General features: G+C 46.0%; 1 protein-coding gene and 1 non-coding gene across 2 annotated transcripts; both read right to left on the bottom strand.

Moving 5' to 3' along the window:
• Positions 1-34,803: 34,803 nt before the first annotated feature.
• TRNAF-GAA (transfer RNA phenylalanine (anticodon GAA)) lies at positions 34,804-34,876 on the bottom strand. The gene has a single exon. It is a non-coding gene; the product is annotated as a tRNA-Phe (tRNA).
• A 347-nt stretch (positions 34,877-35,223) lies between these two features.
• On the bottom strand, positions 35,224-39,750 carry LOC123112417 (protein EMSY-LIKE 3). The gene is made up of 10 exons (XM_044533399.1): positions 39,450-39,750; positions 38,207-38,406; positions 37,992-38,101; positions 37,681-37,900; positions 37,482-37,604; positions 37,326-37,394; positions 36,461-36,682; positions 36,318-36,380; positions 36,133-36,196; positions 35,224-35,810 (listed from the first exon to the last, which is right to left on the bottom strand). Exons 1-10 carry the CDS (start codon positions 39,484-39,486, stop codon positions 35,740-35,742), a joined length of 1,179 nt encoding a protein of 392 aa, XP_044389334.1. The 5' UTR covers positions 39,487-39,750; the 3' UTR covers positions 35,224-35,739.
• Between the last annotated feature and the right edge of the window lie 32,339 nt (positions 39,751-72,089).

Below are 72,089 nucleotides of genomic sequence, written 5' to 3'. Positions count from 1 at the left end.
AAGTGTTGGAGAGCCCGTGGCCCCTCCAGATTAAATTCCCACAGGCGGAGGGGGCGACGTTTGCAGGGCAGAAGGCGCCGAATCAGCATAGCCTGTGCCACTACGACCAGATTAATCTCCCTTTCTTGGAGGCTTCGAATCCGGTCCTGCAACAGGGGTACGTCTTTGGACGGCCCCCAGTTAAGCCCCTTGTTGACCCATGACGTCAGCTGTTGTGGAGGGCCCGAGCGGAAGACGGGCGGCGGCCTCTGCCTGCTGCCCCTGGGAGCGGTGATATAGAACCACTCCTGTTGCCACAAGTCGAGCTCCTCCTGAAAAGAGCCCTCGGGCCATGGAGCATCGGCCCTCTTGCTTATAACCGCCCCGCCGCACTCTGCCTGACGCCCCTCTATCATCTTCGGCTCCACGTTGAAGGTTTTGAGCCACAAGCCGAAGTGAGGGGTAGTGCGGAGGAAGGCTTCACAGACGACAATGAATGATGAGATGTGGAGGATGGACTCCGGAGCCAAGTCATGGAATTCCAGCCCATAGTAAAACATGAGCCCCCTCACGAAGGGATCCATCGGGAAGCCTAAACCCCGACGGAGGTGAGACACGAACACGACGCTCTCGCCGGGCTCGGGAGTAGGAATAACTTGCCCTCGGGCAGGCAACCTATGCGAAATCTCGTAGGTCAAGTACCTGGCGTCTCTCAGCTTTAGCACGTCCTCTTCCATGACGGAAGAGGGCATCCACCGGCCTCGTAGGTCGGAGCCGGACATTGTTGAAGGTTGAAAGTACCCGAATCTGGAACCCTGGGTGTTGGAACTTGGGGCGAGAGGCGGATTCGATTGAGGATTGAAGAAAAAGAACGGGCCTTGGTCTCATTATAAAGAGGAAGAATACCAAGAGCCGTCCCCGTGACCGTTTGGAACCCGCCTTCGATGGAGGGGGCATGGCAACAGACGCGGTTGGGTTACCCACGTCCGTATATATGAGAATCCCGGAATAAGGGGAACACGATCTCTGCCTCGACAAGACGTGCCAAGGAAACCGCTTCGCTAAACACGCTGAGGTGGTACAATAAAAACAATTCTAGTAAAGGCTTCGTAGTGGTGTGACGTCACGCCACCAAATACGTCAGCAAATTGAACTTGTGTAATATTATTTTCTCTACGGTGGTACGTGGAATTTATTTTGCAGAGCAGGACACTATCCTGGTGTTCACAATCTTCTATAAATTATTCGGAGGAGGAACCCGCCTTGCAATGCCGAAGACAATATGCGCACCGGACTCGTCGTCATTGAAGCCTGGTTCAGGGGCTACTGAGGGAGTCCTGGACTAGGGGGGTGTCCGGATAGCCGACCTATCATCATCTGTCGGACTCCAAGACTATGAAGATACAAGATTGAAGACTTTGTCCCGTGTACGGATGGGACTTTTCTTGGCGTGGAAGGCAAGCTTGGCGATACGGATATGTAGATCTCCTACCATTGTAACCGACTCTGTGTAACCCTAGCCCTCTCCGGTGTCTATATAAACCGGATGGCTTTAGTCCGTAGGACGAACAACAATCATACCATAGGCTAGCTTCTAGGGTTTAGCCTCCTTGATCTCGTGGTAGATCTACTCTTGTAACACACATCATCAATATTAATCAAGCAGGACGTAGGGTTTTACCTCCATCAAGAGGGCCCGAACCTGGGTAAAACATCGTGTCCCTTGTCTCCTGTTACCATCCGCCTAGATGCATAGTTCGGGACCCACTACCCGAGATCCGCCGGCTTTGACACCGACAATAACCAATCATACATAAAAGAATTCAGAGGGGATTCAAATATTTCTCATAGATAAACTTGGTCATAAACCCACAATTCATCGGATCTCGACAAACACACTGTGAAAGGAGTTACATCGAATAGATCTCCAAGAAGATCAAGGAGAACTTTGTATTGAGATTCAAAGAGAGAGAAGAAGCCATCTAGCTAATAACTATGGACCCGAAGGTCTGTGGTAAACTACTCACAACTCATCGGAGAGGCTATGGTGTTGATGTAGAAGCCCTCCGCGATCGATTCCCCCTCCGGTGGAGCGCCAGAAAAGGCTCCAAGATGGGATCTCACGGGTACAGAAGGTTGCGGCGGTGGAAATAGGGTTCGTGGTGCTCCTAGATGTTTTCAGGGTATGCAAGTATATATAGGCGAAGGAAGTCGGTCAAGGGAGCCACGAGGGGCCCACAAGAGTGGGGGGGCACGCCACCCCCCTAGGGCGTGCCTCCCTACCTCGTGGCCGCCTCGTTTGCTTCTTGACGTCCACTTCAAGTCTCATGGATTGCGTTTGTTCCAAAAATAACTCTCCCAAAGGTTTCATTCCGTTTGGACTCCGTTTGATATTCCTTTTCTGCGAAACACTGAAATAGGCAAAAAAATAGCAATTTGGGATGGGCCTCCAGTTAATAAGTTAGTCCCAAAAATAATGTAAAAGTGTATAAATAAGCCCATAAACATCCAAAACAGGTAATATAATAGCATGGAACAATCAAAAATTATAGATACATTGGAGATGTATCAGTTGACCACCGAGTCAAAACCTCTCCTGTACACAAATCAATGAAACCGGTATGCGAGCATTTCGGGAGAGGAGCATTGGCGACGCCCAGGGCAACTCACCCATGACAGGAATGGCGGCGGCTCCGGCCCTCGCGCCCGTCGGGGCAGGCTGCAAGGAGAGTGGAGGCTGGATGGCCACTTCGGTGACGAGTGGAGCATCTTCAAGTGGTGAGGAAGGCTGTGTTCAGCGCCTTCAGGAGAGGATGCAAGGCTTCTTCAATACAGATCAAGTGGATTCTCAACTAAAGGAAGGGAAATCTACAACAACGATTGCGGTGGTCATTGAGGATTCGATGGTGTCGGATTCTACGCCCGTGGCTGATCTGGTGAGTAATTGGGGAGAGAAGGAGGCAGTTTCTAGTGCGTTCAACTTCCTGGTGAGTGGGGAAGTTGGTGATAGTTCCATTTCTTGTGCGAAATTAAAGCCAAGAGTTATCAGTTTTGATTTTGTGACGAAATTTGAGGAGTGTGAGGCCTATTTCAAGGTTGTAAAGCATGATCTTAGGTCTCAAACTTTAGCCACTGCTTCGAGCTGCTCTATTGTTCATTCTTTTCAGGGAAACATGTCAAGCCAGGACTACCCTACGGCTCAGGCGGGGATGAATCAAGATGTTGAGGCTGCTGCATCCGGGGGGTAGCAGCGGTCTGGCGGGCTACGGGTGGTGGCGCCTCCCTCGCAGGGCGTGGTGAGCAACGAGCCGATGGCTTCCACTGACTCGCACTACTAGGGAAAACCCTAGCAGTAGCGCGGTTATTTTGCCTATCAGTAGCGCGGGATGTCGTGCTACTGATAAGGCGCTACAGCTAACATGTAGCAGTAGCGCCTATCATCCCACGCTACTGCTATACATGGCTAGCAGTAGCGCGCTTTACGGAAGAGCGTTGCTGCTAATATCTGCAACGCTTTTTAGTAGGAAGCGCTACTGCTAACTTTGTTCCCCTTGCTACTGCTAGTTTTATTAGTTTCTGTTTTTTCTGTATATTTGTTTTGTATTCGAATAGGCTTTATACAATAATCTTTAGCATATCATACACATACAAATGTAAGGACCCTTGGATTTCGGTCAAAGAGTTTTTCTGTTCTCAGGATATTCTTCAGCATTTTCATCTACCATTGTCTGCTTAGGCATTTGAGGAGTTGGGTTTGATCCAATCTTTAATGGGTTCTCACAGTAGAGCATCTGGCTCTAAGGATGCGTGGTTTTGGCAGAACTCCACCAAGCAGTACAAGGCCAAGATGTTTTATTCCCTCACTTTCCTGTCTGAAACCTTTAACCCTTTGCTCTGTTGGATATGGAAATCTTCATGTACCAATAAGATCAAGGTTTTTGCTTGGATACTCATCATGGACAGGCTGAATCCAAAGGATATGGTGGAAAGAAGGCATTGGCACATGGAGGATGGAGTGCATTGTAGACTCGCCTTTTGAAGGCCAGAGAGACCAGAGATCATATTTTTTTCAACTGCAATTTTAGTGTTAGAGTCTGGAATTACCTTCAGATTGATTGGTCTTCTAGTGACTCAATGACTGATTTGGTCTTTTGGGCTAGGAATTCTTTTGGAAAACCATTTTTCTCTGAAGTGGTGTTCACTGCTTGTTGGAATATCTAGATCATTAGGAATGCCAAAGTCTTCAGGAATGAGAGGGCAAGCTTTAATAAGTGGAGAGGTGCCTTTAGGCATGATATTTCATTGTTACAATACAGGATAAAATCTGCTTATAGGGATGATCTTCTCAAGTGGATTTCTTTCCTTCCCCCTTAAAGGTTTAGTGTAGTTAGGCATTTCTGCCCCCCCCCCACCCCCCTTTTTTGTAATCTACTCTATTGTAGCCTAGTTCATGTTTTTTGATTACCTCTTGTAATCACTCTGTTGTACTTGTTGCTTCTGAGTAATAAAGTTTTACAAAGCTGTGGGGGTTTGCCCCACAGTTCACAGTCAAAAAAATACAAATGTAATCATAGCATATACATACAAATAGTCTCATCAAATCATGTCATCATCATAATCATCATCCAACACAAAGTGGTCTCTCGTCATCATCTCGAAAATAGCGATACAAGTCTCGATTACTTGCAGATACATCGTCATCCATCTAAACAATGATATACGCGAGAAGAGCTACACTATGAGTGAGAGCGGAACTATGAAGTACATGAGTTCGTATCCCTCTCTCGCATTAGCGTGAACCAGAACTAACTACTGGCTGTCGCTCGGAAACCGAAAACCGGTACACCTGGGCCTGACACTCCGGCCACTCATCGTATACTCCTGGCGTAGCACTTCTTCACCATCGATGATCTATGCACCTACATCATCACATGAGTCGATGATATGCAATATATATAGTTGAGCAACAGAAAGAGACAGACTTGGCAAAAATAGAAGCAACATATCATAAGCATAAATAACAAAGTTCATCGTACCCAAAACGCCCTAACTAGAGTGATCTTCGCTAGTCGAGGAGGATGACGGTTTAATTACATCACAAATAAAGTTTCGCCGTGCATAACTCAAAGTTTTGTCATACAGAAAGTATGGACTAAATGGACACATTGTCATATATCGAAAATCACTCCAACATGTCGTGCCATCCATCCATGTCAGGGAGAAAGTCCCTGAGCTTAGTGAAAGGCTTCATGTCGAGACGCTGAGAGGCTACGCGTGTTCGAACGTCTTCCCGTGACATTTCTCCTTCTTTGTAGAACATCCCTGTTTTTCGAGGACCTCCTTCATGATGATTTGGGCAAGTTCACGCTGGATGTGATAGAACTCAGCTCGAAGTCGATGATCCTCGATATCTCCTAAGTGCTTTGCCCATTGCAGAATATTGGCATCGCCGGATTTAGGTCACATGCGAAGGTTCTGGTGATCCCGTCTGTACTCTAGCATGTGGTGTAGGACATAGAATCCATCATTAAGAGAATCACTCGGTTGCTGGATGCAGCAGAAGTTGGTCTTATGGCTGAAGGCGGGCCTGCTATTCCTTGTCTTCTTGTCGTTGACCTCTCCACCCCCTTTGCCGTAGTAAAAGATAGCACTGTCGAGAACAGACTTGATGTGGGTGTAATCCTTTTTGGTAATGTTCTTCGACGAGTCCAAGTAAAGAGCATGGGAGTATCGGGGTAGAGATGATGAGGACGACGCGCCCGCCACTGCACAAAATAAGTACACCTCAAATTAATTAGCATCCACTGTGCAAATGAATGATTGAACTCGAAGAAAGGATATCCGTGCAGATGACTTACAGGGGATGATAAGGCACGAGAATTGCCTCCTTGTCCTTATTGGCGAGCATGAAATTGACGAGGTAGTCCCTCACGAATTCACAGTGCTTTGCACAGACTGCCAAGAAGCCCTCGTGCATGAAGTACGGGTCAGTGACACAGATAAAAGGTATCTGCTCAACCCCGATGAGGTAGTTCATGTGCAAGGCATAAAGGCAGACAAACGTAAAATCCAGCTTCTTCCAGTGATACATGTCGAAGATGTAATCGAATCTAAGGAAGAACTTGTCCGCAGGGAATGTGTCAACGTACGACAATTGCCGCTGCACGTTAACCACGTAGAGTGGGTATCCTAGATTTTTTGAGGCGATGAGGCCTTTCTCTCTCCGCAGCACATCGTCATGAAGTCTCCTTACATCACCGAATCTGGCCCCTATCGCTGCTTCAGGTAGGATTGGTTCACCGACGATATGCCATTTTGCCGCACCGGGGATATCTATACGGTCTTGAACCCGAGGCTGCTGAGGTGGCTAGATCATAGAATCAGCTTTTCTGCCTTTCCTCGGTCTCTTCCTAGACTTCTTTGGTACCGGAAGGCTCTCCATAATACGTTCAGACTCCGGAGGCGGCAATTCAGGCACCGACTCATGATGCTCAAACCCTAAGTAGGCGCCAGTATTGACATATTGTTGAGTGTCGTCATCATCCTCATCCTCATCTATGGTGACATCACCAACGACTAATGGAGCCTCTTTCACACCCCCTCCGCTATCACCCAGCACAACAGCCAACGCTAATTGAGTAGGTGAGGTGTTGATGTTCATACCTAACTGCGTGCTCGTGGATGTGCTCCCGGTCGCCTCCAGATGAAGCAGACTCTTTGGCCACAAGAGGACCCACCCATTGCAACAATCATCAAGCCGCCGCGGGGTCTCGTCGTCATCCCCTGCTACTACCAGAGGAGCCAAATTATCATAGCCCGGTTTGACACTAGCCACAGAAACCTTGAAGACGTCCGGGGGGATCGGCCGGCTGTGCAAGAATGGTTCTTTCGGCTCCATTATCATCGCCTTCCCCACGTCCACCTTCTGGTTGCCGATGGTGTACAATATGGTGCACGGGGTTTCATCGGCCTACAAAGAAAAGTGTGCGACGTGAGACATCCGAAAGGCAACAAAAACGGGAGATTATACATTTATTGAAGTGGGCCGGTGTGACAGATACCGTGAGGGCGTCGAGCTCAGCCAAAGATGAAGCACCGCTGAGCACGTCCGGTGCGGGAGCCGGTGCCGGAGCAGGTGCGGGAGCCGGTGTAGGAGCAGGTGCAGGAGCCGTTGCGGGAGATGGTGCGGGAGCCGATGCAGGTGCAGGTGCTGGTGCAACGCTGGTCGAGCTGCTCCCCAAGAAGTCAGCAAGGGGAAAGTCTGCTGCATTTTTTCTGGATTTTGCCTGGTCCAATTGAAAACGGTCGGAACCAAGGTAGTAGACATATCTACAAGCACCTGTTTTGCGGCAGCTACCGCTGTTGCGACTGTCTCGGATGATTTCTTCTCAACCGCAATCTCAACCTTCTTGTTGATGTTTTCTTCAGTTAACCTCCGTCTTTCCTTTCTCTCCTCTGTGGTCTCATGGTAGTACCTCTTCCACGTGCTGCCGTCTCCGACACCGTGCATAGGTCCATATGACGGTCGAGTCTCCACCGGGAGTCCTTTCAATATGTTCAACACCCGGTTGAATGGAGTGTCCCACTTGGGCCTCTCCAACGCCTTAGACGGCGAGTCGCTTTCGGCCGCAATCCTATGCTGCTCTCTCTGCAAAAGGCACAAGGATCGTTTACAAATATGACTAACATGCATTCGAATTGATCAGAAACTAAAATTACCAGCAGTCTCATGAACTCCGTCGTGACCGCGTTCGTCTCTAAAATCTTCTTCACTGGGTCCCAATGGTGCCGGGCCCTGAGGACGTCACGCTCCTGCGGGATGGTGAACTCCGCCAAGGGGTCTGGGATGCCTAGACTCGCGGCTTCCGCGTCCTCCTTGGCCCATATGAACCTCTTCTCGCCGTAACCACGGCTTCCGAGGTGGTGGCTCCCAATGTTCCTCTATTGAAGCCCCTTCATGTACTTCGACTTTTTTTGGCAGCTTCGGCCTCGCAAGCCACCTTGAATATTTGAAAGTGCTCTGTCGTGATTGTCGGATTATCCTTTACAATCTCGGAGTAGGGTTCCTTTTTGATGACGATCCGATATTTCACCCTTGATTTCCAGGCGGCCAATGCGTCGCTAAACTTGGTCATGACGTGTTTGTTTATCTTCTTCATTGTTGGGTCCTTATCTGGATCTTTATAATCCTTTTCATTCCGGCCCGGGAACAAGAATATCCGGTGCAGCTTCTTTAGGAGGGAGGGCCTCATATTATATCTCTTCTTTAGTTTCTCATTGTTGATGGTGGTAGTTGTCCGTATGATGCAGCCTATTTGATTGTCGTAGCAAGCGCGCGCTTCCTCAGGCGCGGTTGGCTCAAAATTGTCGTCGTCCACCTCCGTGACCACCACTCTAGTAGTACTGAGCTTGTTAGGAAGCTTTTGCCTCTTTGCTTTCGGTTCTATACCGACTCCTCTAGTCTTGGCACCGGTCTCAGTCTCAGCGCCAGTCTTGATGCCGGTCTCAGTCTCAGTGCCGGTCTCGTTGTCAGTCTCAATCTCTGATGTGACAGGTGGACCCACCAACATCAACTCTTGATCGTCGGCTTCCCTCAAAAATTCTTCTGCCGCCAGGTAGACGTTATCGCAGTCACCAGAACTATGTCCTTCATCGTTGCTAGCCATGTTTCCTACGATTAAATCTAGTCAATTAATTCTAGACCTAATAAAATGAATAATGACATGCAGGAACATTGACTCCTTCCTAGTGCGGCAAATCTCGGGCACTCGATATGTCCTAGTTTGTAGCACAAGTCATGCCGAAATTCATGGAAAATTTTGGCATGACTTTTGCTAAAAAGTGGACAAATCGAGAACCTGAAATTTGCCGAAACAGAAATGAATCAATATTCCGGCAAAACATAGGCCACTCGGCTTCATTCCCTGGAAACAACAAAGCCACTTGGGCATAATCGAACCACTTCAATGAAAAGATATAACATGACCATTTCAATGAAAAGATATAATCAACAAGAAAAGTTTAGGAAGGGATCATCTTTAAAATAAAACTTGCCTAAATTATTTTCCTTGAAAAATAGTGGTCTTTTCAAAAATCAAAAACCTTTGCAAAATGACCTCACTAAACACTTCTCTGCCTAGGACAGAACCCAAATTATGTTGATCTAGCTATTTCTCTCTCACACACACACACACATTATTTTCTCTAACCCTTCTCTTCCTAGGACAAAACCCAATCAAATCGCAAAGGAACTCCATTTCTCTAACCCTTCGTACCTAATGCTCTAAAATAAAATTGTGCTCTAACCTAGCCAACCTACTTAACCTAGCTTGTTAATCTAACAAACCTAATTAACCTGCCTATTTAACCTAGTTAGTTAACCTAGTTTACCTAGATAATTAACCTAATTAAACTAGTTAACGTAGCTAGTTCTCTGTCAAATCCCTAAATAAATTTTTGCACTAACCTAGATAATTAACCTAATTAAACTAGTTAACCTAACTAGTTCTCTATCAAAGCCCTAACTAAATTTTTGCACTAACCTAGATAATTAACCTAATTAAACTAGTTAACCTAACTAGTTCTCTGTCAAAGTCCTAACTAAATTTTTGCACTAACCTAGATAATTAACCTAATTAAACTAGTTAACCTAGGTTCTCTGTCCAGTGTTTGTGCTATATATGCATGAGAGAGAGAGAGGAGGGGTGGGGGCTTACAGAGGATGGCTCCGGTGGTGGCAAGGGAGGCAGTGGTGGCGAGGGAAGCAAGGGTGTCTCCGGTGACGGCGAGGGAGGCAGTTGTGGCAAGGGAGGATCCGGTGGAGTCGACGGCGGCTACGGTGGCATTGATGAGGTTGCGCGGCTCCGGTGGCGTTGGGGGCGCCTCCGGTGGCATCGACGGCGCGCGGCTCTGGTGGCTCCGGGGGCGTCGACGTCGGCAGGAGACGGCGGTGAAGTGGGGCGACGATGAATCGGGGATACGGCGGCGGGGTGGGTCAAGGGATTTGGGGGAGAAGTGGTGGCCGGGGGGAAATGGTTTTTTGGTTAAGTCAAACTTAGCGGTAGCGCGTTTCGCAAAACGCGTTATAGCTAAGGTAGCTATAGCAGTTTTCACAAAACACGCTACTGCTATAGCTATGTAATTTCCTTTCATTTTCTTATTTCCTTTTCTGTTTCTATAGCGGGGGTCTAGGAAATGCGTTGCAGCTACATTAGCTATAGCGCCTCTTACGAACAAACGCTACTGCTACGCCTTTCTCCTTTTTTTCACTTTTTCATTTATTTTGCTTTACATTTTATTTTTCCTTTCTCCTTTTTCTATTTCTTTCATTTTCATTTACTTTTCTATTTGTTTTTCATTTTATTTTATTTCCATTAGCAGTAGCGCTTTTCATAGGAAACACGCTGCTACGTATGTCCTAGCGGTAGCGCGCTTCTTTCAAGCCCGCTACTGCTATGTGTAGCCTATTGTCTTAGCAATGGGAATATTAGTAGTAGCGCTTTTATACGTGCATAGGAGCTACTGCTACAGTTTTATCTGTAGCGCCCTTTTCACTCACGCGCTACTGCTATCTATCACTAGCGCCCTTTTTGGACCTGTGCTACTGCTAAATTTCTGTGTATAAGGTTTTCCCTTGTAGTGTCGCCTCTGTTGACAAAAGGGAAGGGCGCCGTGGGGGGCGAGCGGCCTGATTCTGGCTTTGCCGAAGGCCTGCATTGGATTCGCTGCCATGACTACATCGCCCCTACCCTTCGTAGGAACAGCAAGACCAAGTTGTGCTCTCTAACAATGTTCAACGACAAGCCAATCGTCATTGACATGGAAGCGGCTTTTGGGCGGTGGCAGGCAAGCTGGTGGTGGGTTGGGTACTCTCACCATACCCAGCTGACCTCCAGGCCATCGTCAACGAGCTGAGAGGGGCATGGAGGATCCGCGGCAAGGCGATGGCCCAGTGAGTCAAAAGTGAAGATGGGTGTTTCATCGTCACCTTTTTGGAGGAGGGTGACCGGCGTCATGTGCTGCAAGCTGGACCATGGCACTACAGGAATGATGTTGTCCTGCTCGCGGCGTTTGATGGAAGCGGTAACCCTGTGGATGTTACCCTTGATTCATTCAGAATTTGGGTGCAAATCCATGGGTTGCCAGTTCCGACCAAGACCATGGAAATGGGATGGACCCTTGGCGAGAAGCTCGACACCGTCATTACGGTGTCACACAAGAATAAGAAGATCATCAATGATTACATTCGCGTCCATGTCGAGCATCAGGTGGACGAGCCAGTGAGGAAGTTCATCAACACAACCGACATTGGGGGCACTAACAAAATATACTTTCCTGTTAAGTATGAAAAGTTGCATAATTTTTGTTTATGTTGTGGTGTCGTGGGGCACACGATAGCCAAGTTCTATGGTGTCCCTACTGAGCTTCGAAAGAAGAACTTCTCCATCGACCTCAAGGCTTCTGCGCTTCACAAGAACCTGCACACTTTGGGGGCTTTGACCAGGCGGCTCCTCGAGTATGGAGGCCTGTCGGTAGCCCCTGGAGATGCGGAGGTGCCCGGCAGGTCCAAGCTGCCGGAGAAGATGATCAAGGTGATGACTACGGCTATCCAAAAGCTCACGGTCGAGCGGCGCCTTTCTGTCCCATTTCTGCTGGTGTGCAAAATTGTGAGGAAGAAACAATGGGGGCTGAAGGTTCCCATGATGAGGACCCCTCTCCCAATGATGCTGAGATGGTCATCGCGTCTGGGCGGGCGGACGAGCCGGATCAGGTGGTTGTAGGGGTCAAAGGGGGCGCTCCCTCCATCATCTTGAGTGCTGATACGTCTCCAAGTATCTATAATTTATGAAGCATTCATGCTATTTTATTATCTGTTTTGAATATTTATGGGCTTTATTATACACTTCTATATTACTTTTGGGACTAACCTATTAACCGGAGGCCCAGCCCATATTGTTGAATTATTGCCTATTTCAGTATTTCTAAGAAAAGGAATATCAAACGGAGTCCAAACGGAATGAAACCTTCGGGAGCATGATTTTTGGGAAGAATATGATCCGGAAGACTTGGAGTTCACGTCAGAAGAGCCTCGAGGAGGCCAGGAGATAGGAGGGTGCCCCCCTACTGGGCGCGCCTCGTGTCTCCTGGGCCCCTCGAGCACCCCCCGACCGACTTCTTTCACCTATATAATCCCATATACCCTAAAAACATCAACAGAGAAGATAGATCGGGAGTTCCACCGCCGCAAGCCTCTGTAGCCACCAAAAACCTCTCGGGAGCCTGTTCCGGCACCCTGCCGGAGGGGGGATCCCTCACCGGTGGCCATCTTCATCATCCCGGCGCTCTCCATGATGAGGAGAGAGTAGTTCACCCTCGGGGCTGAGGGTATGTACCAGTAGCTATGTGTTTGATCTCTCTCTCTCTTGTGTTCTCTCTCGTGTTCCCTCTATGGCACGATCTTGATGTATCACGAGCTTTGCTATTATAGTTGGATCTTATGATGTTTCTCCCCCTCTACTCTCTTGTAATGGATTGAGTTTTCCCTTTGAAGTTATCTTATCGGATTGAGTCTTTAATGATTTGAGAACACTTGATGTATGTCTTGCCGTGATTATCTGTGGTGACAATGGGATATCCTGTGCCACTTGATGTATGTTTTGGTGACCAACTTGGGGGTTCCTCCCATGAACCTATGCATAGGGGTTGGCACACATTTTTGTCTTGACTCTCTGGTAGAAACTTTGGGGCACTCTTTGAAGTACGTTGTGTTGGTTGAATAGATGAATCTGAGATTGTGTGATGCATATCGTATAATCATGCCCACGGATACTTGAGGTGACAATGGAGTATCTAGGTGACATTAGGGTTTTGGTTGATTTGTGTCTTAAGGTGTTATTCTAGTACGAATTCTTGAATAGATTGATCCGAAAGAATAACTTTGAGGTGGTTTCATACCCTACCATAATCTCTTTGTTTGTTCTCCGCTATTAGTGTCTTTGGAGTGACTCTTTGTTGCATGTTGAGGGATAGTTATGTGATCCAATTATGTTATTATTGTTGAGAGAACTTGCACTAGTGAAAGTATGAACCTTAGGCCTTGTTTTCTACCATTACAATACCGTTTACGCTCACTTTTATCATCGGTTACCTTGCTGTTTTTATAATTTCATATTACAAAAACCTTTATCTACCATCCATATTGCACTTGTATCACCATCTCTTCGCCAAACTAGTGCACCTATACGATTTACCATTGTATTGGGTGTGTTGGGGACACAAGAGACTCTTTGTTATTTGGTTGCAGGGTTGTTTGAGAGAGACCATCTTCATCCTACGCCTCCCATGGATTGATAAACCTTAGGTCATCCACTTGAGGGAAATTTGCTACTGTCCTACAAACCTGTGCACTTGCAGGCCCAACAACGTCTACAAGAAGAAGGCTGTGTAGTAGACATCAAGTGCTCCTGTGACCCCTGCTGCTATTGCTGCCGCTTCTGGGGAGCGGCCCAAAGGAGTTGTGGATGGTTCCCCCTCAGCCCACCAGGGTAACATGGTGGATGTATGCTACCTCTTGAGCTTGCGTTGGTTTTTCCCTTGAAGAGGAAGGGTGATGCAGCAAAGTAGAGTAAGTATTTCCCTCAGTTTGAGAACCAAGGTATCAATCTAGTAGGAGACAACGCACAAGTCACCGAATACCTGCACAAACAATCAACAAACTTGCACCCAAAGAGATAAAGGGGTTGTCAATCCCTTCACGGTTACTTGCCAAAGTGAGATCTGATAGAGATAGACAAACGGTAAAGTAAATATTTTTGGTATTTTTGGTTTATATATCGGAAAGTAAAAGATTGCAAAATAATAGATCGGAAACTAATATGATGGAAAAGAGAACTTATATGGTGGAAAAGAGACCCGGGGTCCATAGGTTTCACTAGTGGCTTCTCTTAAGATAATAAATATTACGGTGGGTGAACAAATTACTGTCGAGCAATTGATAGAAGAGCGCATAATTATGACAATATCTAAGGTAATGATCATGAATATAGGCATCACGTCTGTGTCAAGTAGACCGAAACGATTATGCATCTACTACTATTACTCCACACATCGACCGCTATCCAGCATGCATCTAGAGTATTAAGTTCATAAAGAACGGAGTAACGCATTAAGTAAGATGACATGATGTAGAGGAATTAACTCAAACAATATGATGAAAACCCCATCTTTTCATCCTCGATGGCAACAATACAATATTTGCCTTGTTCCCCTACTGTCACTGGGAAAGGACACCACAAGATTGAACCCAAAGCTAAGCACTTCTCCCATTGCAAGAAAAACCAATCTAGTAGGCCAAAATAAACCGATAATTCGAAGAGACTTGCAAAGATATCAAATCATGCATATAAGAATTCAAAGAAAACTCAAATAATATTCATAGATAATCTGATCATAAATCCATAATTCATCGGATCTCAGCAAACACACCACAAAAGAGTATTACATCGAATAGATCTCCAAGAACATCGATGAGAACATGGTATTGAGAATCAAAGAGAGAAAAGAAGCCATCTAGCTACTAGCTATGGACCCCTATGTCTGTGGTAAACTACTCACGCTTCATAGGAAGGGTAATGGTGTTGATGCAGAAGCCCTCCGTGATCGAGTCCCCCTCTGGCAGGACGCCGGAAAAGGCCCCTAGATGGGATCTCATGGGTACAGAAGGTTGCGGCAGTGGAAAAGTCATGGCTCCCCCTGATGTTTTGGGGGTATAAGAGTATATATAGGCGAAGGAACTAGGTCGGGAGAGCTCCAAGGGGCCCACGAGGTAGGGGCGCACCCTCAACCCTCGTGGTCGCCTCATTGAGTCTCCGACATCGTCTCCAAGTCTCCTGGTTTGCTTCTGGTCCAGGAAAGATCATCGTGAAAGTTCCATTCCGTTTGGACTCCGTTTGGTATTCCTTTTCTGCGAAACTCTAAAACAGGCAAAAAACAGAAACTGGCACTGGGCTCTCGGTTAATAGGTTAGTCCCAAAAATAATATAAAATAGCATTTAAATGCATATTAAACATCCAAAACAGATAATATAATAGCATGGAACAATCAGAAATTATAGATATGTTGGAGAAGTATCAAGCATCCCCAAGCTTAATTCCTGCTCGTCCTCGAGCAGGTAAATGTCAAAAACAGAATTTTTGATGTGGAATGCTACCTAACATATTTATCCATGTAATTCTCTATATTGTGGCATGAATGTTCATATCCGTAAGATTCAAAACAAAATTTGAATACTGACATAAAAACAATAATACTTCAAGCATACTAACAAAGCAATCATGTCTTCTCAAAATAACATGGCCAAAGAAAGCTATCCCTACAAAATCATATAGTCCGGCTATGCTATATCTTCATCACAGAAAATATTTAAATCATGCACAACCTCGATGACAAGCCAAGCAATTGTTTCATACTTTTAATGTTATCAAAAAATTTCAACTTTCACGCAATACATGAGCGTGAGCCATGGATATAGCACTATGGTGAAGGAGAATATGGTGGTTGTGGAGAAGACAAAAAGAGGAAGATAGTCCCACATCAACTAGGCGTATCAAAGGGCTATGGAGATGCCCATCAATAGATACCAATGTGAGTGAGTAGGGATTGCCATGCAACAGATGCAAGAGAGCTACAAGTGTATGAAAGCTAAAAAAGAAACTAAGTGGGTGTTCATCCAACTTGCTTGCTCATGAAGACCTAGGGCAATTTGAGGAAGCCCATCATTGTAATATACAAGCCAAGTTCTATAATGAAAAATTCCCACTAGTATATGAAAGTGACAAAATAGGAGACTCTCTATCATGAAGATCATGGTGCTACTTTGAAGCACAAATGTGGAAAAGGATAGTAACATTGCCATTCTATCTTTTTCTCTCATTTTTCCTTTTTTTTCCTTTTCTTTTTTCTCTTTTTTTTATTTTTTTCTTTTTTTTCTTTTTTTCTTTTTTTCTTCTTTTGCTCTTTTTTTCGTCCAGAGTCTCATCCCGACTTGTGGGGAATCATAGCCTCCATCATCCTTTTCTCACATGGGGCAATGCTCTAATAATGAATATCATCACACTTTTATTTACTTACAACTCGAAAAATTACAACTCAATGCTTAGAACAAAATATGACTCTATGTGAATGCCTCCGGTGGTGTACCGGGATGTGCAATGAATCAAGAGTGACATGTATGAAATAATTATGAAAGGTGGTTTTGCCACAAATACTATGTCAACTACATGATCATGCAAAGCAATATAACAATGATGAGGCGTGCCATAATAAACAGAATGGTGGAAAGTTGCATGGCAATATATCTCAGAATGGCTATGAAAATTCCATAATAGGTGGGTATGGTGGCTGTTTTGAGGAAGGTATATGGTGGGTGTATGGTACCGGCGAAAGTTGTGCAGCACAAGAGAGGCTAGCAATGGTGGAAGGGTGAGAGTGCGTATAATCCATGGACTCAACATTAGTCATAAAGAACTCACATACTTATTGCAAAAATCTATTAGTTATCAAAATGAAGTACTACGCGCATGCTCCTAGGGGGATATATTGGTAGAGGAAAAGGCCATCGCTCATCCTCGACCGCCGCTCATAAGGAAGACAATCAAAAAATAAATCATGCTCCGACTTCATCACATAACGGTTCACCGTACGTGCATGCTACGAGAATCACAAACTTTAACACAACCTCAAATTCACAACTACTCACTAGCATGACTCTAATATCACCATCTTCATATCTCAAAACAATTATAAAGAATCAAACTTCTCATAGTATTCAATGCACTTTATTTGAAAGTTTTTATTATATCCCCCTTGGATGCCTATCATATTAGGACTAAATTTATAACCAAACTAAATTACCATGATGTTCTAAAAGACTCTCAAAATAATATAAGTGAAGCATGAGAGTTCATAAATTTCTATAAAATGAAGCCACCATCATGCTCTAAAAAGATATAAGGGAAGTACTAGAGCAATATTGCCTAGCTCAAAAGATATAAGTGAAGCACATAGAGTATTATAATAAATCATGATCCATGTGTGTCTCTCCCAAAAGGTGTGTACAGCAAGGATGATTGTGTTAAACTAAAAATCAAAGACTCAAATCATACAAGACGCTCCAAGCAAAACACATATCATGTAGTGAATAAAAATATAGCCTCAATTAAAGTTACCGGTAGACGAAGACGAGAGAGGGGATGCCTTCTGGGGCATCCCCAAGATTAGGCTTTTGGTTGTCCTTGAATATTACCTTACGGTGACTTGGGCATCCCAAAGCTTAGGATCTTGCCACTCCTTATTTCATAGTCCATCAAATCCTTACCCAAAACTTGAAAACTTCACAACACAAAACTCAAAAGAAAATCTCATGAGCTCCATTAGTATAAGAAAATAAATCACCACTTTAAGGTACTATTGCAAACTCATTCTTTATTTATATTGGTGTAATATCTACTGTATTACAACTTTTCCATGGTTCATACCCCCGATACTACACATAGATTCATCAAAATAAGCAAACAACACGCAAAAAACAGAATCTGTCAAAAACAGAACATTCTGTAGCAATCTATAACTCTCGAATACTTATGTAACTCCAAAAATCCTCATAAATTAGAAAACCTGAGAAATTTGAGTACCAACCCAGAGAAAAAAGAATCAGATCAAAAGCACGTTTCTATGAATTATGAAAATTATTTTCCTAGGCGGAAAAGATGATTTGCAGCAGGATCAACAGAACTATCATCGTAAGCTATCCTAAAGGTTTAACTTGGCACAAACACTAAATAAAACATAAAACCACATATAACCAGAGGCTAGATGAATTATTTATTACTAAACAGGAACAAAAATCAAGGAACAAAAATAAAATTGGGTTGCCTCCAACAAGCGCTATTGTTTAACGCCCTTAGCTAGGCATAAAAATGCGAATAGATCTAAGTATTGTCATCTTTGGTATGCAATCCATAATTGGCTCTCATAATAGATTCATATGGCAATTAAATTTTCTTCCTACCAAAGTGTTCCATACCCTTCCTTAATGTAAATTGGAATCTAATGTTTCCTTCTTTCATATCAATAATTGCACCAATCGTTCTAAGGAAAGGTCTATCAAGAATAATAGGACATGTAGGATTGCAATCTATATCAAGAACAATGAAATCTACGGGCACATAATTCCCATTTGCAAAAATAAGAACATCACTAATCCTTCCCATAGGTTTCTTAATAGTGGAATCCGCAAGATGCAAATTTAAAGAACAATCATCAAATTCACGTGAACCTAACACATCACACAAAGTTTTTGGAATCGTGGAAACACTAGCACCCAAATCACACAAAGCATGGCATTCATAATCTTTAATATTAATCTTAATAGTAGGTTCCCACTCATCATAAATTTTCCTAGGGATGGAAACTTCTAATTCAAGCTTTTCTTCAAAAGATTGCATCATAGCATCAACGATATGTTTAGTAAAAGCTTTGTTTTGATTATAAGAATGAGGAGAATTCAACATCGATTGCACCAAGGAAATACAATCTATTAAAGAACAATTATCATAATTAAAATCCTTGAAATCCAAAAGAGTGGGTTCATTGCTACTTAAAGTCTTGACCTCTCCAATCCCACTTTTATCAATTTTTGCATCTAGATCTAAAAACTCGGAATCATTGGGACGCCTCTTAACTAAGTTGACTCATCTCCAGTCCCATCTTTATCAAGATTAATATTGGAAAACAAATATTCAGTAGAAGTCACATCAATCACTTTTAGATCTTCATCATTATTTAGGCCTCAGGTTTAGCAGACATCTTATTAACTAAGGTGGCTTGTTTATCAGAAATTTGGCCTACTAAATTTTCAAGATGAGCAAACTGAGATTTCAAACCTTAAAATTCTTTATACATATCATCGAGCTCTTTATTCATATACTCCATTAAAAGTGCAACTATACCTAGGTGGTTTTGGTAATTCCTAACAACATATAGCTCATTGAGCTAATACTATTCTGAGACAAATATTTCAGGAAAAGCTCAATGAATGGCATGGCATGGATGAGGAAAGTGGATCCCTCAAAATACTAAGGATAAAAGGATTGGCTCAAGCTCAAAAGCTCAAGACTCTACATTTTAGATTTTAGTGATCCAAGATCACATTGAGTCTATAGGAAAAGCCAATACTATCAAGGAGGGATGAGGTGTTGCTTAATGAGTGTCTTGCTTCAAGTGCTTAGTGATATGCTCCAAAAACCCTCAACAATTTTCTCATATCCACATATGACCTAAACCTAAAGTCAAACTCAGCCCTACCGAGTTCAAATGTCATAGCCACTGCCACAAACCCTAGGTAAATCAGTCTCACCGATAGGGATCTCGGTCTCACTGAGATGGGATTGTAATCTCTCTGTTTCCCTTCGTAACATTTCGGTCTAACCGAAGTGAGCGATCGGTCCCACCGAGATTGCAATGTAAACTCTCTGTTTCCCTTTCGTAACATTTCGGTCTCACCGAGAAGAGCGAATTGGTCCCACCGAGTTTACCTGACCAACTCTCTGGTTAGCTAATTACCAAAATCGGTCTCACCGAGTTTGTGTAATCGGTCTCACTGAGATTACGTTATGCCCTAACCCTAACCATATCGGTCCTACCGAGTTGCATGTTGGTCCCACCGAAATCACTAACGGTCACTAGGTTTACTGAATTGGTCCGACCGAGTTTGTTGATTCGGTCCCATCGAGATTGGTAAATTGTGTGTAACGGTTAGATTTTGTGTGGAGGCTATATATACCCCTCCACCTCCTCTTCATTCATGGAGAGAGCCATCAGAACAAACCTACACTTCCAACTTACCATTTCTGAGAGAGAACTACCTACTCATGTGTTGAGGCCAAGATATTCCATTCCTACCATATGAATCTTGATCTCTAGCCTTCCCCAAGTTGCTTTCCACTCAAATCTTCTTTCCACCAGATCCAAATCCTGTGAGAGAGAGTTGAGTGTTGGGGAGACTATCATTTGAAGCACAAGAGCAAGGAGTTCATCATCAACACACCATTTGTTAATTCTTGGAGAGTGGTGTCTCCTAGATTGGCTAGGTGTCACTTGGGAGCCTCCGACAACATTGTGGAGTTGAACCAAGGAGTTTGTAAGGGTAAGGAGATCGCCTACTTCGTGAAGATCTACCGCTAGTGAGGCAAGTCCTTCGTGGGTGACGACCATGATGGGATAGACAAGGTTGCTTCTTCGTGTACCCTTCTTGGGTGGAGCCCTCCGTGGACTCGCGCAACCGTTACCCTTCGTGGGTTGAAGTCTCCATCAACGTGGATGTACGATAGCACCACCTATCGGAACCACGGCTCAAAAATCACCGTGTCTCCAAATTGCGTTTGAAATCTCCAAACCCTTCCCTTTACATTCTTGCAAGTTGCATGCTTTAATTTCCACTGCTCATATACTCTTTGCATGCTTGCTTGAATTGTGTGAAGATTGCTTGACTTGTGATAAGATAGCTAAAATCTGCCAAAGACTAAAATTGGGAAAAGGTTAAGTTTTTAATTGGTCAAGTAGTCTAATCACCCCCCCCCCCCCTCTAGACATACTTCAAGGTTCTACAAGTGGTAACAGAGCCTTGATCTCCATTTGCCTTGATTTCCATAGCTTTTGGTGGTCATAGCCTTGGTTTCACAACCTAGGAGAGTATGGCGTCTAGCGAGGGAAATTATCACCGTAGAGGTCCTTACTTTGATGGTACTAATTTTGCTAGTTGGAAGCATAAGATGAAAATGCATATTCTCGGACATAACACCGCCGTTTGGGCTATTGTGTGTATTGGCTTGCAAGATAAATTCTTTGATGGGAGGGAACCAAACCGTGAAGCTAGTGCGGATGAATTGAAGATGCTGCAATACAACGCTCAAGCTTGTGATATCCTCTTCAACGGATTGTGCCCCAAAGAATTCAACAAAATCAACCGTCTTGAGAATGCAAAGGAAATTTGGGACACTTTGATTGATATGCACGAAGGTACCGACTCCGTCAAGGAATCCAAATTGGATGTGCTCCAAAGTCAACTTGACAAGTTCAAAATGAAGGATGGTGAAGGTGTCGCTGAAATGTACTCTAGGCTTGCTCTTATTACAAATGAGATTGTGGGCTTAGGAAGTGAAGAGATGACCGACAAGTTTATCATCAAGAAAATCCTAAGAGCATTGGATGGAAAATATGATACCGTTTGCACATTGATCCAAATGATGCCCAACTACAAGAATCTCAAGCCAACATAAGTCATTGGAAGAATTGTTGCTCATGAGATGTCACTCAAGGATAAGGAGGAACTTCACAACAAGTCAAGTGGTGCTTACAAAGCCTCATGTGAAGCCCCTACATCATCAAGTGAGAAACAAACCTTCAATGAAGAATTGAGCTTAATTGTGAAGAACTTCAACAAATTCTACAAGAGTAGAAGCAAAGAAAGAAGCTCCAAGTCAAGGTCCTACAATGACAAAAGATCTTCCAGTCGAGAGCGCAATTGCTACAATTGTGGGAGACCCGGACACTATTCCAATGAGTGTACGTGCACCCTACAAAATAAGAGAAGTTATCCTAAGAGAATAAGTAGAAGAGAAGAATCACCGCCAAGAGAGAGAAGGAGTAGAGATGATCATTATGAACGAAGAACATCCCGGAGAAGCAAGGATTCAGAAAGGAAGGACAAATCATCAAAGAGCTACACAAAACAAAGACATCAAGCTCATGTTGGTGAATGGGTATCCAGTTCCGACTCTGAACATCACTCCGAGAGAAGTTATCACTCTGACTCCGAACATACTCAAGATGAAGGTGTTGCCGGTCTAGCACTTGTAACAACCAACTCCTACGACATATTTGATTCACCAACCAACTCCTAAGGTAACTCACCCCGAGTATGTTGATTTCAATAGTGATGAAGATGACTTGTTAGATGATGATGATTTACTTACTGAGAACTCTAGTGATGAATACTATGATGAAACATCAACTAATCATGCTAAACGAGATAAAACGAATGACAATGATAAGGAGAAGATTGATCTTCTAACTAAAGAACTAAACACTCTTAAGTTAGCTCATGAAACTATCTTAGGGGATCATCGAGAACTTTTGAGGACTCATGAGAAGTTACGCTTTGAAAAGCTCAATCTTGAGCAAGAGCATGAGTTCTTAAAAGCAATCAATGATGTTCTTCGCAAGAAAAGTTCTTCTTACATTGCCAAGCGTTTACTCTTATCTACTTACATGCCTCAAGTCAAGTCTAGTAACAAGATCAAGAAGGATTCTTCCTCTAGTAGTAACAATAATCATGCTAAATCCAATATTGTTGCTTCTAGTAGTTCTCTTGATTCCACTAATGATTCTCTTAGCCAAGTTACACTTGAGCAAGAAAATAGCTTATTGAAGGGAATTATAGAGAAAGGTGTTTACAAGAGCCTTGCCGGGAGTAAGCAATTCGAGGAAATTGTACGCAAGCAAGGAAGGCACCGGAAGAATCAAGGTGTTGGTTTTGAATGAAAGTTCAATGCCAATGGAGTTGAGTGGGAAGAAGATCAATACCCCAAGACGAAGTTTGTTCCTTAACAAGAGAAGTATGATCCTACTTCTTTCAAGGGGACACAAGCTCAAGATGATCTTCCACCACAAGACTGCAAGCACAAAGGCAAGGACAAGCTTCAAGAGGAGATTGATGCATTTGAAGAAGCTCCTAAGGCCTTGGTCAAGTGGGTTCCCAAGACTACGTCAAGTTCTACTTCATCAAGCACGACTACAACTCCAAGGATTCCCATCAAGATGATGTGGATCCCTAAGAAGAAGAACTGGAGAGTTCTTGAGGGTGACTCCGCCAACATTCTTCACTCATATCATTATGGCAAGGACAAGTGCAATCAACTTCCACATCTTGCACTAGTTCAAGGAGTCACAAACCCTCATGTTGGTAAGGCAAGGGACAAGGTAACCTAATGCTTTCATGGACATCATCTTGTGTGTGCATCACTCTATGTCTATGGATATACTTGTTTGTTCCTTGTGGGACTAACCCGTGTAGGTATTGAAAGTGCAACTCACTCCAAAGGATTGCTCCAAATGATCTTCATCAACATTGAGCATCCACATCCTCAACACCTACATGAAGTCATCATCGACAAAACCCAAGGTTAGTTCATCCCTCTAAGCGGGGATCTCACATCTAGGGGGAGCTTAACTCTAAGAATTGAGTCAAAGCAACTCTAATGATGTGAAAACATGAATGCAATATGTAAAAGTGGTAACCCCACTTGAGCTTAAACGATGAGTATGACCTATGATCAAATGTTCTCATTTGACTCCTAAGTCAATATACTCATATATAGATGACCTAGTCATCGCCAATTGTTTGATAGATGCTAGAATTGGTTATGAATGCTTTGCCACATATTTCATTTGCCATTTTATTGTGTGAGCATGTTGGTTGCATATTTAACTCATTCGAGGACATCCACTTGTTGCTTTGATTGATTGGTTTCTGTTTCTTTTGCCAAGTGGATGGACAAGAATGCCTAAGAACCTTCTCTAGCTATCTATGCTTTTCTCGTCTCAAACTCTATTCATGCTACATCACAAAATTTGATCAAGTCAGATTCGGACCACTCTGTGTGAGGAGCACTCAGAGTCCCCGATTCGTCATAGAATTAAACTTCCAAAACTTCTTTGTGTGTTTCTGTCTGACCGATTCTTCCATTTCGGTCATACCGAGATCACTAAGTTGATCTAGGTTTTCAATCTCGGTGCAACCGATTTGAACTTTTTGGTCTCACCGAGTTGCTGTAACTGTCAACAGTTATGCATCTCGGTGCCACCGAGTTGTTCCACTCGGTCACACCGACAGTGTCAGGCTATATATACTAACGGGCAAAATTTGGAAAACTTTCTCCAAACCCCTTCGCCCGCGCATAGCTCGCTCTGCCTCCTAGGTCTCCGGATCGTCGACTTTGTCGCCAGCCGCCTCCAGTCGCTGGTCTCTGCCGCCATCAACGGAATTCATCCCCGCCGTTGCCGCCGTAGCGAGTTCATCGCCAAACTAGGGTATGGACTCGATCATAGTGCTATCCCCGTCCAATTCCTAGCACATTGTGTTCATTATGATTCTTGCCACGATTGAAACACTTCTATCCAGTCAAAACAATCCTTAGAATAGATGCGATTTGAAAATTTAGGGTTAGGTTTCCGCCGAAACCATCTCGGACCCATCGAGTTGAAAAACTCGGTTCCACCGATTCGGCTAAGGCCATTGCACAAGTGATTTTCGGTCTGACCGTGAATTACAAATCGGTGTGACCGATTTTAGAACTTTGTGAAACCCTAGCGGTCTTGGTGCCACCGAACTGTGACTCGGTCTGACTTAGATCACTAGTTTAGGTTCCAAAAGTTGCTTCGGTATCACCAAGTTTGCAAATCGGTTGATCCGAAATGCTTTCTGTGGAAAACTAAAACTAAGTTCTTGAGTCATTCTTTTGCAAAAATCTCTGCATTTTGTGATGCTCATCCATTCTATCTCATCTATAACTATTCACAAGGTCAGCAGTCAGTGTTTGCAGCATGTCAGACCAAAGTGACAGCCAGAACAGGGAAGAAGAGCAAGTTCACATGAGTGAGGGCACTAGTCCCTCTAGTTCCTCAGATGAGGGCAGCAGGAGCACTCCTAGCAATTTGCCCAAAGCAGCCACAAGAGCCAGAAGGAAGAGAAACTCAGACTCTGAAGATGAAGATTATGTGGCAGCTGAAGATGAGGCTACTTCCAAGAAAGTAGTGCTCAAAAAGGAGTATGGCTCAGCTAAGACTACAAAGCCTGGACTAAACAGGAAGGTCCCTGCTAAGAGGACACCTATGCTGAAAGTCAGAGGATCAACACAAGAACCTGAGAAACCTGATCCCAAAGAGCCTGCTGCAGAAGGAAAGAAAAGGAAGGAAAGGGCCAGAAAGACCATGGCTAGAGTTGTTGGACAACCTTCCATGATGGAAGAGGAGGAGGAAGAAGAGGTTGTTGCTCCAGCACCCAAGGCACAAAAGCTGATGGGTGATGCTATAAGGTCCGGGGCTGCATCATCAAAGCCCAAAGAAGCACCCAAAGCTGCCTCCAAGGCCAAGTCTGCACCTAAGAGGAATACCAGGAGCATTCCAGCAGCTGAGAAGAACAAGGCCCCAGTGCCTGAAGTTGCTGCTGAGGAAGAAGATGAAGGACAAGTTCTGAGGAAGCTCAAACCCAAGATTCCAAACCACAACGATGCTCATCCTGTGGCTGAGAATATGAAGCTGAGGAATGATGCAGGGCTAGGTAGTGGAGATTGTCTGATCCCTATGCAATCAGAAGTAGAACTGCTGTTGATTACAGGTTCCACACTAAGGAACATCAGGATTTCTATGAGACTGTGTTGTTGGATAAGAAGCCCATAGTTTGTGACATGAGGTGGGTAGATTGGAAATACATGAAGGCCAATGAGGATCATTACCCAGGAGTATTTGATAGTTTTAAGGCTTGTGGAGTTGATGAGTTTGTTGGACAGAAGTTCACAAACTGGAATGATGAGCTTGTGATGCAATTCTACTCCGCAGCTCACTTTTATCCTGATGGCAGAATTGTCTGGATGTCTGAAGGTACAAGGTACCAATCCACTATTGAAGACTGGGCTAAACTGATCAATGCACCAGAGGAGAGTGAAGATGACTTGGATGACTACTCCAAGAAGAAGAAGGATCACAATTCAATGTCACACATGTACAAGGAGATACCAGACGAGGCACTTGAGACTTTCAAGTTTGGATCTGTCCATTTTCTTATGCCAGGGCTGCCAACGATCAACTGGATCCTAAGGCACACTCTTTTCCCCAAGTCAGGTGACCACAACATGGTCAGAGGGCATGCAATAAATTTTCTACACATATTTGATGTGCCACAGAAATTCAAGGTCATGAGCCTCATAGTTGAGACTATCAAGAGGACAGCAGCAGACCAGAAAATAAGTTGTGGGTATGCCCCACAAATCCAGGAGCTGATCAACTCTAAGATGGGCACAGGCAAATACCTATTCGACAAGGAACATTTTGCTATCTATCCAGATTTTGAGGACAATCGGGTTGTCATGAATGAGAATGAACCATCTTCAGTGCAAGCTCAAGAGCAGAAGGGGAAGGCAAAGAAGGAGAAGGCTGCCAAGATGCCAACTCTAGAGGAGGCATCTGAGTACTTTTTGAAGAGCAAGTAGGACCAGCTTGGTTACTTAATAGCATCAACTCTGAGGATTGAGAAAGGGTTGGCCACCCTAACTCAAAACCAGGAGAGCCTGGAAAGAATCATGGAACAAAAATTCTATGATTTAGATGTCAAAGTAACTGAGATTCAGTCAGATGTGGAACAGCTTCAGGATGACATGCAGGAGAGGAAGGGCAGGACAACCACTGATGCATTTGCCAGAGTGCCTCGAGCTCAGAGATCAGTTGCAGAGCCAGTGACAGACACCAAAGCCACTTCATCTGCACCAGCTACAACTCAAGTGCAACCAGCTCCAGCACCAACTCCTTCAGCTCCATCCACATCTACTGAAGTCTTCGTCCAAGGAGCCATCTCTACACCACCAACTCAAGACCAAGCCTGAGAGACGATATAGTACTATGCATTTTCTATGAACTTTTTGGTAACTTGTTGCCAAGGGGGGAGAAAAATGTATAGATCATAGGCTTCGAGAGAGAGAGTTTGCTTTTGGTCTCTCTTGTCTTCGTGGTTGAACTTTATTTGCTTTTGCTTGCTTGAGATACTATGTTATTGTCTGTGAGACATTGATGATCATGTGTTTGATCATAAGCTACATTTATGCTTGTTAGATGACATTATCTTATTTATCTTTATATGATCATTCACTTTGCTTGGTGATGAGTGCATGTATTCAATCTTTATTATTTTGAGCGCTCCACCAAGATGTATGTGACATGGAAGAGTAACCCATGAGCCTAACTCCTTGTGCATTTGCAGTCCAAAGCAAATCTTAAACTATGCACAAATTTAGGGGGAGCTCTTGCTTATCACATACTTCTCAAAGCGACGATGTTTTTCAATCTTATTATCATTTGTCAAAGCTTTGATCTATATGTTGTCATCAATTACCAAAAAGGGGGAGATTGAAAGTGCAACTATCCCTAGGTGGTTTTGGTAATTCCTAACAACATATAGCTCATTGAGCTAATACTATTCCAAGACAAATATTTCAGGAAAATCTCAATGAATGGCATGGCATGGATGAGGAAAGTGGATCCCTCAAAATACTAAGGATAAAAGGATTGGCTCAAGCTCAAAAGCTCAAGACTTTACATTTTATATTTTAGTGATCCAAGATCACATTGAGTCTATAGGAAAAGCCAATACTATCAAGGAGGGATGAGGTGTTGCTTAATGAGTTTCTTGCTTCAAGTGCTTAGTGATATGCTCCAAAAACCCTCAACTACTTTCTCATATCCACATATGACCTAAACCTAAAGTCAAACTCGGCCCCACCGATTCTTTCTATCCAGTGCCACCGAGTTCAGATGTCATAGCCACTGCCACAAACCCTAGGCAAATCGGTCTCATCAATAGGGATCTCGGTCTCACTGAGATGGGATTGTAATCTCTCTGTTTTCCTTCGTAACGTTTCGGTCTAGCCGAAGTGAGTGATCGGTCCCGCCGAGATTGCAATGTAAACTCTCTGTTTCCCTTTCGTAATATTTCGGTCTCACCAAAAAGAGCGAATCGTTCCACCGAGTTTACCTGACCAACTCTCTGGTTAGCTTATTACCAAAATCGGTCTCACCGAGTTTGTGTAATCGGTCTCACCGAGATTACGTTATGCCCTAACCCTAACCATATCGGTCCTACCGAGTTGCATGTCGGTCCCACCGAAATCACTAACGGTCACTAGGTTTACTGAATCGGTCCGACCGAATTTGTTGATTCGGTCCCACCGAGATTGGTAAATTGTGTGTAACGGTTAGATTTTGTGTGGAGGCTATATATACCCCTCCACCTCCTCTTCATTCATGGAGGGAGCCATCAGAACAAACCTACACTTCCAACTTACCATTTCTGAGAGAGAACTACCTACTCATGTGTTGAGGCCAAGATATTCCATTCCTACCATATGAATCTTGATCTCTAGCCTTCCCCAAGTTGCTTTCCACTCAAATCTTCTTTCCACCAGATCCAAATCATGTGAGAGAGAGTTGAGTGTTGGGGAGACTATCATTTGAAGCACAAGAGCAAGGAGTTCATCATCAACACACTATTTGTTAATTCTTGGAGAGTGGTGTCTCCTAGATTGGCTAGGTGTCACTTGGGAGCCTCCGACAAGATTGTGGAGTTGAACCAAGGAGTTTGTAAGGGCAAGGAGATCGCCTACTTCGTGAAGATCTACCGCTAGTGAGGCAAGTTCTTCGTGGGCGACGACCATGGTGGGATAGACAAGGTTGCTTCTTCATGGACCCTTCTTGGGTGGAGCCCTCCATGGACTCGCGCAACCGTTACCTTTCGTGGGTTGAAGTCTCCATCAACGTGGATGTACGATAGCACCACCTATCAGAACCACGGCTCAAAAATCACCGTATCTCCAAATTGCGTTTGAAATCTCCAAACCCTTCCCTTTACATTCTTGCAAGTTGCATGCTTTAATTTCCGCTGCTCATATACTCTTTGCATGCTTGCTTGAATTGTGTGAAGATTGCTTGACTTGTGCTAAGATAGCTAAAATCTGCCGAAGACTAAAATTGGGAAAAGGTTAAGTTTTTAATTGGTCAAGTAGTCTAATCACCCCCCCCCCCTCTAGACATACTTCAAGGTCCTACATCCATAAAAAAATTTGTTCTTTAAGCTCGTTTCTAAAGAAACTATTATGCTCAAACTGTAAAGACATAAAGCTTCTAACATTATTTTCAATTCCTTCCAACCTCCTAAGGTGAGGATCAACGCTTTTTGGTTGCATCTTAAAGGCAAATAGGTACACCAACACACAAACACACACAAAGCAAGCGAGAAAAGATGAACGAAAGAGGGGCGAAGAAAAGGCAAATCTTTTCGGAAATCGTTTTAGAGGTGGGGGAGAGGAAAACGAGAGGCGAATGGCGAATAATGTAATGCAAGAGATGAAAGCTTATGATGGGTACTTGGTATGGCTTGACTTGGCATAGATCTCCCCGGCAATGGTGCCAGAAATTCTTCCTCCTACCTCTTGAGCTTGCGTTGGTTTTTCCCTTGAAGAGGAAAGGGTGATGCAGCAAAGTAGAGTAAGTATTTCCCTCAGTTTGAGAACCAAGGTATCAATCCAGTAGGAGACAACGCACAAGTCACCGAATACCTGCACAAACAATCAACAAACTTGCACCCAAAGCAATAAAGGGGTTGTCAATCCCTTCACGGTTACTTGCAAAAGTGAGATCTGGTAGAGATAGATAAACGGTAAAGTAAATATTTTTGGTATTTTTGGTTTATAGATCGGAAAGTAAAAGATTGCAAAATAGTAGATCGGAAACTAATATGATCAAAAATAGAACTTATATGATGGAAAAGAGACCTGGGGGCCATAGGTTTCACTACTGGCTTCTCTCAAGATAGTAAATATTACGGTGGGTGAACAAATTATTGCCGAGCTTGATAGAAGAGCGCATAATTATGACGATATCTAAGGCAATGATCATGAATATAGGCATCACGTCCGTGTCAAGTAGACCGAAAGGATTCTGCATCTACTACTATTACTCCACACATCGACTGCTATACAGCATGCATCTAGAGTATTATGTTCATAAAGAACAGAGTAACGCATTAGGCAAGATGACATGATGTAGAGGGATTAACTCAAGCAATATGATGAAAACCCCATCTTTTTATCCTTGATAGCAACAATACAATATGTGCCTTGATGCCTCTACTGTCACTGGGAAAGGACACCGCAAGATTGAACCCAAAGCTAAGAACTTCTCCCATTGCAAGAAAAACCAATCTAGTAGTCCAAACTAAACCGATAATTCGAAAAGACTTGCAAAGATATCAAATCATGCATATAAGAATTCAGATAAAACTCAAATAATATTCATAGATAATCTGATCATAAATCCACAATTCATCGGATCTCGGCAAACACACCGCAAAAGAGTATTACATCGAATAGATCTCCAAGAACATCAAGGAGAACATGGTATTGAGAATCAAAGAGAGAGAGAAGAAGCCATCTAGCTACTAGCTATGGACCCATAGGTCTATGGTAAACTACTCACGCTTCATCAGAAGGGTAATGGTGTTGATGTAGAAGCCCTCCATGATCGGATTCCCCTCCCGCAGGACACCGGAAAAGGCCCCTAGATGGGATCTCATGGGTACAGAAGGTTGCGGCGGTGGAAAAGTGTATTCGTGGCTGCCCCTGATGTTTTTGGGGTATAAGAGTATATATAGGCAAAGGAACTAGGTTAGGAGAGCTTCGAGGGGCCCACGAGGTAGGGGGCGCACCCTACCCCCTGGGTGTGCCCTCCACCCTCGCGGCCGCCTCGTTGAGTCTATGACTTCATCTCCAAGTCTCCTGGTTTGCTTCTGGTCCAAGAAAGATCATTGCATAAGTTTCATTCCGTTTGGACTCCGTTTGGTATTCCTTTTCTGCGAAACTCTAAAACAGACAAAAAACAGAAACTAGCACTGGGCTCTCGATTAATAGGTTAGTCCCAAAAATAATATAAAATAGCATATAAATGCATATTAAACATCCAAAATAGATAATATAATAGCATGGCACAATCAAAAATTATAGATACATTGGAGACGTATCAACATACAGGGCACTATGGGCTCCATCAATATGTGTGCCCATGTTGAAGGGGAGGTTGCTGACCCAGGCAAGGGAACTAAATCTATTTGAGGCCGATGGAAGAGACTTAATAGAGATGAGCAGGTGGAGTGGGCTGCTGTCCAAGGCGTGTGCAGCAAGCATGTGAAGTTTGGGGTCCCAATGCCCCAAAATAGCGGCAGTGACATGTCCAACTGCAAGGGTGCCTTTGCAGCCATCCTGGAGAGCACGGCAGGTAGTAAGAGGTGTCATCCTGATGATCAAAATTTAGTGTTTAGCATGGATAGCACTAGTTCAGAGTGTTTAGAGTACAAGAGTGCTAATGATTTAAGTGTTTCTAGTAAAAGAGTCTGTATTGAGAGGGTTGAGGTTGTAGTAGGGCAAGATGGATCAATTGTTCATGTAACATGGGAGAGAGAGGGGAGAGAGGAGGAGGCTCAGGATAGAAGGAGGGGATCAGTGGGAGAGGAGAAAGAAGATGGGGAGGGGAAAAAGGAAGCTACCGGACTTGGGGCTGCCGGTGACCTGACGGACGTGGATGGCGGCCGTCAGGAGACATGAAAATATTAAGTTGGAACTGTCGAGGCTTGGGTCAACCTCGTATAGTTCAAGAGTTGGTGTGCCTCTCAAAGACGCAAAGACCCAATATTATATTTTATCTGAAACAAGAAACAATAAAGAGTATATTGAGAGCTTGCGCTATAGGTTGGGTATGAATAATGTTCTGGTGATGACTCAGTTGACCCATCCCATATTATTTCGTTGGTCAAACCCCTTATCTCTGATGATATGAATTATGAGCTATGCAAACCGTTTTCGGAACAAGAGATTAGTGGTGCGCTTTTTCAAATGGGACCGTTAAAAGCTTCGGGACCGGATGGTTTTCCTGCAAGGTTTTTCCAACGGAATTGGGGTTTGATCAAAGAGGATATTGTTAAGGTTGTCCAACAGTTTTTTAATTCTGGAATTATGCCAGAGGGGATTAATAACACAACTATTATTCTCATCCCAAAAGTTAAGAATCCTCAATCTATCAAAGAATTCAGGCCGATCAGTTTGTGCAATGTTATCTATAAGATTATTTCCAAGTGTCTTGTTAACAGACTGCAGTCGCTCCTTGATGGTATGATTTCACCTACTCAAAGTGCATTTATTCCAGGAAGGTTAATCTCTGACAATGCTCTCATAGCTTTTGAATGTATGCATTCGTTGAGTACGCTGAAAGATTTCAGAGGGGAATTTTTTGCATATAAGTTGGACTTGGCGAAAGCCTATGATCGGGTGGACTGGCATTTCTTACAATGTATGATGGGGGCTTTAGGTTTTTCACCGACATGGATAAATTGGATTATGGCATGGGTTACATCGGTGAAATTTGCGGCGCCCTTTAATGGACAATTGTTGGAGACATTTTCACCTACTCGGGGGCTCGGGCAGGGAGATCCTTTATCCGCGCATTTGTTCCTATTTGTTGTCGAGGCACTTTGCTTACTGCTTAATGATGCTTCTGCCAGGGGAGCTCTTCGGGAGTTTCATTTGAATAGACCAAGCTCCAGGTATTTCTCACTTGTTGTTTGCGGACGACACTATGTTATTTTTCAAAGGCTCCATTGATCAAGCAGTTGTCATTAAAAATATTCTGACGGAGTACGAGAAAGGGATTGGACAGTTATTAAGTCCTGATAAGTGTTTCATGATGTTTGGGAAAAAGTGCAGTTTGGAGAATCAAGTGGCTATAATGGTAATCTTAAGAATTATGGTCGATGGTTCCGAAGATAAATATATTGGACTTCCGGTTCCCGAGGGAAGAATGAAAGCTGGCAAGTTTCAATCTACTAAAGAAAAGGTTTTGAAAAGGCTCTCTAACTGGATAGAGAATTACGCTTCTTGTGGGGTGAAAGAAGACTTAATAAAATCAGTTATTCAGGCTCTACCTGTGTATGCTATGGGTATTTTTAAGTTCCCGGCTTCCCTTTGTGAGGAGTTAGCCCAGATTATCAGGAATTTTTTGGTGGGGAGATGAGGAAGATCAAAGAAAAACACATTGGCTAGCATGGGACAAATTAACAAGGAGTAAAGGTAAGGGAGATATGGGATTCCGGGATCTCAGATTATTTAACCAAACCCTCTTAGCCAAACAAGCGTGGAGGTTATTGGTTTATCCGTATTCGTTGTGTGCTAAGCTGATGAAGGCAAAGTATTACCCTCAGGGACATATTCTTGATATAGTGTTTCCTCAGTCTACATCAGTGACTTGGCAAGGTATTATGCATGGTTTGGAATTGCTTAAGAATGGTGTCATTTGGTGGGTGGGTGATGGATCTAGCATTAATATTTGGAAGGATAATTGGTTATTCAGGAGCACTCGCCTTAAAATTTCAGCTAAAAGGCATAATACTAGATTGAAGTGGGTCTCTGATTTGTTCTTGAGCGGGAGAAATGTATGGGATGAAACTTTGATGAAGTGTCTTTTCTATCCCCATGATGCAGAGGAGATTCTTAAGATTCGTATTCATGCTTATGGGGATGGGGATTTTATTGTGTGGCACTATGAAAAGAACGATATAGTTTCCGTTATAAGTGCGTATAATTTAGCGCTTAAGTTGAAGGATAGTCAAGATAAATTGGATCAATCTAGTGGCGATCCATGCGAAGAAAGAAGGTTCTAGAATTTAATTCGGAAGGCTAATATCCCTTAGAAGATAAGGGTTTTTGCTTGACGGGCCGCAACCGATAGCTTGGCGGTACAGACCATTAGAGTTAAGCACCATCAGATTACTTCAGGTATGTGCTCTATTTGTGGAGTAGAAGATGAAAGCACTTTGCATGCCCTCATTACTTGTTCTAAGGCTCGTGCTCTGAGACTGGCCTTGAGAGAATCGTGGAATATTCCTGATGAAGAGTGGTTCAAATTCTCGCGACCAGATTGGTTATTGATTTTGTTGGATCATTTGAGCTTGCAACAACGAGAGCAAATTTTGTTTCTTTTGTGGCGAGTCTGGCACCTAAGAAATGATTTAATTTTTGGAAAGGGAAAGGAATCCATTGTTGCTTCTGCAATTTTTGTGGTCAACTACTGGTCTTCTTTTACGTCCTGTCACGACACTCTCGATGTTGTCCCTAGTAACAAAGGTAAAGGAAAAATGGGAGGTGCTACACCAGTTTTCGCAACATCACAAGGACAGGTGGGATGAAAACCTCCACCGGATGATTATATCAAAATCAATGTCGATGCCAGCTATGTGGAGAGTATTAGTGCGGCTAGTGTGGGGTTGGTTGTTAGGAATTCATCTGGTGAAGTTATTATTTCTTCGTGGGACTTTCTGGGTCAATGTTACAGCTGAGTGAAGCTGAGTTGCGTGCTTGCCTACCAGGCCATTATTTTGGAGACTGATTGTGCTTTTGTCCGTTCTTTCCTTGCAAATGAGAATCTTGACAGGTCTCCGCTCGTTGATCTGAAGAAAGAAGCCTTGAGTATATCGAGGATGCTCAAGAATTTTAAAATTGCAAAAATTAATCGGCAGGTCAATAAAATGGCTCACGAAATTGCAAAGTTTAGCTTTATAAGTAAATCTGAAAGGATTCTTCTTAACAATGTTCTGCCCTGCGTGGCGAATTTTGTAATGAACGATTGTAATAACATTATTAATTAATTAATATATGGGGGGTTCAAAAAAAAACTCTCATGTACGTTGCTGTGCTCACAGAGTTCCATTGCTTGTTTGCATGGCAGCGACAAGCCACGTGAGAAATCCCTCAACGAAGAAAGAGAAATAAATTTCATAGGTGTAAATATAAATTTAGTCACGTGTTTAGTCGTTTGCAAGATGAAGGAAGAACGACGGCTTGGTTAATTATAAAAACGATGTATCATCCGTGATGGAACAGAATTAAAAAAAGTTAGCATGCGGTGAGCGTGGATCGAACACGCGACCTTCAGATCTTCAGTCTGACGCTCTCCCAACTGAGCTATCCCCGCTTACATGCTGTGTAACACATATAAACCTACAAATACTGTAATATCTTCCAGATTTTAAAACAATGAGTCTTTCTTTTGCGAGGGGTACACGTAAACGAGCTGTCAAGTGGCCTGTTGGCGTGTTTGGTTATCGGGCAAGTGCTCGCCTCGCCCAGCTAGGAAGCGGGTTTTGGTTCCATGGAGAGCTCGCCTCATTACACCTCAGTTTCCAGCCTTTAACTTCCGGTAAAAGACCCGATTTGGTTCCCCTCCGTTGGCAAGACCAGCCTTGCCCATCGAAGTAAATGGGCGAGGGATCCAATCCGAGTTGAAAGAAAACATAATGAACCAGTTTCAAAAGAAAGAAAGATAGGGAACATTTCTTTTTAGATATCGGGCCGGTAAGAAATATAGAGAATTGTTTTTTCTGAAGGACCTTCAGTTTACTGATTACTAATTATTCCAAATACAGAAATGTTATTGGAAAAAATACATTATTTTTGTACACTACAAGTACAGCCAATATGCCCACTGCAAAACTCAGTGCGCATAGGAGGGACAAAGAAAAACAGAGATTTCGGCCAAGGTTAATCAGCTGTCGGCACCGAACACAAAGAATCTTCAGCTGATTTATGTTAACAATAATTTCTAGAAAATTAGTCACTTCTAGTCCATCAGAGAGGAAAGGCGCCATTAGAGCTTTTTCGTTCCATCTGGATTCATCCTTGCCAGGTCCGAATTTTGAGCAGGCAAATAAACTCATCTCACGGAGCAGCAACTGCCAAATCCACCTTCTTTTGGTAGTCCAGTTTTCCATCACATGGCTTCTTTGTCCAGTGATGATCCAGGAAGGTGGCAATCTTCCAACATACTTCTCATAACAACTAACAGGCAATGCCGTTCCTACCCGTGTGATCACCACCAGAACCCATTAGGGCTTCCATGGCCTTATCCTCTGTTATATGAAGACTGGTTAGTGAAATAGGCAAAGTAGTAATGTAACTGATTTGTGTATCATCCATGGAAATATAAATTTCTGATTACTGCAAGTAATCATTAGTAGTAGTATCTAGGAAGACACTTCCGAAATTTCAATTTGGATTCAACAATATTCATCTTCTCAAGGTTCTGGACAAAATTTCTATCCCCTAATTTCAATTGATTGAGTTAGAAATTGTCCAGAATACCTCTAAAGAAATACAGATAATGTTATTTGTCCATTAATGATATTATTACTTTTACAGTGCTTTTTCAAGGTAGCATTGCAGATAACTTACCACTTTCGCTATCTGATGCATCGTCAAGACTGGCAATTGCATCAAGTAATGACTGCTCCTGGTCCTGCAAGGACAATTACTTCGCCTTACGGTTCTCAAATAATAGACTTAAGGAATTACAAGCAAGCCTTTCCCCATCACTGCTTTCGGCAGGGAACGAACTCAAGATAGACAAGTCAACTCACTGTTAGCAGTTTCTTTGCCTTTTCAATTTCATGCATATTTGGATTTGACAATACCCTCTCCACCTGCATCGAGAAAATAAAGTTGTGAGCAACAAACAGTATCTGACTACCCTGTGATGTCTGATCCTTCAAAATAAATTTACCTCAATCACGACACTCTGAGTGTTAGGCACGTCAATTTCACCAATATTCCTGTTGATGCCATTTTGAGGTGGACCATATTTATTTGGATGCTCATTCTGAGATAGTCTCCCTCTACCATTGTTGTTTTGGTTCCTGTTCAACAATGGACCAGAAGGGCCCCAACTATCTCGATTTGAGATGCCTTGATCATCACGTTCCCATCTTATATCTTCAGGTCTCATCTGTGAAAGAATTGTTCACCTCCTATTGGTCAATTATATAGTTAAAAGGTGGCGATCATACATTCTGGGCAAATAAGCAAGTAAAAAATTATTCCATGCCAGAGTGGACAACTAATTAAACAAATCTCCATAGTCCGGTGAAACAACAAAGCATAAGTCTCCATGTAGACTAAACTAATGGTAAACTAGATTAACTCTAGAGTGCCGAATATCGGCCCCTATGGATACTAAAGGTATTCATATTAGTAAATTTTAAGCCATGATACCACTCTCGACGTAATTGTGAAAACAAATCAGCAGCAACTGCAAATCATTTCCCCACTAATTTATATTCCCTCAGTTCAGAAATAAGTGTGCTGTTTTAGTTCAACGTTTCAAACACATATTTCCGAACGGAGGGAGTATATGGTATTGGGCACATGAGCAACCAGCCTCTGCTTCACTACTGGAGTAAGTCAGCACATTATGGCACGTGTAGCATATAAAAAAGGGTGAATAATTCATAGCAAAGGGTTGAAAACATGAAAAAAAAATGGATCAAATTCTTAAACAAAATACATAATTAGTGTACAAATCAGGAGCAAGGAGTAAGAAAAGAAAGATAAAGAACAATACAAGCTTCAAAGGCTTGAACGATGCTTACATCACAAAGCCTGACAGACTCCCATGACTCAGTTGTTTTGCCCATGTCATAGACAAGAGCATGTTCGCCCTGAAAAGGATCAGGAGAGTAGGTAAAATTACTTAATACAGATGCATATCTGCATCAAGGAGAAAAATAGGTAAAGTTGGAACAAACTGTAGCAGGATTGTAACGGGTTATAGTGGCCTCATAGAAGTTGTTATCATCTGGCCATCTTGTAAAAACTTTCCGGCTAATCAATGAGGTCGGATCCATGGATGGTAATGCCAGTGGCGTAGTCTGTACATGCATCAACAGATTGCCATAAAATTGACCCGAATTCAGAAGAACATGGCGTACAGCATTCCAAACATACCGACTTTGCTCTTTTCCCCCTTGATGCTGAAGATGGTCCCCACTTTGACGAAGACGGGACAGAATGTGAAGACATAACAGGGGACTGGAGGCCTGAAGAATGCGAAGGCATTAAATGAGATGGTCGTTGCCTTTTAGCAGTTGGCCCAGGTTCTCCATCATGAAGAACTCTGCTGCCACGATGCAGCCCACTCGGGGTCCCACCTCCCTGTCTCAGCTCCCTATTGAAAAATTAAGATAAGTAAATGATTAGGTAAATATGATGATTAAGTATAACATGTTACGGAAAAAATGGGTCCTGTATGCAAAGACCTCATTCCACGGATGGCCCCATCTTCATTAACCTTGTTTAATAGCTCCCTGTGTTCCTCATCAGAAACTCTCAGTTCCTTCCTGAGTTCAGAAATCAGACTTTCTTTTTCCTGCACAAAAGCATGGGTATTAATTAATTTTCAGCTGAAATCAGCAACAGGACAAGCAGTGGTTACTGAAAATGTAGCCATTAATTTCAGTGTGCACATAATCACCCAAGACAATGCATCAGATTGAACTTTGAATGCCCTAAGAACACCAGTGTACGCCTCTTGCTCAACCAGATGTACTTGGCTCTCCAAATCATTGTGTGGCCTTGCATAAGGAAACGGTCCAGCTGATGCTCTCCCATTCCCACTGAAAGATCGTCCTCTTAGTCCTCTATTTTGTGACGAGGGGAGATCATCGTCCGTCCCTGCAAGCAAGAGCGAGGAATCAGTAATGCAGCATATTCAAATACACAATTTGGCTGCAGCCTCCAAGTCCTCATAACACGAAAGCACCTCATCAAAGGTCATAAAAAATGATGTTTATAATTTGTGGAATACAGGGTCAACCAAACGACAGGCCAATTATGAAGAATTCACAATTTGGCAAGAGGTTCGAGAAGCTCACAATTGCTCAGGGATGACTGGATTTCTATTTATCAACTAATCAATCTGCAGTACCAAGGGCTTGGCAAAAGGGACTACTTCTCCAGGGCCATGCAAATGTACACATTATTCTATAAATTTAACAAATTTCAGTTATCTATCGACTCAGCTTTGCTAGTAGAAAGCAAGAGGCACAATATATACTTGGTGCATATTCCAATTATTTGGCAATAAGTGTATGCCAATCTCCTCTAGATATTTTCCTCCAGGAATATAACAAGCCATGCAAAAAAAAGGATTTTTTCTACCCGGCCAAGTTTACCGGGTCAAAGTCAAAACAACATGTTGATTCAGGGCAAGAGATCAATAATCAGATGCACAATTTGACTGCAAGTCATCATAACGCAAAAGCACCTCAGAGGTCATAAAAGATGCTGTTAACAATTTGTGCAATACAGGCTCAGGCGACTGCCACGGCAACTATGACGAATTCACAATTGGCAAGAGGTTCGAGAAGCTCACAACTGCGCAGGGAAGAATAGATTTTTAGTTATCAACTAATCTCAGTCTGTAGTACCAATGGTTTGGCAAAAGGAGCTACTTTATGCTCCTACCTCTTCAGGGCCGTGCAAATGTACACGTTGTTTGATAAATTCAACAGATTTTCAGTTATCTATGGACTCGGCTTTGCTAGAAAGCAAGAGGAACAATTTATACTCGGTGTCTATTCTCATAATTAGGTACTATTTGGTATAACTTATGCCAATTTCCTCCAGGAATCCAACAAGCTGCGCGAAAAAATTGGGCTTTTCCGCCCGGCCAAGCTCACCCGGCCAAAAAAGCACGTAGATTCGAGGCGACTCACCACTGCTATCATAGGGGCGGTACCCCATGGGATTCATGGACCCGGCTGGCGCGCCGAGACGGAGGAGCCCTACGAATCAGCCGAGTTCCTCCCCCAGATCCGGACGGCGCGGCCGGACCGAGCGCCAACGGATCCGAGGATATATGGAGCAGCACGGGGCCGGGCGGAGGCGTGCCTGGGGGCGCCGGAGGCAGATTCGGGGAGGTTTTGCGGCGTGGAATCGGATGAGGATTTGGGGCGGGCGACGGGGGGCGGGCGGCAGGTAGGGTTCAAGGGGATCGGGAAATTTAGGAAGTGGACTTTTCTGATTTGCCCCCTGGAAAAAGGTCGGTTTTGCTCCGCGCGAAGAGTTTCGCACCGGGGCTGGTAATTTCGGGGGGGCTTTATGCTTATGAGCTATGCCGCGTCTTACGTGGCGTTCTGGCGGCCGTGCGTTTTTTCGTCGGGCCCCACGTGGGCGGGGCGGCCGTACAGGAGTCCTGTTTGTGGACGCAGTGGTGCAGCCGGACTCCGGCCGGCGAACGGCGCGGCGCGCGGTACTGCCGTGGCTGGCCCGTGCAGTGCAGGTCGGACGCTGCTTCTATGACGTGCCGTGACGCCATCTGACAGGTAACCCGGGCCCACACATCAGTGGCTCAACGTCAGGAGGTCGTACGTCAGAGGATCCGCCTTCGTGCAGGTCTAGGCGGAGCCGCTCCTCTCGGCATGTTCCCCTACTAGCTTTCGATTCCTCCTAGCGTTCGGCTACAGGTATAGCTTCTTCCAAGTCCCAATCCTGATTGTCTTGGTCTTGCTCACTTCGCTCGCCTATTGTATCCGCTCCGCTTTGTCTGTCAAGCGACAGCTTCTGCCTCTGACGGTTTCACTATCGCTCATGGCTGGTAGTGTTTATCTCTATGACAAGTGCGGCCCACACGTATCATTATGAGACAGAGAGTTGATATATGGGTCTAGGGGTAATTTGGTCTTATAATCTGGTCAATAGGTTTGACCTGACAATAACGATGTCTAATGGCATTTTTGAACAAACATCTAATGAAACGATGGCATTTTTCAGGTATCTAATGACATTTTCGAGCAAGCATCTCACTGAATGGTGATTTTTTAGCTGTTGTAATTTCTAATGGCAAAACTAAGTAGTGAGACACAACTAGTGAAATAAAAAGACGATCAAGCTGCATATATATGGCTTCTCTACTAGACTATCATTTTATGTGTTGTTCGCTATAGTAGCGTTTATTATGGCGATTGGGCGCATATTAGACTCTTCGAGATTGTGTCCCTTGATTGTTTTTGTTCTTCACCGTGTTTGATTGCGTGTTGTATCTCTAACAATCTCAAATGGCTGGGTACCCTCAGCGACCACATGTGTGACAGATCCTACTAATATTTGATGGAGAATTTTTATGAACGAAGATCAAGTATCTATGATCTACCATGAATCCTGAGGGCCACAATGTAGGTATTCAACTATAAGAGTATGTATGTGCTCTAGCCATACGACAGAATTGGGGAATTGATCCAATGATCCAACCCTAGCCATGGCCTGAATCTTTGATATGCGTCAGATAACTGGTGATACCTGCAAGTGTTCCTCATTTAACTGGATAATTCGACGGTTAGCAGGGTTCGGTATGTGGCCTGACATGGCCCCCCATTGAGAAACAACATGCCCTCACTGCATTATTGCGGTAGAGCACCATGCTTTGCTAGTGTGAAGAAAGAACTCCGAGGATGTACACTTTATGATGCCATCGTCTTCCCAGGTCACATCAGCAGGTGATAGGTTCACCCACTGGATAAGCCACTCGACAACATGCATGTCTTCGCCCTGGTATTTATCTCACTTCAAAAATGAGTTGCGGCAGTTTTTAGAGTGTCATTAGGATTGACAAGAGGCAGATCAGGTATCAGCATAACATGGGGACAAATGTGTTATTTAAGCTAGCTCATATGAAAAAAATCGGGTGAATCTTGACATGTTTAGGAAAGTTATTAAGTTTGTAAGCAGTGTTACCCACTTTCTGGATTATCTAGAAAGTTTCATAATACGTGTTGTCGGTGTCAAAACCGGCGGATCTCGGGTAGGGGGTCCCGAACTGTGCGTCTAGGCGGATGGTAACAGGAGACAAGGGACACGATGTTTTTACCCAGGTTCGGGCCCTCTCGATGGAGGTAAAACCCTACTCCTGCTTGATTAATATTGATGATATGGGTAGTAGAAGAGTAGATCTACCACGAGATCGGAGTTGCTAAACCCTAGAATCTAGCCTATGGAATGATTGTTGTTCGTCCTACGGACTAAAACTCTCCGGTCTATATAGGCACCGGAGAGGGCTAGGGTTACACAGAGTCGGTTACAATGGGAGGAGATCTTCATATCGTATCACCAAGCTTGCCTTCCACGCCAAGGAAAGTCCCATCCGGACACGGGACGGAGTCTTCAATCTTGTATCTTCATAGTCCAGGAGTCCGGCCAAAGGTCTTAGTCCAGCCATCCGGACACCCCCTAATCCAGGACTCCCTCGGTAGCCCCTGAACCAGGCTTCAATGACGACGAGTCCGGCGCGCAAGTTGTCTTCGGCATTGCAAGGCGGGTTCCTCCTCCGAATATTTCATAGAAGATGTTGAACACCAGGGTAGTGTCCGGCTCTGCAAAATAAGTTCCACATTCCTTCGTAGAGAGAATAATATTTGCATCAATCGGATCTGCTGACGTATTCTGTGGCGTGACATCATGCCACAGCCAGGCTCTTTATTCATTTTATTGTTCCACCTCAGCGCGTTTAGCGAGGCGGTTTCCCTGGCACGTCTTGTCAAAGCAGAGATCGTGTCCCCTTATTCCGAGATTATCATCAATACGGGTGTGGGTAACACAACCGCGCCATTAACCACGGCGCTTGGGGGATAAGCGAGTTTTATTAGGCCGGTGGGGGGCTCGTAGTTTTGGCCGCCCATATAAGGGGATAAGAATCCGCCTTCTCCATTCACGCCTTCTTCCTCCTTCGCTTATTCGTCCCTGCACGCTCGAGCTCCAATGCCCAAGCCTGCACTTCCCACCTCAACCTTCTCCAGTCATGTCCGGAGCGGGAGGTAGATGGATGGCTTCCTCCGTCACGGAGGGGCAAATCAAAAAGCTGAGGAAGGCCGGATACTTGTCCGGTGACATCGTGCACTGGCTTCCAGATGAGGGGCAACTCATCCCCACCCCTGGGCCCCATGAGAGGGTTGTTTTTCTTCCCCATTTCCTCCGCGGACTAGGTTTTCCTCTTCACCCGTTCATCCGGGGGCTCATGTTCTACTACGGCATGGACTTCCATGATCTGGCCCCGAACTTCATCCTCAACATCTCGGCGTTTATCGTCGTGTGCGAGGCCTTCCTCCGCATCCAGCCTCACTTTGGCCTATGGCTGAAGATCTTCAGCGTCAAGCCGAAGGTAGTGGGCGGGCGCCAAGCGGAGTGCGGAGGCGCCATGGTGGACAAAATAGCCAACGTCACATGGCTCGAGGGCGCCTTCGTAGAGACCATCAAAGGGTGGCAATCGGGGTGGTTCTATATCACCGAGCCGCGCGACCCTAAATGGGCAGCAGCCCCCGAGTTCCGATCTGGTATCCCCACACGGCTCACATCTTGGAAGGAGACGGGTCTGTCATGGGGTAGTTCGGCAGAATTGACCGGACTTCAAACCTGCATCAAAGACCTGATTGGCAGGAAGGTTAAACTCGTCAATGTTGTCCAGGTCATGCTCTTCCGCCGGATTCTCCCGTGTCAACGACGGGCTTTTAGCTTGTGGGAGTTCGACCCGGCCCAGCACCAGACTCTGTCCCGGCTCTTCGACACAAAGCATGGGGACGCCTGGAAGTGCTATTCAAGAGCTCCGAGGTCTCCCCTCCCGTCACCGAGGATCGCGGATTTTGCACCGAGCGCCAAGCCAGCGTGATGAGCTTAATTTTCCCTTTACGGGGTAATTATTTTTCAAAGATTTGATTCTATGCGGGATCTAAACTCCCATCTCCTTAACAGGACTGGCAGAAAAAGGCCGGACAGATCAACTATCCGACTCCCTTGCCCGAAGACCCAGCGGATGCCCACTTTACGAAGCTGCTGGTCCCGGCACTTCACGTGGTGCCGGAGAAGAAGGCCAAGAAGAAGGCCACGGGGACCCGAAAGAGTTCCCGGCGCCCGGTGTCGTCGGATTTGCCCGACGGCTCCAACGCGCCTTCCGCCTCCGTAGATGAGGAGGAAGAAGAAGAAGATGCCTCTCCCCCTCCAACGGGGGGAGGAAAGAAGAGAAAGGCCACCCCAACTGGGGAAGCCGGAGGGTCCAATAAGGGGAAGCCCCTTCTGCCGGACTACGCCCCCGACGCCGAAGACGGCGAGGAGGACTGGCCCTCCAGGGTCAAGCCCCTGGCAAAATCGTAAGTGTCCGGCTACCCGAATGACTTATTACACTCCTTTATTATTTGATAGCTTCTAACACCGAAGCTAATCATACAGTCCGCCCAGAGCTCAGCTTGGCGATTCGTCGAGCGGATCTCTGAATTCGTCGGATGTGAATAGCACTTCACTTCCGACGGCCTCCCCCCCTCTTCCTATAGACGGCGCGGAGGTGGAGTCCCATAGGGGACAAAACCAGGAGGAGGTGGTCCTGGAAGCGCCACAAGGCGACCTTCCGGACTCCCAACCCAAAGGGGGTAAAACCCCGGAGGGATCTAAGTCCGGCCCTGGGCCGGACACTGCTCCGGAACCATCAGTGGTTCCAGAACCCGACAGGCGGCGCCTTCACAAGAAGGGCAAGCCCGCTACGCCGGCGACTTCCGTCCACCCGGAGGCGCCGGACAATTTGCTGGAGGCGCTCAACGACGCCTCTATCGACGAAGAACACCGCACTATTATGAGTGCGGTGATTCAGAAGGTTCAGTCCGCCAAGAGCGGGCTGACGGAAGCCTGCACAAGCCTGTTAACGGGCTTTGAGGTATGTGTTAAAAACATATATAAAAAATGTTACCGCATAGACAGTAGCCCCTGAGGCTTAGTTCGGTGTTCGGAAAGAAAAGCCGAACTGAGGATCTTAAAAGATATACGCAGGAGTCTAATAGGAATGTGTCAATATGGGAATGCAGGCTGCGTTGCTGACCTCTGTCGCACTGACTGCGGAGGTCAATGCCTTGAAGGAAAGCCTCGAGCGGTCCGAGAACGAGCTCGACCGTGCCAAGAAGCAGCTCGAGGATAAAGAGGGTATGTAGCACCTCCTGAAAATGTATATAGAAATACTTGGTTGCATAATAATAACAGGCCCAACGTTAATGTTGCAGGAGCCGCGACCGAGGTGGCGACCCTGAAAGAGGTGGTTTCGAGGGCCGAAAAGAGTGTGGCCTTGGAGCGCACCGAGCGAGAGAAGCAGGAGGCGCGGGTGACGGAGGTGGCCCAGCACCAGACTTTGTCCCGGCTCTTCGACACAAAGCATGGGGACGCCTGGAAGGTGCTATTCAAGAGCTCCAAGGTCTCCCCTCCCGTCACCGAGGATAGCGGATTCTGCGCCGAGCGCCAAGCCAGTGTGATGAGATTAATTTTCCCTTTACGGGGTAATTATTTTTCACAGATTTGATTCTATGCGGGATCTAAACTCCCATCTCCTTAACAGGACTGGCAGAAAAAGGCCGGACAGATCAACTGTCCGACTCCCTTGCCCGAAGACCCAGCGGATGCCCACTTGACGAAGCTGCTAGTCCCGGCACTTCACGTGGTGTCAGAGAAGAAGGCCAAGAAGAAGGCCACGGGGACCCGAAAGAGTTCCCGGCGCCCGGTGTCGTCGGATTTGCCCGACGGCTCCAACGCGCCTTCCGCCTCCGTAGATGAGGAGGAGGAAGAAGAAGATGCCTCTCCCCCTCCAACGGGGGGAGGAAAGAAGAGAAAGGCCACCCCAACTGGGGAAGCCGGAGGGTCCAATAAGGGGAAGCCCCTTCTGCCGGACTACGCCCCCGACGCCGAAGACGGCGAGGAGGACTGACCCTCCAGGGTCAAGCCCCTGGCAAAATCGTAAGTGTCCGGCTACCCAGATGACTTATTCCACTCCTTTATTATTTGATAGCTTCTAACACCGAAGCTAATCATACAGTCCGCCCAGAGCTCAGCTTGGCGATTCGTCGAGCGGATCTCTGAATTCGTCGGATGTGAATAGCACTTCACTTCCGACGGCCTCCTCCCCTCTTCCTATAGACGGCGCGGAGGTGGAGTCCCGTAGGGGACAAAACCAGGAGGAGGTGGTCCTGGAAGCGCCACAAGGCGACCTTCCGGACTCCCAACCCAAAGGGGGTAAAACCCCGGAGGGATCTAAGTCCGGCCCTAGGCCGGACACTGCTCCGGAACCATCAGTGGTTCCAGAACCCGACAGGCGGCGCCTTCACAAGAAGGGCAAGCCCGCTACGCCGGCGACTTCCGTCCACCCGGAGGCGCCGGACAATTTGCTGGAGGCGCTCAACGGCGCCTCTATCAACGAAGAACACCGCACTGTTATGAGTGCGGTGATTTAGAAGGTTCAGTCCACCAAGAGCAGGCTGACGGAAGCCTGCACAAGCCTGTTAACGGGCTTTGAGGTATGTGTTAAAAAACATATATAAAAAATGTTACCGCATAGACAGTAGCCCCTGATGCTTAGTTCGGTGTTCGGAAAGAAAAGCCGAACTGAGGATCTTAAAAGATATACGCAGGAGTCTAATAGAAATGTGTCAATATGGGAATGCAGGTTGCGCTACTGACCTCTGCCGCACTGACTGCGGAGGTCAATGCCTTGAAGGAAAGCCTCGAGTGGTTCGAGAACGAGCTCGGTCGTGCCAAGAAGCAGCTCGAGGATAAAGAGGGTATGTAGCACCTCCTGAAAATGTATATAGAAATACTTGGTTGCATAATAATAACAGGACCAACGTTAATGTTGCAAGAGCCGCGACCGAGGTGGCGACCCTGAAAGAGGCGGTTTCAAGGGCCGAAAAGAGTGTGTCCTTGGAGCGCACCGAGCGAGAGAAGCAGGAGGCGCGGGTGACGGAGGTGCGGCAAGAGCTCCAGGCTCTCGTGGAAAAACACGAGAGTTTGGAGCGTGACTCGAAGACTCGAGAGTCCGAGCTTGCCTTGGCTCTTGAGAGTGCCAAGACCGCTAAGGCCGAAGCCCAGAAGACCCTTCAGGAGATCGAGGCGATGAAGAAGATAGCGGCGGGTAATGCATTCTTTATGCAAAGCAAAAATATAAAAGTTAATTATCTGCTACTTACCCGAATCCGGAGCTCTCCAGGAGCGTTCGCCGATCTGCCTCGTAGTGTGTCTGATGCCGCCGCATACTACCGAGCCGAAGAGGGGAGCTCAACAGAAAAAGTGTTCTGGTCTCAGTATGCTGAGGTCGGACATCCGGTGCCCCTAAGCGACCAACTGAAGCAGCTGGTTGAGCTCCACAAGGTGGCCGAACAGGCCATGAAGGGCCTCATAGCTCGGCTGTGGCCTGGAGAAGCCATGCCTGGGAGCTACTTCGGTCTGGTGCGGCGGCTGGTGGACGCGTGTATGTGGATTGAGGTCGTCAAGCGCTTCGCTTGTATTGAAGGTGCCCGTCGGGCCCTTGCCCGTGCTAAGGTGCACTGGGGCAAGCTAGACGCGGAGAAGTTGTTGACGGACGCGCCACCGCCGGGCAAGGAGTATCGTACGCTCGAGATGTATTACAATGGCGTTCTGAAAGGTGCCCGCCGCATAGCGGATGAGTGCTCCAAAGATGTAATTTTTGAGTGAACCCGCATTTGTTATCCTGTACGCTGAAGCTTTGTTCATATGCGTTAAGCAACGCTTGTTAATTTAAAATATTACCTTCTGTGCGGCCGTTTATCAAATCTGAGAGATGCAAGTCGACGGCTTCGACCCCCATGCCACGAGTGCTGGGGTGTTCGGGATAAACCTGAGCGCTCTTGTTCCCATTCTTGGGTCCATCTAGGGAGGCGTTCAGCACCGCGAACTAGGCCGTCGGACTTATAATGCTTTATCACTCTCACTTAGCCATAGAATTCTATAATTTTAAATTTCGGCGAAGCCCCTAGTATTCGGAAGACCGAGTTCGGGGCGCTATCCACGCCTAGGCCGGATAAGTCCGGTTCATCGCTTGAAGCGGCATAAGTCTTTAAGGACTCGAAAAAACCTCGCGAACAGCGACCGGTCTCTTGCACTATCATGACAGTCAGTTTTAGCTTTCTCTACTGAGGTGTTAACCCAGCTCAACTGGGGCACAATCGCAGTAGTTCTCCCAGCGCTACCTTAGCCAACAATGCGGAACGTAAGGTACCAAAACATGGGAGCCGGGCAAACCCAACTATTGACCAAAGACATGATTCGGAGCCGATGCATATAGTGCTATAAGTTCGGGGTGCCGCACTTGTTAGAGTGTTCGGTCTTCTCACACCGCGTTATGGGGTGTTGTAAGCCCCTGGTGTATTATCCGTGCCAAAGTGTACGGTTGCATAGTGTCATGACTGAACATGTTTGCATATAAAAATAGATAAGTACAATAATAGATAAGAGCTATGTATTGTTTATTAAAAAAGGGCTGTTGCGAAAGCAGAACGGTACAAAAAGTGCGGTAAGCAAGAGATGGGAGTATTTGACATATTCCCCTTCAGGGGCAAGCTACAGGATTGTAAGAGAAACAGGTATTAAACTCGTTATAGAGACCACCTTGACTTTTGACGTAGCTTGCTTCCTTCCTGGCTATTGCATCGTTTGTTCGGTGATAGTATTGCCGGACAGGCCTTCCGAATAGTTGGGTCCTGAAAGTGTGTAAAAAAAGGAAAACGGCGAAATAGGGAGCCCCCTAGTGCGGTTAAGCCGCATTCTGGGCGTGCCGTTGTTGTGCCCCTCCCCTTATTCCCATGGTATCTCCAAGGCGTAATTATGTACGCGTGGTACCAGCATTGCCGTTTGGCGGGGGCTGGGGTCGGGGCCGCACTGCTATGCTTGCTCGGAACGTGCCAGCCGGATTTATTGTAGGTTACTTCGGGCTCGCTTGACGTTGTCCGGACGTTTGGCGCCTAGATTGGAGAACTGCCTTGAGAGGCTACTCTGTACTTCCGTTGCCAGGGCCGCCGTGTGCTCCTCTGTTCGGAGAGAGCATTCTGTGTTTCCATTTACCGTGATGACTCCGCGAGGTCCTGGCATCTTGAGCTTGAGATATGCGTAGTGCGGCACCGCATTGAATTTTGCAAATGCGGTTCGTCCGAGCAGGGCGTGATAGCCGCTACGGAATGGGACTATGTCGAAGATTAAGTCCTCGCTCCGGAAGTTATCCGGTGATCCGAAGACCACCTCGAGTGTGACCGAGCCTGTACAGCTGGCTTCGACCCCTGGTATGACACCTTTGAAGGTTGTCTTTGTGGGTTTAATCCTTGAAGGATCGATGCCCATTTTTCGCACTGTGTCCTGGTAAAGCAGGTTCAGGCTACTGCCGCCGTCCATTAGGACTCTGGTAAGGTGAAATTCATCGATAATTGGGTCTAGGACCAGTGCGGTGAATCCGCCGTGACGGATGCTGGTGGGATGGTCCCGTCGATCGAAAGTGATCGGGCAGGAGGACCATGGGTTGAACTTTGGGGCGACTGGCTCCAGCGCATAGACGTCCTTGAGAGCACGCTTCCGCTCCCTTTTGGGGATGTGGGTTGCGTATATCATACTCACCGTCCGAACTTGCGGGGGAAATCCCTTCTGTCCTTTGTTGTTCGGCGGCCGGGGCCCCTTCTCGTCATCGCTATGTAGCCCCTTGTCTCTGGTCTCGACACTTATCTTGCATGTCTGCTTGAACACCCACCAATCCATGTTGGTGTGATTGGCTGGCTGTTTGGGGGTGCCGTGTATCTGGCACGAGCGATCAAGTATCCGGTCTAAGCTGGATGGGCCCTGAGGGTTTCGTTTGAATGGCTTCTTCCGCTGACCCGGTTTAGAGCCTCTGAATCCGGCATTGACTGCCGTATCTTCAGTATTGTCACCGTTAATGCGGCGCTTATGCTTGTTGCAGTGTGACTTGTCGTTGTTATCCTTGTTATCCGAATTGCCGGGGCTCTTGCTTATGTTATTGCTACGAGCTAGCCAGCTGTCTTCTCCCGCACAGAAGCGGGTCATGAGTGTCATGAGGGCTGCCATAGACTTCGGCTTTTCTTGTCCTAGGTGCCGGGCAAACCATTCGTCTCGGATGTTGTGCCTGAAGGCTACGAGGGCCTCGGTGTCCGGACAATCGACTATTTGATTTTTCTTTGTCAGGAACCATGTCCAGAATTGTTTGGCCGATTCCTCTGGTTGCTGGATTATGTGGCTTAGGTCATCGGCGTCTGGTGGTCGCACATACGTGCCTTGGAAGTTGTCAAGGAATGCGGATTCCAGGTCCTCCCAACAACTGATTGACTCTGCTGGCAGGCTATTAAGCCAATGTCGAGCTGGTCCTTTAAGCTTGAGCGGGAGGTATTTGATGGCGTGTAGATCATCGCCACAGGCCATGTGGATGTGAAGGAGATAATCCTTGATCCATACCGCAGGATCTGTTGTGCCATCGTATGATTCGATGTTTACGAGTTTGAAGCCCTCGGGGATTTGATGATCCATTACTTCGTCTGTGAAGCATAGTGGGTGTGCGGTGCCCCTGTACTGAGCTATATCGCGACGCAGCTCGGACAAGCTTGGTCTGTTGTATTCGGCCGGGCCATACTTATTATGTCCGGCGTGACGGCTAGCGTCACGTGACGCGGGGCGCCCATGTGATCCGTAGATCGATCTTGTTTGCCTTGCCTTATTCTCCAAGATGTCTTGTAGGTCTGTTGCATCTCCCCGTACTCTGGTATGTTTTGAGCGGTGTCGGGGTGCGGTTTGGGTCGAGGGCCTGAAGGCCTCTCTATCGTGGCCACGGGGTGGCCAATCGAGCGCATCGTACGCTGGTGATGTAGGTTTAGTTGCTTCCTCCTCAAGTTGGGGAAGCAGCCTGCGCTTCGGGTAGCTCTTGGATGGGCGTTCTAGTTTATACTCTTCGGCCGCCAGGACTTCGGTCCATCTGTCGGCTAGCAAGTCTTGGTCAGCTCTAAGCTGCTGCTGTTTCTTCTTGAGGCTGCTTGCCGTGGCTACGAGTCTGCGTTTGAAACGCTCTTGCTCGACGGGATCCTCTGGCACGACAAATTCATCATCTTCGAGGCTTGCCTCGTCTTCAGAGGGAGGCATGTAATTGTCATCCTCATCCTCTTTGTCGGCCTCTCTCTCACGAGGGCTGGCTCCTTCGTTCTCCTGCACTGAATCCTGCTGGAGGGGGTTGTCTTCGGCACTGTCCAGCGTATTGTTATCTCCGGTGCCAGAATCACCGTTTTTGCTTTGGCGGGACTTAGAGCGGCGCCGCTGACGTCGGCGCTTGGGTTGCTTCTTGGAGGGGTCATCCTCCGTTTTCTCCTCGCCATCCCCCGCTTTAGGGGTGTCCACCATGTATATGTCATATGACGAGGTGGCTTTCCAGTTCCCTATAGGCACTGGTTTTTGTTCATCTCCTTCATCGGCGTCCATGTCGTCAATGTCTTCGGAGTCGAAGTCGAGCATGTCGGTTAAATCGTCGACAGTGGCTACAAAGTGGGTGGTGGGTGGGCTACAAATTTCTTCATCGTCCACGTCCCAACCGTGTTGGCCGTAGTCCGGCCAGGGCTCTCCTGACAAAGAGAGAGACTTTAACGAATTCAGGATGTTGCCGAAAGGTGAGTGCTGAAAGACATCCGCGGCGGTGAACTCCATGACCGGAGCCCAATCGGGCTTAACCGGGAGAGGTGCGGGATTTACGGAGTCCGGATCGGAGTCTAGCACCTCAGAGTCACGGGCCTTGCGAGGGACTAGGCTGGTATCCGGATCTATCGCCATAGAGATTGCAGTTTCCGGGGTGGCGTCTAACCGTCCGTCCCCGACTGGCGTAGTGGGCTCCGAGCTAATGGTCGGAGCGGACACCTAAGCGACGCTCTGGGCGTTGTCCGATGACAGAGCTAAATCATGCCCATCATGACAGTGCGGCGCGCCTGGTTGTGGCTCAAATCCATCGAAGATCAAGTCCCCGCGGATGTCGGCCGTGTAGTTCAAGCTTCCAAACCTGACCTGATGGCCAGGGGCGTAGCTCTCGATCTGCTCCAGATGGCCGAACAAGTCAGCCCGCAGTGCGAAGCCGCCAAATACGAAGATCTGTCCGGGAAGAAAAGTCTCATCCCGGACCGCGTCACGGTTGACGAGCGAAGAAGCCATCGGGCCTGAAAGGCGACGACACAGAGGAACTCTCAATGAAAGCACCAATGTCGGTGTCAAAACCGGCGAATCTCAGGTAGGGGGTCCCGAACTGTGCGTCTAGGCGGATGGTAACAGGAGACAAGGGACACGATGTTTTTACCCAGGTTCGGGCCCTCTCGATGGAGGTAAAACCTACTCCTGCTTGATTAATATTGATGATATGGGTAGTAGAAGAGTAGATCTACCACAAGATCGGAGTGGCTAAACCCTAGAATCTAGCCTATGGTATGATTGTTGTTCGTCCTACGGACTAAAACTCTCCGGTTTATATAGGCACTAGAGAAGGCTAGGGTTACACAGAGTCGGTTACAATGGGAGGAGATCTTCATATCGTATCGCCAAGCTTGCCTTCCACGCCAAGGAAAGTCCCATCCGGACACGGGACGGAGTCTTCAATCTTGTATCTTCATAGTCCAGGAGTCCGGCCAAAGGTCTTAGTCCGGCCATCCGGACACCCCCTAATCCAGGACTCCCTCACGTGTGTTGAAGTCTTAATGACCCTCAAAATCCAAAGGCGGTCAACCTATAGGGAGCCATTTTGAGGTACACCAGATCACCCACGGAAAATCGTTTGTCCCGCCTCTTTAGGTCGACTTTTTTTTAGTTATGTTCTGAGCTTGGATCAAGTTCTGCTTCAGTTGAGCAAGCATAGATTGTTTGTGAGCTAATAACTTGTGTGAAACACTATTAGATGGACTACGAATTGCCAACTCACAAATAAGTGGTGCGGGGAAATTGTGGAGTGCTTGAATTGGTAACATTTTCAATGCAATGTGAGAGGTGAAGTTGTACCGGTACTCAGCTAATGGTAACCAATCTAGCCATTTCTTTGGTTCATTGGCAGCCATGCATCTCAAATAGGTTTCTGAACATTGGTTAACTCTCTCTGACTGGCTATCGGTTTGACGATAGTATGCACTACTATACATGAGCTCCACTTTCAGTGCACTAAAGATGTGTCACTAGAGTTTGCTGGTGTAAATCATATCTTTATTAGAGATGATCAGGACAAGTGGACCATGAAGTTTAATGATGCTACCCACAAATCTTTTGCTACTGACTGAACAATGTAAGGATGGCCTAATGGGATATAATGCACATATTTAGTAAAACTTGTCTAGCACTACAAGGATCACCTCTTTACCATGGGAAATGGTTGGTCCCTCAACGAAGTCCATTGTGATATCTTGTCATGACATGTCAGCAATGGGTAGTGGCTCAAGTAACCCTGGAGATAAGCAATGTTCCTCTTTTGCTCTTGGGCAAATAGGACATTGAGTTATGTAACTTTCAATCATCTTCTTCATACCACTCCAGTAAAGATGTTGTTCACTCTATGATGGGTAGCCCTCATACCAGAGTCGCCTCCAACTGGAGAGGAATGCAATGTAGTAATTAGCGTGTGTTGCAAGTCATTGTTGTTTTCCACTAAAATCTTTCCTTTGTATCTGATAATACCTGCATTATAAATGTAGTCAGCAGAGCAACCCAAAACCAATAATCACATCATGTTGTGAGAGATACCAGGCTCTAAAATTGTGCGTGTATCTGGTTTTTGCCAACAGAAAGAGCAGTCAGTAGCCACTAATGTAGATGAGAGAGAACATCTCCCAACAATAGTTATAAGCCTAAGAGCAACATGTATTAATGAGTAGTTAGATTTAATTGCAAATTGTTGGTTAACAAAAGAGGAAGAGTGTTACTTGAATCCAATAAAGTCACTGCTCTCTGGCCATTTATGTGAATAATCATAGTGGGAGTGCTTGTAGTCCATATTTGATGGCATTAGCTCTCTGGCCATTTATGTGAATAATCATAGTGGGAGTGCTTATAGTCCATATTTAATGGCATTAGCGGAGACACACATCATGTTGACAAACCTCTTTAGTTAACTATCCTAGTCATTTTGTATTGTTTCTTTAGTAACTTGTTGTTCTTCCATGTGTTTCCTCCTCTAGCATGTGGATGTTAGGAACTAGCTTGCACATATGCCCTTGTACCAATTTAACACCATGTTTCCAACAAACTCCCCTAACGTTCTTGCTCTAGGGAAATGAGTATTAGAAGAAAACCCAATTGTTTAACTTGTTGTGGTGGAAGTAATCGAGCATAAATTTTCGGGTGTATAATGTTAGTTTGCCTCTAATTGTAATGTTTGTAGGGAACAAATGGATTCTTTGGTGAGTAACAAGGCTCAGTGTCCTAGGCTAACCAATATGCATCAACGACAGTAGTTGGTCTGAGTGGTCTCACTTGAAATTTTGCATCATCTCTCCAACCATTAACATAACATTTTATGAGCAGTTGTTCAGATATTTATGAAATTTCTTCCTACATGAGGCATAAAATATTGTTTTGCTTCATTAATTTTACCTTCCGGTTAATTCATAAGACCCATGTGCATAAAACCTATGCACAATTTCAGTACATAGCTGAAAGGATCGATATGGTTGACTAGAGGGGGGGTGAATAGGCAACTAACAATTTTTAGACTTTTCTTTAACAATTTAAATCTTGCAATGAAATAGGTTGTCTAGATGTGCAACTACGTGGACAACCTATATGATGCAAAGACAACTAGCACACAAGCAAGCAATAGATACCACACAAGTAAGCTTGCAAAAGTAAAGGCACAAGATAACCAAGAGTGGAGCCGGTGTTGACGAGGATGTGTTATCGAAGTTCCGTCCTTTTAAGGGGAAGTACGTCCCCGTTAGAGCGGTGTGGAGGCACAATGCTCCCTAAGAAGCCACTAGGGCCACCGTAATCTCCTCACGCCCTCACACAATGCGAGATGCCGTGATTCCACTATTGGTGCCCTTGAAGGCGGCGACCGAACCTTTACAAACAAGATTGGGGCTATCTCCACAACACTTGGAGGCTCCCAACAACACCACGAAGCTTCACCACAATGGAGTATGGCTTCAAGGTGACCTCAACCGTCTAGGGTGCTCAACACCCAAGAGTAACAAGATCCGCTAGGGATAAGTGGGGGGAATCAAATTTCTCTTGGTGGAAGTGTAGATCTGGGCCTTCTCAACCAATCCCGAGCAAATCAACAAGTTTGATTGGCTAGGGAGAGAGATCGGGCGAAAATGGAGCTTGGAGCAACAATGGAGCTTTGGGGGAAAGAGGTAGGTCAACTTTGGGGAAGAAGACACCTTTATATAGTGGGGGAACCAATCCAACCGTTACCCCACTGAACAGCCCCGCACAGAGCGGTACTACCACTTGGGCAGGGTGGTACTACCGCTAACGGCGGTACTACCGCTCTTACCCAGCGGTACTGCCGCGCTGACGGGGAGGACAGGGACCTGACCCCAGAGCGGTACTACCGTGGGAGTAGGCGCGGTACTACCGCTTGGAGCGGTACTACCGCCACTACTACCACACTTAGTACTGCAAAACCCGACACGAAAAACATCGGTCTCGAATCGAGGTGGCAGTAGCCCGGAACCACTGCGGTACTACGCCCAAAGACCACAAGTGGTACTACCGCTTGGGGAGCGGTACTACCGCTTGGGTGCTTCGGCGGTACTACCGCTGGGGCAGGATAAGGCAGACACAGGGGGAAACGGCAGCTCCAAAGAAGCGGAAGGAAAACGTCGGGTGTGATATGGATGTGTACGTGTTGATTCCACCCTAGTCTTACCAAAGCGGATCCCCTCTTGATAGTACGGTGACTCCTACGAAACTAGTCCACCAACAACGAACCGAAGGAGCTACACCGTCTTGAATAAAACACCGAGGGGAGGTAATCGTCTCGTGCCAATGGATGAATCTCTAAAAGAACTTAACACATATGATTAGTCCGCACAAGCATTGTCATCAACCACCAAAACATCTTGGGGATAAATATGCCCTTACAATCTCCCCCTTTTTGGTGGATTGATGACAATACGAGATTTGCACAACATGAGAGATATAGGACAAGCGCAAAAAACCCAACATCCTAAAATGTAGATGAGCTCCCCATAGATGTGTGCTATCTAGATAAGTGCTTTGGACTGCACGACACACATACTAGGATCAACGCTCCCCCTACATTTTAGAGACCAACCACCTAAGCAGGGTATAAGTGAGTAGCATAGATAACTTAACAGGATAAGCATGCAACTCATAGTGCCCCAGTTATCCTTCTTCCTTAGACGCTTGACGTCGTGAGAGACCAACTCACCAGTCTCCAGAATCGCCTGGGGATAGACACGTTCCCAGGCCTTCTCAATAAGCAGCATGATGAATGGACCATAAATCGGGCACTTGCGCTCTGAGATAGCAGATAACAGCTCAGACCACATAACATGAGAGATATCCAGGGACTCTCCGGTGTTCTGTCCCTTCTCACGCTGGAAGAAGAGAAGCATGTCCACGAGATAGGAGTGAACCATATCCAGGTTCCCGATACGAGGGAAAAGAGTCTCTCTGAAGATACGGTGAAGGATATCCAGATAGGCAGGCAGCTCATAAGTTTCCTTCTTCATCTCAGGGTTGATCCTCAAAGTGCAGTAGGGCCATAGAGCTTGCTTGTGAGTGGCGGTGGTGCGGCGGTGGGGGCGAAAGCCGACAGGAGACTCAAGACCTAGATCTTGCACCCCAATCAAATCCATGAAAGCTTTCCACTTGACTGAAAGCAAGTTGCCATTGGTCATCCAAGTCAGTGTCCTGTCCTCATCAGTCCTGAGGTGAACCGTGGCATAGAATTGGACCACAATATCAGCATCATAATCTTTGTTGAATTGCATGATCCCAAGAATGTTCAGTTGAGTGCACATCTGAAGAGCTTCACCAAAGTATTCAGTATCCTTCTCCATATGGTCGGTGTTGATGGAGTGCACGTTGACAAAGAGGTTCTTCTTGGCTTTGAGAACATCAAAGAAGATGGCAAACTGGAACCTGTTCCAGAACGGACGATTGACCAAAGTGGGATCTTGGTCAGCCTCATACGGGTTGCGGCGACGCCTTGCCCAGAACTCCTTGGGCAGCATTTCTGGCACGGTTTTGCAGGGCTTTGGCTTGACCCCAGGTTTCTTCTGGAGTTGAGGTGGAGGTGGAGCACTTGAAGAACCTCCGGCAGACTCAGTGGTGCGGTAGCGCTTGGACGTGGCACGACCGAGGTTGACACGATGAGCCTGATGCTCAGGAACCTCATCACCTGGAACCACACACAAGAACACGCAAACAACCAGAAGAACGAGCATAAGCCATAAAACACGAGCAAAAAGATCACTGAGAGGTAAGAGCATGGTGGAAACTGGTAGAGGGCGGTAGTACCGCTCGAGACGGGGAAACAGTAGTTTCCCACTGCCGTGGTCAGATCCGGCACTACCGTCCTACCAAATTCAAAAATACTCCAACCAAACACCAATCCAAACTGTCTAGAAGCATTCTCCATCCTACTCAAGCCTAGATCTGGCCAAAAATCTAGAGATGCAACTGCTATTGCCCCTAAGATGCTAGATTGGAAATCTAGACAAGAAGAAAAAGGGAGCGGGGGCAATACCGGCATCCATGGCAAGAGGACAAGGAGGGGATCGACTCCACTGAAGGAAATGGAGAGGAATGCCCCGGAGAGGGAGATCCACCGGAGCCCTCCCGTGGTGCCGGTTGCTGAAGAGAGAGGAACAGAGCAAGGGGGCGAGCGAATGGGTATGGGGGAGAAGAAACTCCCCCTGCCCCCGATATAACCCCCTACCCGCGCCTCACAGCGGTAGTACCACGCTAGAGAGCGGTAGTACCGCTCGGAGCGGTAGTACCGCTCGCCACCAGTGGTAGTACCGCTCAGCAACAGAAAAAGGCTTCTAGACAAGCGGCTAAAGCACCAAAGAGACGAGAAAGCAAGGCTAAGGGAAAGAGAAGACCAACAAGGCAACACACACACTAACAACAGTCCAGAACCCCCTCTTACAAAAACAACCACACGAAACAGAGCGAGCTCTGGCCTCTCTCAAGAGAGGGCGATGGCCGGAGCCACCTATGTTTGAGTCAATTGGTATGGCACCGCAAAGAATTATCCTTGGGCCCATGACCAAAACTCGTCTTTGAAGCACAAGTACCATCAAAAATGGCTAATGTGAAAGAGTTGATCGTTTTATGCATAATGGGGGGAGGGAGAGTTCATTGAGAGAACAACACTCCCCCTATGTCCATGCCTACATCTAAGCTAAACACCAAGTTGAGTGAGGAGGGGTGTGCAAGGGTTCAAGTCACATTGCTTGAATCAATGATATTTAGCTCATGCCTTAACTCGCGAAATCTTGCTTCATCCAAGGGCTCCGTGAAAATATCTACAAGGTTATCATGAGTGTTGACATACTTGAGCTCGATCTCCCCTCGCCTAATGTGATCCCGGATGAAATGATATCGAATCTCAATATGCTTCGTCTTGAAGTGTTGCACCGGGTTGAGAGAAATCTTGATGGCACTTTCGTTGTCACACCAAAGAGGCACTTTGTCACAAATGACACCGTATTCCTTTAAAGTTTGCCTCATCCATAAAAGTTGTGCACAACAACTACTGGCCGCCACATATTCCGCTTCGGTGGACGAGAGAGATACACAACTTTGCTTTTTGGAAGACCAACTCACCAAAGAGCACCCAAGAAACTGGCACCCTCCGGAAGTGGACTTCCTATCCACTTTGTCTCCCTCCCAATCGGAATCCGTAGATCCTTCAAGTTTGAAGTTTGCCCCTCTTGGGTACCATAAGCCAAAGTTTGGGGTATGAGCCAAATATCAAAAGATTCGCTTGACCGCCACATAGTGACTTTCCTTCGGTGCGGCTTGAAACTGTGCACACATCCCCACACTCAACATGATATCCGGTCTAGATGCACAAAGTTAAAGCAAGGAACCAATCATGGAGCGACATACCTTTTGATCCACCGCTTTACCATTGGGATCAATGTCAAGTTGGCACTTGGTGGGCATTGGAGTAGAAGCCGGCTTGACATCACTTAGCTTGAATCTTTTTAGCATGTCTTGAGTGTATTTGGCTTGGTTGATGAAGGTTCCTTCTCTTCTTTGTTTGATGTCAAAACCAAGGAAGAACTTCAACTCTCCCATTGAAGACATCTTGAACTTAGAGGTCATGAGAGCGGCAAATTCTTCATTGAAAGCTTTGTTAGGAGAACCACAGATAATGTCATCAACATATAGTTGGCACACAAACAACTCCCCTTTGACCTTCTTAGTAAAAAGAGTGGGATCGGTTAGCCCAACTTCAAATCCACGATCTTGTAACAACTCGGTAAGGTGGTCATACCACGCACGTGGGGCTTGTTTAAGGCCATAGAGTGCCTTATCAAGTTGATACACATGATCCGGGAAGTAAGGATCCTCGAACCTGGGGGTTGCTTGACATAAACCAACTCATTAATGGGACCATTAAGAAAAGCACTTTTCACATCCATTTGTTGCAACTTAAAGTTGTGATGGGAAGCATAAGCAATCAACAAACAAATGGATTCAAGGCGAGCAAGGGGAGCAAAGGTTTCACCTTAGTCGATACCCTCGACTTGGGAGTAGCCTTGTGCTACCAATCTTGCCTTGTTGCGAATGATGTTCCCATGAGCATCTTGCTTGTTCTTGAAGATCCACTTGGTTCCAATGATGTTATGGTTCCCCGAAGGCCTTGGCACCAATCTCCACACCTTGTTGTACTCGAAGTTGTTGAGTTCTTCATGCATGGCATTGAGCCAATCCGAGTCTTTGAGCGCCTCATAGACCTTATGGGGTTCAACACAAGATACAAACGCGTGATGTTCATAATAGTTTGCTAATTGTCTACAAGTGCTTACCCCCTTTCTTAGGCTTCCAACCACATTCTCCATGAGATGACCATTGGTGGTGAGTTTGGAAGCAATCTTTGCGGCACGACGCTCTAATTCCTCCTCGGATGTGGAAGGAGGAGGGTTCACTTGATCATCTTGAGCGTCGTCATGAGCTTGTTCTTGATCTTGAGCTTGCTCATGATCTTGAACTTGCTCGAAGGGGAGAACTTGACCTTGGGAATCATGTGGAGGTTCACCACCATATTGAGATTGAGCTTGCCCTTGGTCTTGTTCCTGAGATTGAGGGCCTACACTTTGTTCTTCGGAAGTGTGTGGGTCTTGAGTGGGTGAAGGCTCCACTGGAGTGGAGCATTGTCCTTCTCCTTCGGCCACAAGGGGTTCCTCAATGGGTAGAATATGATCAATACCCATTCTTCTTATGGCTTGGGGAGGAATTTCATCACCTACATCAGAAGTACCACTTTGCTCCACTTGGGAGCCGTTATTTTCGTCAAACTACACATTACACGTCTCCTCAATGAGTCCATTGGACTTGTTGAGAACACGGTAAGCGTGAGAGTTTGTAGCATAGCCAACAAATATGCCCTCATGAGCTCTAGCCTCAAATTTAGACAAACGAACACCTTTCTTGAGAATGAAACACTTACACCCAAACACCCGAAAGTACTTGAGATTGGGCTTGTTCCCGGTGAGTATCTCATATGGAGTCTTGTTCAAGCCTTTGCGGAGATAGAGCCGATTGGATGCATGACATGCAGTGTTGATGGCTTCGGCCCAAAAGTTGTATGGAGACTTGAACTCCACCATCATGGTCCTTGCCGCATCCATCAACGTCCGGTTCTTCCTCTCCGCAACACCATTTTGTTGAGGGGTGTATGGTGCAGAATATTGGTGCTTGATCCCCTCATCACTAAGAAACTCATCCAAGGTGTAGTTCTTGAACTCGGTGCCGTTGTCACTTCTTATTGTCAAGATCTTCGCATTATGTTGACGTTGAGCTTCATTTGCAAAGTCGATGACGGTTTGTTGAGTCTCACTCTTCCTCTTGAAGAAGTATACCCAAGTGTATCTTGAATAATCATCCACAATCACCAAGCAATACTTTCTACCCCCAAGACTATCAAAGGATGGAGGCCCAAAGAGGTCCATGTGCAGGAGCTCCAAGGGTCTCTTCGAGTAGATGATAGTCGTGGGAGGGTGAGCCGTCTCATGAAGCTTTCCTTCGATACAAGCACTGCAAACATGATCTTTGGCAAAACTAACATTCGTTAGTCCATGAACATGGTCCCCCTTGAGAAGACTTTGCAAAGATCTCATATTGACGTGGGCTAAACAGCGATGCCAAAGCCATCCCCACATCAACTTTAGCCATTAGGCATGTCGCGGTCTTAGTGGGTTGCTCCGAAAAGTTAATCACATAGAGACCATTCTCGACATGCCCAACAAAGGCTACTTTAAGAGTCTTGCTCCACAAGAGGGCCACGGTATCAATATCAAAGAAGGTGGCAAAGCCCATGAGTGCAAGTTGATGAACGGAAAGTAAATTGAACGCAAGGGACTCAACAAGCATGACTTTCTCAATCATTAGATCATGAGAAATGACAACCTTGCCAAGACCCAATACCTTAGAATGTGAGGCATCACCCCATTCAACATTGGTGGGCATAGATGGGATCTTGTGCATGTCCACCACCAAGTCCTTGCTCCCGGTCATATGATTTGTTGCTCCACTATCGAGCAACCATGATCCCCCACCGGAAGCAAACACCTACAAGAGATCAATGCTTGGTTTTAGGTACCCATTGAGTAATGGGTCCTTTGATGTTAGTAACAAGGGTCTTAGGAACCCAAATAGACCATTCAATGTACTCATAAGAAGAACCAACAAATTTAGCATAAACATGCCCATCACTATCACGGCACAACACATAAGAGGGGTTAAAGTCGTTGGCTTTGTTGGGAGAGATGGCTTTGCGCTCTTTGGCATCACCACTCTTCGCATTGTTATTCTTCTCCTTAGGAGCACCCTCTCCCTCCTTCACAAAGGTTTGCTTGAGCGGGGGAGGTCGATTGGTCTTGTTATTCTTCTCCTTGTTCTTCTTCTTGTTCTTAGACTTGGGTGAGAACCCAACTCCCTCCTTGCCCACAACTTCCTTTTGATTGCTCAAAAGGTCATTTAGGTTCTTCTCGCCTTGTATGCATGACACAAGACCTTTCTCGAGTTGTTCCTTCAACTTGACATTCTCCTCCACGAGATGCACATGCTCACAACATGGGTTAGTAGCACTTGCATTATCAATCAAGACCATGTGAGGAAATGTGGCATTTTCCTTGGTTAGCTTAACTTGGAGTTGAGCATGAGACTCCTTGAGGTTTGCATGAGCACCTTTCAAGACCTTATGGGCCTTGTCAAGTACATCAAACTCCTCCTTGAGTCTAACATGATCAACCCCAAGTTTAGCCTTCTGGGAAGTTAGAACACGAGACACAACAAGAGCATGATCAAGATCTTTCTTTAGTTTGGCATGGCCATCGTTGTGTGACTCCTCAAGAGCCAAATGATGCCCACGCTCTTCCTCAAGAGCATTAGATAGATCCGATATCTCATCGACATAGTCACGACTATGACCTTCCATCTTAGAGATGGTTTCTTCGTGAGCCTCTATCATGTCATTGGATTCACCAAGTTGTTCCAAGAGAGCAACGAAGTGCTTCTTGGATTTGCCCTTGAGCTTACTCATGAAGGACTCAAATTCATTTACCTCCTCATTAGACCCCTTACCATTATCAAAGTCATCCGTTGAAGGAGGATTAGGAATAATGGTGGTTTTGATGTTGGGAGTTACCTTGTTGGTGGCCTTAGCCATGAGGCACTTGGCGGTGATGTTCTCGTTAGGTGAATCAAAGAGAGACACCCGGGGAGTTGTGACAATGGCAACGGATGCCATGGCCATTGTTTCACTATCTTCATCATCATCGTCATCCTCACAGTATTCTTCTTGAACCACCAACCCGCGAGTAGGAGTCTTCTTGGTGAAGTTGTTCTTGTTGGGGAAGGACTTGGCTTTGTCTTTTCGGATGAACTTGCCACCATTGTCTTCCCGCTTCTCGTAAGGACAATCCGCAACGAAGTGGCTCACATTGCCACAGTTGAAACAAGTTCTAACTCGTTGCTTGCCCTTGAGGCCACTTGAGTTGTTCTTGTTGAAATTGGGTCTTGCATACTTCTTACTCCAAAATTGTCTCTAGGCAAGAGCCATGTGCTCATGATAATCATACTTCGTATCTTCGAGGTTGCTCTCCTCATCTTCCTCTTCTTCTTCTTCTTCCACAATAACCTTGGCCTTCAAGGCAGGCTTCTTTGCCCTTTGAGAACGGAGCACCGCATTGTCGGCGGTCTTGTCCAAGATGCTCATTGCAACAAACTCATCCAACACTTCACCTGAGGTCATGGAGTGGAAGTCCGGTCTTTGACGAATGACGGAGGACATGGCCTTGTTGTAGGGCATCATGGCCTTGAGGAACTTGCGCTTGATCCAATTGTCATCTGTGTCCTTGCTCCCATGATCTCGGAGTGCAACCGCGAGTTTGGTCACTCTTCGAAAGAGCTCACGAGGTTCTTCATCTTCTTTCATTGCAAACTCATCGGCTTCATCTTGCACCACTTCATAGTTGGAGCGTTGAATGCTAGCACTTCCTTGATAGAGAGACTCAACACATTTCCATGCTTCTTTGGCCATGACATGAGGTCGAAGATGAGGGAGATCTTCGGGAAGGATTGCATGATGAAGAGAGCACTCTCATTGAATTGATTGTCCACGTCTTCTCGAGGGGTGAAGTTGCTTGGGTCATGAGGATAGAAACCTTCTTTAATGATTCTCCAAAGGTTAGTATTCACATGTTTTAAATGACGCTTGAAGTGATAAACCCAAGAATCAAAGTCTTCATGTTTCACATATTTAGGAGGAGGACCGGCATGATTCAATTGAGTAGAGGGGATCGGTCCTCTATACACTGGGGGTTCCACATTGGCAAAGATGCCGGTGCCATTTCTACCACTAGTAGAAGGACTCTTTTCACTGTTAGCTTCCCCCTTGTTGGAGGTAGCATCCGTCACCTTGTTAGTGGGATCACCCACTTTCATCGGCAAGGTAGATAGTTTAAGTCCGTCTAGGAATTCAGAAAACATGCTTTTTGTTGGGGAACGTTGCAGAAAATTAAAATTTTTCCTACGGTTTCACCAAGATCCATCTATGAGTTCATCTAAGCAACGAGTCTAGGGAGAGAGTTTGCATCTACATACCACTTGTAGATCGCGTGCGGAAGCTTGCAAGGTGATGATGTAGTCGTACTCGACGTGATCCAAATCACCGATGACCAACGCCGAACGGACGGCACCTCCGCGTTCAACACACGTACGGGACGGGAGACGTCTCCTCCTTCTTGATCCAGCAAGGGGGAAGGAGAGGTTGATGAAGATCCAGCAGCACGACAGCGTGGTGGTGGATGCAGGGCGTCACAGCAGCAGGGCTTCGCCGAGACTACGAGGGAAAGACGTAACGGGGGGAGGTGGAGGCGCCAGGGGCTGGTGTCTGAAGTCCCTCCTCTCCCCCACTATATATAGGGGTGCCAAGGGGGGGGGGCGCCGGCCCTAGTAGATGAGATCTACTAGGGGGGCGGCGGCCTAGGGGAGGTTTCCCTCCCCCCCAAGGCACCTAGGGGTGCCTTCCACCACTAGGACTCCTCCTAGGGGGAAACCCTAGGCTCATGGGCCTATAGGGGCTGGTGCCCTTGGCCCATGATGGCCAAGGCGCACCCCCTACAGCCCATGTGGCCCCCCCGGGACAGGTGGCCCCACCCGGTGGACCCCCGGGACCCTTCCGGTGGTCCCGGTACAATACCGATAACCCCGAAACTTGTCCCGATGCCCGAAATAGCACTTCCTATATATAATTCTTTACCTCCGGACCATTCCGGAACTCCTCGTGACATCCGGGATCTCATCCGGGACTCCGAACAACATTCGGGTTTCTGCATATACATATCTTCATAACCCTAGCGTCACCGAACCTTAAGTGTGTAGACCCTACGGGTTCGGGAGACATGCAGACATGACCGAGACGCTCTCAGTCAATAACCATCAGCGGGATCTGGATACCCATGATGGCTCCCACATGCTCCTCGATGTTGTCATCGGATGAACCACTATGTCGAGGATTCGATCAAACCCTGTATGCAATTCCCTTTGTCAATCGGTACGTTACTTGCCCGAGACTCGATCGTCGGTATCCCAATACCTTGTTCAGTCTCGTTACCGGCAAGTCACTTTACTCGTACCGTAATGCATGATCCCGTGTCCAACACCTTGGTCACATTGAGCTCAATATGATGATGCATTACCGAGTGGGCCCAGAGATACCTCTCCGTCATACGGAGTGACAAATCCCAGTCTCGATCCGTGTCAACCCAACAGCTACTTTCGGAGATACCTGTAATGCACCTTTATAGTCACCCAGTTACGTTGTGACGTTTGATACACCCAAGGCACTCTTACGGTATCCGGGAGTTACACGATCTCATGGTCGAAGGAAGAGATACTTGACACTTGCAAAGCTCTAGCAAAACGAACTACACGATCTTTTATGCTATGCTTAGGATTGGGTCTTGTCCATCACATCATTCTCCTAATGATGTGATCCCGTTATCAACGACATCCAATGTCCATAGTCAGGAAACCATGACTATCTGTTGATCACAACGAGCTGGTCAACTAGAGGCTTACCAGGGACATAGTGTGGTCTAAGTATTCACACGTGTATTACGATTTCTGGATAACACAGTTATAGCATGAATACAAGACAATTATCATGAACAATGAAATATAATAATACTTTTATTATTACCTCTAGGGCATATTTCCAACAGTCTCCCACTTGCACTAGAGTCACTAATCTAGTTACATTGTGATGAATCGAACACCCATAGAGTTCTGGTGTTGATCATGTTTTGCACGCGAGAGAGGTTTAGTCAGCGGATCTGCGACATTCAGATCCGTGTGCACTTTGCAAATCTCTATGTCTCCATCTTGAACATTTTCACGGATGGAGTTGAAACGACGCTTGATGTGCCTGGTCTTCTTGTGAAACCTGGGCTCCTTTGCGAGGGCAATAGCTCCAGTGTTGTCACAGAAGAGTTTGATCGGCCCCGACGCATTGGGTATGACTCCTAGGTCGGTGATGAACTCCTTCACCCAAATCGCTTCATGTGCTGCCTCCGAGGCTGCCATGTACTCCGCTTCACACGTAGATCCCGCCACGACGCTCTGCTTGCAGCTGCACCAGCTTACTGCTCCACCATTCAACATATACATGTATCCGGTTTGTGACTTAGAGTCATCCAGATCTGAGTCGAAGCTAGCGTCGACGTAACCCTTTACGACGAGCTCTTCGTCTCCTCCATAAACGAGAAACATGTCCTTTGTCCTTTTCAGGTACTTTAGGATATTCTTGACCGCTGTCCAGTGTTCCTTGCCGGGATTACTTTGGTATCTAGCTACCAAACTTACGGCAAGGTTTACATCGGGTCTGGTACACAGCATGGCATACATAATAGATCCTATGGCTGAAGCATAGGGGATGACACTCATCTCTTCTTTATCTTTTGCCGTGGTCGGTGACTGAGCTGAGCTCAGTCTCATACCTTGTAACATAGGCAAGAACCCCTTCTTGGACTGATCCATTCTGAATCTCTTCAAAATCTTATCAAGGTATGTGCTTTGTGAAAGACCTATGAGGCGTCTCGATCTATCTCTATAGATCTTGATGCCTAATATATAAGCAGCTTCTCCAAGGTCCTTCATTGAAAAACACTTATTCAAGTAGGCCTTAATGCTGTCCAGAAATTCTATATTATTTCCCATCAGGAGTATGTCATCTACATATAATATGAGAAATGCTACAGAGCTCCCACTCACTTTCTTGTAAACGCAGACTTCTCCATAAGTCTGCATAAACCCAAACACTTTGATCATCTCATCAAAGCGAATGTTCCAACTCCGAGATGCTTGCACCAGTCCATAAATGGATCGCTGGAGCTTGCATACTTTGTTAGCGTTCCAAGGATCGACAAAACCTTCCGGCTGCATCATATACAGTTCTTCCTTAAGATGGCCGTTAAGGAATGCTGTTTTGACGTCCATCTGCCATATCTCATAATCATAGTATGCGGCAATTGCTAACATGATTTGGACGGACTTTAGCTTTGCTACGGGAGAGAATGTCTCGTCGTAGTCAATCCCTTGAACCTGTCGATAACCCTTAGCAACAAGTCGAGCTTTATAGATGGTAACATTACCATCCGCGTCCGTCTTCTTCTTAAAGATCCATTTGTTTTCTATCGCTCGCCGATCATCGGGCAAGTCTGTCAAAGTCCATACTTTGTTTTCATACATGGATTCTATCTCGGATTTCATGGCTTCAAGCCATTTGTTGGAATCCGGGCCCGCCATTGCTTCTTCATAGTTCGAAGGTTCATTGTTGTCTAACAACATGATTTCCAGGATAGGGTTGCCGTACCACTCTGGTGCGGAACGTGTCCTTGTGGACCTACGAAGTTCAGCAGTAACTTGATCCGAAGTACCTTGATCATTATCATGGTTTTCCTCTTCAGTTGGTGTGGGCATCACAGGAACGGTTTCCTGTGCTGCGTCACTATCCCGTTCAAGAGGTAGTACTTCATCGAGTTCTACTTTCCTCCCACTTACTTCTTTCGAGAGAAACTCTTTTTCCAGAAAGCATCCGTTCTTGGCAACAAAGATCTTGCCTTCGGATCTTAAGTAGAAGGTATACCCTACAGTTTCCTTAGGGTATCCTATGAATACGCATTTTTCCGACTTGGGTTCGAGCTTTTCAGGTTGAAGTTTCTTGACATAAGCTTCGCATCCCCAAACTTTTAGAAACGACAGCTTAGGTTTCTTTCCAAACCATAATTCATACGGTGTCGTATCAACGGATTTAGACGGTGCCCTATTTAAAGTGAATGTAGCTGTCTCTAGAGCGTATCCCCAAAATGATAGCGGTAAATCGGTAAAAGACATCATAGACCGCACCATATCCAATAGAGTGCGATTACGACGTTCGGACACACCGTTTCGCTGAGGTGTTCCAGGCGGCGTGAGCTGTGAAACAATTCCACATTTCTTTAAGTGTGTACCAAATTCGTGACTTAAGTATTCTCCTCCACGATCTGATCGTAAGAATTTTATCTTTCGGTCACGTTGATTCTCCACCTCATTCTGAAATTCCTTGAACTTTTCAAAGGTCTCAGACTTGTGTTTCATTAAGTAGACATACCCATATCTACTCAAGTCATCTGTGAGAGTGAGAACATAACGATATCCTCCGCGAGCCTCAACGCTCATTGGACCGCACACATCGGTATGTATGATTTCCAACAAGTTGGTTGCTCGCTCCATTGTTCCGGAGAACGGAGTCTTGGTCATTTTGCCCAAGAGGCATGGTTCGCACGTGTCAAACGATTCATAATCAAGAGACTCTAAAAGTCCATCGGCATGGAGCTTCTTCATGCGCTTGACACCAATGTGACCAAGGCGGCAGTGCCACAAGTATGTGGGACTATCGTTATCAACTTTAAATCTTTTGGTATCTACACTATGAACATGTGTAATATTACGCTCGAGATTCATTAAGAATAAACCATTGACCATCGGAGCATGACCATAAAACATATCTCTCATATAAATCGAACAACCATTATTCTCAGACTTAAATGAGTAGCCATCTCGTATTAAACGAGATCCAGATACAATGTTCATGCTCAAACTTGGCACTAAATAACAATTATTGAGGTTCAAAACTAATCCCGTAGGTAAATGTAGAGGCAGCGTGCCGACGGCGATCACATCGACTCTGGAACCATTCCCGACGCGCATCGTCACCTCGTCCTTTGCCAGTCTCCGTTTATTCCGCAGCTCCTGCTGTGAGTTACAAATATGAGCAACGGCACCGGTATCAAATACCCAGGAGTTACTACGAGTACTGGTAAGGTACACATCAATCACATGTATATCAAATATACCTTTGGTGTTGCCGGCCTTCTTATCCGCTAAGTATTTGGGGCAGTTCCGCTTCCAGTGACCCTTCCCCTTGCAATAAAAGCACTCAGTCTCAGGCTTGGGTCCATTCTTTGACTTCTTCCCGGTAACTGGCTTACCAGGCGCGGCAACATCTTTGCCGTCCTTCTTGAAGTTCTTCTTACCCTTGCCCTTCTTGAACTTAGTGGTCTTATTGACCATCAACACTTGATGTTCTTTCTTGATTTCAGCCTCTGCTGACTTCAGCATCGAGAACACTTCAGGAATGGTCTTTTCCATTCCCTGCATGTTGTAGTTCATCACAAAGCTCTTGTAGCTTGGTGGGAGCGACTGGAGGATTCTGTCAATGACCGCCTCATCTGGGAGGTTAATGTTCAGCTGGGTCATACGGTTGTGCAACCCAGACATCTTCAGGATGTGCTCACTGACAGAACTGTTTTCCTCCATCTTACAACTGTAGAACTTGTCGGAGACATCATATCTCTCGACCCGGGCATGAGCTTGGAAAACTAGTTTCAGCTCTTCGAACATCTCATATGCTCCGTGATGCTCAAAACGCTTTTGGAGCCCCGGTTCTAAGCTGTAAAGCATGCCGCACTGAACGAGGGAGTAATCATCAGCGCGAGACTGCCAAGCATTCATAATGTCTTGGTTCTCTGGGACGGGAGCGTCACCTAGCGGTCCTTCTAGGACATATTGTTTCCTGGCAGCTATGAGGATGATCCTCAGGTTCCGGACCCAGTCCGTATAGTTGCTGCCATCATCTTTCAGCTTGGTTTTCTCTAGGAACGCGTTGAAGTTCATGTTGACATTAGCGTTGGCCATTGATCTACAAGACATATTTGCAAAGGTTTTAGACTAAGTTCATGATAATAAAGTTCTAATCAAATTATGAACTCCCACTTAGATTAGACATCCCTTTAGTCATCTAAGTGTTACACGATCCGAGTCGACTAGCCCGTGTCCGATCATCACGTGAGACGGACTAGTCATCGTCGGTGAACATTTTCATGTTGATCGTATCTTCCATACGACTCATGTTCGACCTTTCGGTCTCCGTGTTCCGAGGCCATGTCTGCACATGCTAGGCTCGTCAAGTTAACCCTAAGTGTTTTCGCTGTGTAAAACTGTCTTACACCCGTTGTATGTGAACGTAAGAATCCATCACACCCGATCATCACGTGGTGCTTAGAAACGACGAACTGTAGCAACGGTGCACAGTTAGGGGAGAACACTTCTTGAAATTTTATAAGGGATCATCTTATTTACTACCGTCGTCCTAAGTAAACAAGATGCATAATACATAATAAACATCACATGCAATTATATAGTTGTGACATGATATGGCCAATATCATATAGCTCCATTGATCTTCATCTTCGGGGCTCCATGATCATCTTGTCACCGGCTTGACACCATGATCTCCATCATCATGATCTCCATCATCGTGTCTTCATGAAGTTGTCACGCCAACGACTACTTCTACTTCTATGACTAACGTTTAGCAATAAAGTAAAGTAGTTTACATGACGTTATTCAATGACACGCAGGTCATACAAAAAATAAGACAACTCCTATGGCTCCTGCCGGTTGTCATACTCATCGACATGCAAGTCGTGAATCCTATTACAAAGAACATGATCTCATACATCACAATTCATCATTCATCACAACTTCTGGCCATATCACATCACATGATCAATCGCTGCAAAAACAAGTTAGACGTCCTCTAATTGTTGTTGCATCTTTTACGTGGCTGCAATTGGGTTCTAGCAAGAACGTTTTCTTACCTACGAATCACCACAACGTGATTTTGTCAACTTCTATTTACCCTTCATAAGGGCCCTGTTCATCGATTCCGCTCCAACTAAGGTGGGAGAGACAGACACCCGCCAGCCACCTTATGCAACTTGTGCATGTCAGTCGGTGGAACCGGTCTCACGTAAGTGTACGTGTAAGGTTGGTCCGGGCCGCTTCATCCCACAATACCGTTGAGCAAGAAAAGACTAGTAGAGGCAAGTAAGATGACAAAATCCACGCCCACAACAAAGTTGTGTTCTACTCGTGCAAAGAGAACTACGCATAGACCTAGCTCTGATACCACTGTTGGGGAACGTTGCAGAAAATTAAAATTTTTCCTACGGTTTCACCAAGATCCATCTATGAGTTCATCTAAGCAACGAGTCTAGGGAGAGAGTTTGCATCTACATACCACTTGTAGATCGCGTGCGGAAGCTTGCAAGGTGATGATGTAGTCGTACTCGACGTGATCCAAATCACCGATGACCAGCGCCGAACGAACGGCACCTCCGCGTTCAACACACGTACGGGACGGGAGACGTCTCCTCCTTCTTGATCCAGCAAGGGGGAAGGAGAGGTTGATGAAGATCCAGCAGCACGACGGCGTGGTGGTGGATGCAGGGCGTCACAGCAGCAGGGCTTCGCCGAGACTACGAGGGAAAGACGTAACGGGGGGAGGTGGAGGCGCCAGGGGCTGGTGTCTGAAGTCCCTCCTCTCCCCCACTATATATAGGGGTGCCAAGGGGGGGGGCGCCGGCCCTAGTAGATGAGATCTACTAGGGGGGGCGGCGGCCTAGGGGAGGTTTCCCTCCCCCCCAAGGCACCTAGGGGTGCCTTCCACCACTAGGACTCCTCCTAGGGGGAAACCCTAGGCGCATGGGCCTATAAGGGCTGGTGCCCTTGGCCCATTATGGCCAAGGCGCACCCCCTACAGCCCATGTGGCCCCCCCGGGACAGGTGGCCCCACCCGGTGGACCCCCAGGACCCTTCCGGTGGTCCCGGTACAATACCGATAACCCTGAAACTTGTCCCGATGCCCGAAATAGCACTTCCTATATATAATTCTTTACCTCCGGACCATTCCGGAACTCCTCGTGACGTCCGGGATCTCATCCGGGACTCCGAACAACATTCGGGTTTCTGCATATACATATCTTCATAACCCTAGCGTCACCGAACCTTAAGTGTGTAGACCCTACGGGTTCGGGAGACATGCAGACATGACCGAGACGCTCTCAGTCAATAACCATCAGCGGGATCTGGATACCCATGATGGCTCCCACATGCTCCTCGATGTTGTCATCGGATGAACCACTATGTCGAGGATTCGATCAAACCCTGTATGCAATTCCCTTTGTCAATCGGTACGTTACTTGCCCGAGACTCGATCGTCGGTATCCCAATACCTTGTTCAGTCTCGTTACCGGCAAGTCACTTTACTCGTACCGTAATGCATGATCCCGTGTCCAACACCTTGGTCACATTGAGCTCAATATGATGATGCATTACCGAGTGGGCCCAGAGATACCTCTCCGTCATACGGAGTGACAAATCCCAGTCTCGATCCGTGTCAACCCAACAGCTACTTTCGGAGATACCTGTAATGCACCTTTATAGTCACC

The sequence above is a fragment of the Triticum aestivum genome, chromosome 5B (genome assembly GCF_018294505.1).
Source record: "Triticum aestivum cultivar Chinese Spring chromosome 5B, IWGSC CS RefSeq v2.1, whole genome shotgun sequence".
NCBI lineage: Eukaryota > Viridiplantae > Streptophyta > Magnoliopsida > Poales > Poaceae > Triticum > Triticum aestivum.
The sequence above is the reverse complement of the archived record's forward strand: the minus strand, read 5'-3'. Positions and strand labels throughout refer to the sequence as shown.

Coding starts and splice junctions, on each gene's coding strand:
- LOC123112417 (XM_044533399.1), bottom strand. CDS start 39,486: ATGAATCCCATGGGGTACCGCCCCTATGATAGCAGTG. Junction 37,605..37,680: donor GGGGGAAAAGAGCAAAGTCG/GTATGTTTGGAA, acceptor ATGCATGTACAG/ACTACGCCACTGGCATTACC. Junction 36,197..36,317: donor AGGCAAAGAAACTGCTAACA/GTGAGTTGACTT, acceptor TTGTCCTTGCAG/GACCAGGAGCAGTCATTACT.